The 70963-nt window shown below is 39.9% G+C and overlaps 4 protein-coding genes across 8 annotated transcripts; all 4 read right to left on the bottom strand.

Moving 5' to 3' along the window:
- Nucleotides 1–5838: 5838 nt before the first annotated feature.
- LOC124863589 (E3 ubiquitin-protein ligase ZNF598-like) lies at nt 5839–16639 on the bottom strand. Its single transcript, XM_047358042.1, has 12 exons — nt 16361–16639; nt 15010–15122; nt 13282–13411; nt 12870–13081; nt 12551–12768; nt 12371–12464; nt 10546–10874; nt 10364–10439; nt 9414–10276; nt 8607–8763; nt 8346–8493; nt 5839–7216 (listed from the first exon to the last, which is right to left on the bottom strand). Exons 1-12 carry the CDS (start codon nt 16532–16534, stop codon nt 6842–6844), a joined length of 2889 nt encoding a protein of 962 aa, XP_047213998.1. The 5' UTR covers nt 16535–16639; the 3' UTR covers nt 5839–6841.
- A 2099-nt stretch (nt 16640–18738) lies between these two features.
- On the bottom strand, nt 18739–22752 carry LOC124863128 (peroxisomal membrane protein PMP34-like). The gene is made up of 9 exons (XM_047357376.1): nt 22565–22752; nt 22187–22247; nt 22033–22099; nt 21809–21960; nt 21541–21657; nt 20586–20734; nt 20136–20231; nt 19918–20003; nt 18739–19376 (listed from the first exon to the last, which is right to left on the bottom strand). Exons 1-9 carry the CDS (start codon nt 22619–22621, stop codon nt 19223–19225), a joined length of 939 nt encoding a protein of 312 aa, XP_047213332.1. The 5' UTR covers nt 22622–22752; the 3' UTR covers nt 18739–19222.
- A 1228-nt stretch (nt 22753–23980) lies between these two features.
- On the bottom strand, nt 23981–28191 carry LOC124863042 (RNA pseudouridylate synthase domain-containing protein 1-like). 5 transcript variants are annotated; one of them, XM_047357286.1, is made up of 6 exons: nt 28090–28191; nt 27412–27626; nt 27201–27324; nt 25967–26069; nt 25711–25812; nt 23981–24840 (listed from the first exon to the last, which is right to left on the bottom strand). In XM_047357286.1, exons 2-6 carry the CDS (start codon nt 27597–27599, stop codon nt 24443–24445), a joined length of 915 nt encoding a protein of 304 aa, XP_047213242.1. In that variant the 5' UTR covers nt 27600–27626; nt 28090–28191; the 3' UTR covers nt 23981–24442. The 5 variants fall into 5 exon arrangements, with proteins under 5 accessions (XP_047213242.1, XP_047213239.1, XP_047213240.1 ...); XM_047357283.1 differs by having other exon boundaries at nt 27412–27649; nt 28090–28186; XM_047357284.1 differs by having other exon boundaries at nt 27412–27646; nt 28090–28185.
- A 10152-nt stretch (nt 28192–38343) lies between these two features.
- LOC124862248 (rho GDP-dissociation inhibitor 1-like) lies at nt 38344–69798 on the bottom strand. The gene is made up of 6 exons (XM_047356065.1): nt 69236–69798; nt 50978–51151; nt 50352–50435; nt 40144–40220; nt 38960–39023; nt 38344–38868 (listed from the first exon to the last, which is right to left on the bottom strand). The coding sequence occupies exons 1-6, from the start codon at nt 69306–69308 to the stop codon at nt 38672–38674; spliced, it is 669 nt and encodes a 222-aa protein (XP_047212021.1). The 5' UTR covers nt 69309–69798; the 3' UTR covers nt 38344–38671.
- Between the last annotated feature and the right edge of the window lie 1165 nt (nt 69799–70963).

Genomic DNA, 70963 nt, shown 5'->3' with positions numbered 1-70963 from the left:
TTGGTCTGCATTGGTGGTGGCAGCATCATGGTCTAGGGTTAATTTCTTCAGAGGGAACTGGCTTTTTTTATCAAGTTGGATGAAGTGAAGAATAATTCCAACATATTTCTTGTCATTTTGTTGAATTGTACAGGATTTATGTCACATTATATTTGGAGATTTCTTTAAATAAGTTATTGTGTTCTCATTTTTCACATCACAAAAGACTGCCATTTTTACAGGGATGTGCCCAAAGTTGAGAGCAACTGTTTTTTTTCAAGATGTGAAGCCTAAGTAGGAATGAGACAATGTTACATACATTACACTCAAAAATGAATATCACATGTGTTTAGGCTGTTAATCAACCACATAAAAATACAATTAAATGCTTACAAAATTGTTGTCCAAAAAAATCAGCTTTAAATCATGACATATAACCTTTAACTTGCGCATTCGCATACATATGCTGTGTGAATTTAGTTTCCCCTTCTTGGGGCCTTGAGTACCTTAGGCTGGCCGTGTTTTCAGTTGTAGTTGAGAAGCCAGTTGTCTCGTAATCCATCCACGGTGCATGAGAATGTACATGAGGTGTGTTACCTGAGACAGCATCCTATGGTATGAGTGTAAGATAGGGTGAGTGGGGATATTCTGGAGAAATTAGGTCAATGTATGCTTCCTTTTTTAAAAGCTGCCAAGCTGCCCTGTGTTGTTATTGCTATGTTAGTGTTCATAGCATTTTTATCACGGACGAGAAAACAGATGAACTTTTATTAAGGTCAGGGTGCTGGAGTATTTAGTCAAGTCTCAAACAAAAGAAAGAAAAAGAATCTAAAGTTGACAATCAGGCCTTTAGATCTGGGTGGATGGGTTAGCTTGAGGTGACATGGATTTTTGTCAGTAGGATGCAGGTCACCTTTGCCCCAGTCTAAATAGCACCACCACTTCAGTGTGTAGCAGTATCTCTATGCTGTGGTTCAAACACTCTTTACACTCATTGATCAATCTGTCATTGTGATGTGAGTGATCACATGAGTGTGTCCATATGCAGCAGCTGAACCTGTGCACGTAGAGATCAGCGTGCAAGAGGAAGATAACGTGTGAGTTTTTTGCCACAGAAACTTTTTTTTCCATATGTATTTGTGACAGTTTTAGCAAACTGCATCCTATTAAATTTTGGATGTTTTTTTTCATTTCTCCCCCAAATTTTATTGTCAGGTTATGTGAGGTCCAAAGTGTGAAGTCAAGAGGTCAGGTTGTTTTGAGTAGGCAGGACCAAATGTGAAGGTTTATGTACAGCTCTGGTTAGAAGTCTCTTGATTCATTCATTTTCATTTGAACCATTCTTTGTCAATGTGGACTTATGATGCAACATATAACTTTATTCTCAAATATATTCATACACCCCCACTAATTGCTGACAATCCACCTTGGCAAGTTGGACCTTGAACACACACTTTTTGCTGCCATCAATGAGCTTCTACTATAGTTTTAGCTATATTTTCTGGAAATCTTCCCACTCTTTTTTATGGTAAAGTTCAGTTCAGTTTCTTGGTTTCTTGGTATAAACCTGGATTTAAAACTGTCTCCAAACTTTCACGTCAGGCTCTCCAGAATTTTAATGGTAGCCTGTTTTATCTATTCTTATTTATCTATTAGACCTAAATCCAGTTCTAATGTACATTTGGGATCGTTGTCCTGCTGATGAACCTAGCTAGGTCCAAGTTCAACCATCTAGCTGTGTAATGTTGAAAAATTTGGAGGTAGTCCTCTTTCCTTATTATATCTACTGTCTGCACCAGTGCTACTGGCAAAACAGTCCACAACATAATGCTGCCACTACCTTGCTTGACCATGAAACCTTTCTCCAGAAGGCAGTCGGCCCATCCATATGGATGGCTACAAATTTCAGTAAAGCTCAAAGGTGTGCATTTTGGAGCAGGCACTTCTGTCTTCTTAGTTCATGCTAATGTAAGACTAGCGGCGCTTCAGCTGCTTCCAGTATATGATAGGCTTGGGTCTTGATGGTCCCTCATCATCCTAACCAATGTTTTTTTTTTTTTTTGTCTGAGCATGACAGTTTGGGTCAGATAAAACCCTAACCCATCACTTGGTGTTCTAACAGGACAACATCGAAACTGGGTTTGGAAGGCTTACAAAGAGTGTGCTTTTTGTGCAACATTTGCAAGGGACAATTAGCCAAATATCAGTAGGGCACTTGTTTTGAAACACCTCTGAAGTTTTTATGTTGTATAGTCATTCCATATTGTAAAGAGAGTAGGTTAAATAAATCATCAAAATTCTAAAACTATAATGTATACATTCATACTTACGATGAGTGTATGTAAACTTCAGACCAAAAGAAATAATCATCAGAATAGTGCATGAACGGTTTGTATAGAATCCATTTAATATATAACAAATATGTCGTTTTTAAGTTGACTCCAGAGCGTTTTGGATTGAATTCCCAGCAGGCAATAGTGGATTAGAAATATTCCCCAAAAGGAGAAAATCTAAATCTTCGCTCAGTGTTTTCTGGTGATCACTTAAAAAATATATCTCTATATAGCTGCACAAATGTGTAACACTGTTCCAGAATGCTAATATTTCTGCACCAGAGTAGTTCAACAGGTTGTTAAACATGAATGCTGACTCCTAGATCCAGCAGCTGGAGCTGCAGAACACAACCAGGACGTGCTGGCACATTTTTATCTCCGTTCCCGCCCGAAACAAATAAAATTCAATAACTAAAGAAATGAATGAAAAGTAAAAGCTTATTAAGTAATAAGCTGCAGGTTGATCAGTGTAGTTTAGTTGCAAAAACGACTTATTCTGCAAGTGAAGTTTAATTGAGGCATCACATCAAGTTTCTGTTTGTTTTGTGTTCTTGATTTAAAGAAGGTTCATATATTACATTTTTTAATGTCAGTCAGTCAGTCATTTTCTACCGCTTATTCCATAGTGGGTCGCGGGGAAGCTGTTTCCTATCTCCAGCAATCTATGGGCGAGAGATTGCGGGGTCCACCCTGGATAGGTCGCCAGTCCGTCGCAGGGCAACACACAAACAATCACACACACTCATTCACACACCTAAGGGCATGGTCACTTCAGTTTATTATTTTCTTAAAAAAAAAAAAAAAAAAAAACATTAATCACTTTTTCTTTATTTTTCATTACCACGTTTTTATGAAAAAGCCCAATTACCAAAACATGCACGGAATCAATAAGCATTTGTTGTGGACTTAAAGAACTTAACCTTGTTTATGTTGCACATTTAAACACGATTACGCCCTCTAGTGGTTACTCCCCCTGACTCGAAAGCTACCTTGTTTGAAGTGACCTAATGTGTTTATGACAGTTTGGAACAATTTAATGAATTTAACCTTGAGTTTAAAATATTTAGACTTTAAAAGTGAGGTAAAAAAATGTACACACATGATCACTCTCAAGAGAAATGCCTTGTGGTGGGAAACAGTCAGGATGACATCACTTAAGAGGGAGAAAAAAGCAACAGTGTAGTTGTTTAAGTCCCCATTAAGTTTATATAAGTTACCATTTATTCTGTTTGGGTGGGACTGGGGTGTTGATGGTGGCATCATTAGTTTGGGGTGCTGTCAGGTTAGGATGTTTTGTTGTTCTCAGTGCTTCAGTCTCTTATTCAGTCAGTGTGGTAGATGATTATTATTAATAATAATAAAACATTCTCTGTGTTTTGTGCTCTGGCCTCTGTACACTACTGTGGTATTGGTTGATTGTAAAAAATAAATAAAGTTTAAAAAAAAAAATCAGTATGTTCATAAAGTAAATGGAACTCTTGTGTGATGCTGTCCAGGGTCCGGTTTGTCCTGTGCTACTGAAAATAAGAAAATATTATCAATAAGAGTTATTTATTACCTAGACTGCACTCCTTTTTGCAAGTACTGGAAAACTTGTAACAGGGCCAAGGTTGATGTTTTACGCCATTGTTCTGTTGTTTTGTGAAGCTGAATTGATGAAAAGGCTGTTAGATGTAGTTACGTTGGCACCATCAGTGGTACCAGAACAATACATTGCATGGATGTTACAATACACCCATCCCTATAGCCCCTCCCTGTTAAAAAACAAAACAAAAAGGATTCTCATTGACTGATAAAGCAAGCATTGGTTTTTGTAGTGTGTTAGTCCTATAACAGTTTTCTAAGTTGTTTCTTCCTGTTCTAAAGCTGTATGGCCTCTTCAGTGTAAACTCGCTGTGTAAAGAGATGTGTGTCACTGTCTATTACCTGGACTGCAGTCTGACCATCATTCCAATAAAAGACAAAATCGGTTTTGGACTACCTGTTTCTGTTATTGTTTCAATTGTGGCTTCACCCAGAGCCTCTGGAGTAAGCAGCAGAGAGACGGACATTTTGTCATGTTACAGACAAAACATCAATGTATTTTATCTGATTTTATGTGATGGGACATATCATTTATTAAGCAGTAGGAAAGGAATATGTGATTTTGGACTTTTCTTGCAAATAAAAATCTGACAAGTGTGCCGTGAGTCTCCACACACCATGAAGCTGGCACCATCATGTTTGACTGTAGGCATGGAGTGCACAACTAATAGTTGTCCTGTCAATAGCGTCTCCCACCTGAGCTGTGGATCTCGGAAGCTCCTCCAGAGTTACCATGGGTCCCTCGGCTGCTTCTTCTATTAATGCTCCAACTTCCTTCTCCCAGCTGAAGAAAAGCATCCCCAAGGCATGATGCCGCTGCCACCTTGTCTCAGCCTCAGGATGTTGTGTTAAGGGTGAAGTACAGTGTTAGTTGTCCACCTCACGTTATGTTTCACATGTAGGAGAAGAAGGGCAAACATCACATCTGTGGGAGTTTCAAGGTGAAAAACACTTGTCACCAAACTAAACACAAAGGCCCATCTCATATTTGCCTAAATCCATCTCTATAAACCCCAAGACTTTTAGGAAAATATTTTGTGGGCCAACGAGACAAAAACTGGAACTTTTTGGAAGGTCTATCTCTCATCACAACTGATGTAAACAGCATTTCAGAAAGATAACATCATACCAGCAGTCAAACATGGTGGTGGTACCATGATGGCGTGGCGAAGCTTTGCTTCTTCAGGACCTAGGATGAGTTGGTGAATTGGGTGAGACCTTATTGTCAAGCATACTTAGGATGAGCAGCAGGACTAGCAAGTTGACCTCTCAGGGGGTCAAAAACCCTCCAAACAAATGTAGGCACCTGTTCAATGTCTGGACTAATCATGAGATGATACGGTGTGCCTTTAAACAGGTCGTTCATGCTCTCATGCTATCGTAAACACTAGATAGTAGTTGCTGCCATCAAGAATGGTAATACTAGTTAACGGGTTCAGGGGGTACATTTTTTTTCAAAGAACCAGGTTGGTGTTTGTTTTACTTAAAAAAATGAAATCACCATTTGGAAATTGCATGTTATCTTTGTCTGATACTAAATATTATTTAACGGTCTGAAACATGTATACATAGCGAAAAAGCAAAAACAGAAAACATTTGTCAGGGGGGCAAAGACTTCTCAATTTACTGTACCCAATATGTCCCTGCAAAGGTTTTCTTTCTAATCTATAAAAAATGTAGAGGTTAAAAGGGTCTTAAACATTTAACAGTGGGTAAGGCACAAAAAAAAAAAAAAAAAAAAATCTTATGCCGACTGTAACATACGGTGGAGGATCTGTGATGCTGTGGGCCTGTTTCCCTTTCAAAAGCCCTGTGAAACCTGGTAGTGTATGAATTAATGTTCTCTTTGAAAACTAGGACACTCACGGGGAAAAAAGGAAAACATGCGACCCTTATTCAGTGGTTTCAGTCCTGAATGTGACATAATTAACTGGAAACACCATTGATACAGTGCTGTACAATGCAGCCAGCTTTATTGGATGCTGATGGAAAACAGCGCATTGATGTATGATCTCCAGACAGAAAATATGGGCAGATTTTGGACCAGACAAATCCAGAAACCTAAAATAGAAACAAAAGCGTCGACCATATTTACATTTCTTCAGTCTCACAAATTACAACAAAATGTGCAATAATTTAAAGCTGTGACTGAAAATAACCAACAGTCTTATATCCCAGCGATTCTTAAAAAGTAGTACTGGATTGTAGATGTGTTTATTTTGTTTTCTTTTGAAACCCCAGCGATGGTGGACAAACCTCCGAGGCTTACCGGATTGGGATTCGTACGGAATGAGTGTGGAGATTAAAACATCACTTGAAATATGAACAGACATGAGAAGCAGCTTATTTTCACATCAAGAAAAAAAAAAAAAAAAAATCAATTCATTAATTTCTTTGCACCATTAACGGAGCGCCTTCTGCATTAAGCAGCTATATTTAAATGAACATAGTGCTGATTATTGGAACTGAACACGTTTTAGTTGTAAAACCAAGCAGCACCGCTGCCATGCATGCTCTTATTAACCCAAGTCAACAAGACAAAGTGCGGTTCTCTGTTTAAGTGAAACCAAAAAGCAACGTTTAAAAAAAATTCTCTGTTAGGCAGCAACACAACTTCCTCCATTTCTGTTATATTTAAAGTTCTGATTAGAGACACTCTCAGTTTAAGTGCCAGCAGGAGACATCCTGAAAGGATGTCGGCCGAACTGGAAAACCATTTGGACCAACCCATCAATATAATATTCATCCAAGCGCAAAAACCCCACCAACCAACGCCATTCTTAATCAAAGGGAGGCCTCAGGCTCCTCTGGGTTTAACAGCATCCAGGCTGCTGTTGTGGCACGCTGGCTTCTGCATCGCTGCAAGGCTTTCACAGAGCTGCAGGGACAGCTGAAATATTGACCCCACAATGGCAAACGGAGCAGAAGGAGACCGAGGGGAGGGGCTAGCTGATGATACGGCTGATTGACTGCAAGGAAGGGAACTCCTCGCTCTCAGTGATGTGCAGGGTCTTGTGGGAGTTGAAGTCTTTGGGGGCCAGAACCTGTCGGCAGGTGGGGCAAACCTGGCAGTCCAGGTCGCCCGCTGTGTTGGCCGCTGTGACCGGCATCTGCCAGGCGTTCTTCTTGTTCTTATTCTTCTTTCCTCCGCTGGCGCCGGACTGTTTCTCCAGCGCCTTGCAGTCTGCGTGGGCAGTCAGGAGCTCCTGCTGCTTCCCAGTGTCCGGTAGGAGCACCAGCAGCTCATTGAAGATGCTGCTGAAGGTGTCTCCGAGCAGGTCCTTGCAGCTGCTGTGGTACTGGGCGCCCGAGATCACGCTCTGGAAACAGAGAGCACAGAGTTAAATAAGACAGGTAAGCAGTCGGGGTTTCCAACTTTCAACTGTACTATTTACAGTGCTAGTTTTGTCACATTAGATATATAAACTTCTATGTTTTCATTGGAAATTTATGTGACAGACCACATCCAAGGAACACAGCAAACAGGTCAGGGAGATAGTTGTGGAGACGTTAAAGCAGGGTTAGGTCACAAAACTTCATACATCTCTGTTTTATCCATTGTCATTGTAAACCTGCAAACCTACCAAAATATGGCAACTCAACCAACTCTAGAGGACCTGAAGAGATCCACAGCTCATGTGGAAGCATCTCTTGATTCTGGCACTTATTTATGGAAGATTAAATCCATAAGATGTCTCATTGGCAGTTTGCCCCAAGCCATGTAGGGGACATAGCAAACATGGAAAGAGATACTCTGATCTGATGAGACCAAAATCTAATCTTTTCAGCTAAAGTCCTAAAAGCTTTGTGTGGCAGGTCACCCAAAACTAGGCCTGCACAACCTCAGGAAAACATGCTAGCGTAATACTATCACTGAATATTGTGATGACAATATTGATTAATAATAACCCACATTTTCCTGGCTCTTTTCTTTCACCACAATGTGTCCACCACTCTTTATAAGCTTTAGCATTTCAGCCACTGATAATGAAGATCCAGTGTGGGTATCAAGGTCAATGAAAGTCTACCCAACAGGCCGAATGTGTTATATGCATGCAGAAGTTAAATGCATGGCACTTGAAATATAATATCCTACCAAATATTACATCAAAATTGGCTCTTTGAGATTGTAAAACCGCACAGATATTGCGGATATTGCAATGACAACTGCGATTTTAAAATATTGTACAACTCTAACCAGAACATAACATTCCCACCAGGAGCAATGGTGGTGGAGATGTAGTGGCTCTAAAAAGTATTGACCTAAGAAGGCTGAATACAAGCACACTGTTCAGATCTTCTGTTAAAAACACATTATTTTCCTTTCATTTAACAATTGCGCCCTACATCCCAATAAACATTCATTTAAGTGGCTGTTATGGGAGAAGATTTGAAGTATGTCACTTATATGATCGATTGGTTATGAAACGGGTAAGATGTTGAGAGTACCTGTCTAAACTGGGCGGAATAATTTTTGAACTGGTTGAACTTTGACTCATCATTGTGGAGATACTTTTTAATAGACTTGATAAGCTCCAAGTTTCTCTGCTGGAAGTCATCCGGCACCAAATAACCATTAGTCGGCACCTTGGGGGGCCTTAAAGGGGAAACAAAAAAAGACCAGACATAAAAACAGTAAATAAAACACATGGCTAACTAACCGTTTTGCTAATCAGCCAATAATTTGCATGCGGGCTAATAACTACTCACAGGCCGACTGCAGGCTCCACCACATTGCTGTTAAGGGGGATTCCTGTGAAGCCTGGGGGCGGCTTTGGAGCGGAGCTTCCCAGTCCAGGTGGGGGTGGGGGCACGGCAGGGGGTGGGCTCGATGCTGTGGCCTTCACTGGGAAGGAGGTCTTGAACCCTGTCAGATAAACACACATTACAGTCACCACTCTGCTGATCACCTAAGGAGATGGCTCTGATAAAGTGTTACTGTAACCGTTTTACAGGGTCCAATCAGATCTGTTGACACAGCTAAACAAATTTCATAACTTTATATTATGCTTCCAGCTGTTTTGGCTGATAATAACCCTGACTGCACTGTGCTCGCATTAAAAAAAAAAGAATCTCAAGATCAAACACTGGCCTCCTGTATAGTTTAATACTGATGAACAAGTTGTTTCAGAGCAGCTTGTCTTTTGAGGTTTGACTCTGATGATTGAAAAAGACACAGATTAACACGGAAGTTTCAGCCTGATTTGTAGTCATTTTACTTTGGTTATTGAAACGTGGAAAAGTTCTTGACAACCAGACCCTGCTTTAAGCTGCTGCTTGAGCTTTGTTATATTTGTTCAGTAATGTTCTCCGACAAAACTCTGAGGGTCTGGGTCTCCTGTCCTGTTGGACTCATTTTGGTTACTTTTTCTATTTTTAGTGACCTTTAATGTTTAAATTGTGTGCTTGTCATTCAGATGTAACGTGACAAAATGTGAAAGCTTTTAAAGATACTTTTGCGGGGCTCAGTACGTTTTCGTAAGGCTAGAAGACTTGGAATAGGACGCTAGGTTTTACCTGGAGGAGGTTTCTTGGTCATGAGAGCAGGGAATTCTTCCTCTGGCTCTGGAGCAGGACCTATGCCAGGTGGTAGGGTCACCCCCGGTGAATCTCTGCAAACAGCTGATGTCGTGTCAGCAGTACCACTGGCTGATAAGCTGGTTGAGGTTGCTGTGACAGTGCTGGAGAGTAGTTTGCTCGAGGTTTTCTCAGGGACATTTTCCTTCTGTGCAGCCGTTTCCACTGCAACTGCATTTACAGAGCCTGCCATTCCCGATACCGTGGGCGCAGAGGAGGCCGCTGCATTTTTCTGCTTCTTCTTCTTGCTGGCTTTAGACGAGGGGATGTCTGTATTTGGAGTTGGATTTGAGGAGGATGAGGTCACAGAGGGTTTGCTGTCGCCTCCTTTAACAGTGAGCAGGGAGGAGATATCCAGCATGGTGGGCACTGAGCGGAACTCCTGCTGCGTCATTCCTACACTGTCATCGTCAGATAGAGATGGATAATGAGAAAGTGCTACTTTTCCTTTCTCACCAACTTTCTTCTTCTTGCGGATGCATGAGGAGTTTGATGAAGAGAGGAGCTGAGGTCCAGAGGGTGCAGCTGAAAGAAGAGGGGGAGCTCTAGAGGGAGGAGGAAGTTGAAGGTTAGGCTTAGCCACTGCAGTGCTGTTGGACCATGCTGAGTTGGAGCTTGCTGCAGGTTTGAGAAGGCGGACTTTAGGCACCAGAGCGGGAAAGTCCTCCTCTTGAAAAGATGAAGTCTTTTTAGGCTGTCCAGAATAAGCGGGGGTCATCAGGGATGTAACTGCAGCACTCGAGAGACTTGGGAACTCCTCTTCCTTCAGAGGTGCAGTAGGCGCTGCTGGACCCGGCTTCATGCTGGAAGGACAAGAACACAAATGAGGCATTTCAGCAAACACCAGACTGTCACGAGACGGTCGGTTCGTCTGGTGTGCTGAGGATTACATTAGTGCTACAGCTGGGGCTCCCAAAGTAGTGAAGTCATCTTCATCTCCTGGATTAGAGCTCTTCATTGTTTTAACTGTAAAAACAGTGATAAAATAAAAAAACAAAACATTAAAGACAATACTGGCAATCCAAAGAGGATGATCACTACTGGAATTTCTTTACATGTTTTTCTTTGTTACCTGGGGGCTTGTTCATTGTTTTGAGCTGTCCTGTCAGGTGTCTGGGCTCCTCGGGTTCTACTCTCTTGGCCCTCTCTTCTCTGAAGTGTTTGGAAGTGCTCCTCTCTTGCACCGCAGCTCGCTCCGTTTGTCTTTGCGCTGCGGCTCGCTCCGTTTGTCTTTGCGCCGCGGCTCGCTCCGTTTGTCTTTGCGCTGCGGCTCGCTCCGTTTGTCTTTGCGCTGCGGCTCGCTCCGTTTGTCTTTGCGCTGCGGCTCGCTCCGTTTGTCTTTGCATCGCCATCGACGCTCTTAAAGCTGCCTCAACCTGCCTGTCTTCTTCTTCTCTTTCTCTGCACAGACCAGATGAACAGCTTGGTGCTGGAGAACCAATATTTTAACAGGTGAAATGTGACTGAAGGCAGGATAGAGCAGAGCACAATGTGTATTCAGATGAATGCAGAAGCAGCAACAGAAATAATAATTAACACAACTACCAGGAGCTACATTTTAAACCTGGATTGTGTTATACAACCTTTCCACAGTTTGTCCCGTCATACCTACAAACTTCTTCTGTTTGTTTTATTCATATTTTACTTGATAGACCATATAGGGGAGAACACAAGTGCAAGGAAAAGGATACATGGCTTTTTATTTTGTGATGTGCTCCGGGGTCTCAGGTCTCTGGGTCCATGGCTGGATCTGCTCCTGCGTAGAAGGCTGCCGGCGGTGTCTGTGGGCTCGTCTCTGCAGCTCCCTGGGGCTTCGGCACTCTGGCTGGTTCTCCTGGGACTCTCCTCTGCTCTTCTCTGGGAGGGTGTGGTAGTCCCAGCGATGGTCCTTCCGGGGTTCTCCTGCTCTGGGGGGCTTTTGGATGTCTGTGGCTCAGATCTCCTCCGTGTCGGTCTCCGGTCTGTCTCTTACATTCATTAGTACTGCGCACTTTTCGGCAACATTGCTGTTCATATATAAGTTGATATGATATATAAGCTCTCCTTTGCTTGTGCCAGTTAAAAATGGGGCAGCAGCATTTTGTACCAGCTGTAAGCATGAGGGGGAAGCTTGGCTTCAAATTGCCATCAAGAGACGGTAATCCAGACGCGAGGTGATAAAACCACGGATCACTGCGTCCGCATGGCGTCTAGGCAGGAGGCTTTGCAGCTTCCAACATGTTTTATTCTAGGATTTCCTCGGATTTAGCTCCATCCATCCATTGTGACATCAACTCTGACCAGATTCCATGTACCTGCTGAAAAACCGCATCTTCACAGCATGATGCTGCTATGTTTTACTGCTGAAATTGTGTGTTCAATGAATGTTGAGTATAAGCTTTACACTACACAGTGTTTTGCATGTAATGTAGGCTATGGCTTCCTCCCTGGCCTGTCTGCAGGTGTCTATGATGGACAGTTGCCTGTTGTTTTCAAATTGTGCCCCAGTCTTTAATTTACAAATCACCCTTAGACTTATCTTCATGATGCTGTTTGTTCTCTAAGAAACCTCTGAGGCCTTCACAGAACCGCTGCATTTATACTGATATTACATTACCCATAAATGGATTTTGCTCAATAATTAGGTTCCTTCTAAAAGCAACGTGTTGCACTAGATTTTATTTTATTTATGGGTATCAGAGCAATGCAAATGAACTGAGATTTTCATTTGTGAAAAATGTTGAAAACCATGTAACATTGTCTCCCATTTCACTATTACAACTCTACTTTGTGTTGGTCTATCATATAACCCTTAATAAAATACAGGACAATTTAATCCATGTTTGCGGTTGTTTCGTGGGAAAATGTTTTGAAGTTTAAGGGATATGAAGCCATGGTAACTTGTCGTGCCAACTTACCGGGAGTACCTCCAGCTTTTCTGTCCCATCTGAGGCCTTCCTCGTCCTCCTCGATTGTGCCGCGTTTCCTCATAGTCCTCGCCTGAGACCATAACTAAAGATGCACATAACCATTCAAGCTTAGCGCCACGGGAACATCATCTTAGCTTCACAATATGATATAGGAACACAGCGACCCACCTTCGTTCCTCCTTTGCTGCCTCGGAGCGTAGTTAAACTGCAGGTCGATGTGCCGGTTCTGCCGAGCCTCTGCTCGGTTCTTGCTGTGCGCTGCAGCCTTGTGGGCCTTGTAGTCGATCTCGGAGCGGAACGCGTGGGTGAACTGTTCTGTAGCACAGCGTCCTTCCTCGCAGAGATAGTGACTCTCCCTGAAGTGCTCGCTTAGATACTGATAATCACTGAGGACAGATGGGTCAGTAAAGACTAAGGTAAGAACCTGATAAAAGCACTCATATCACGAAGAAATGATGCAAAGTGGATTTTCTTTTTCGAAAAACACCTGTAGTACTCCTGTGAGCCATCTGCATCGCAGAAATGACAGAAGTAATGGTCCCTGCGCAGGTGCTTAAGAAGCTCATCGTTATCGAGGTAACGCTCGTCACAGAACTTGCAGAGAGGGTGCCCTCGGTGACTCGTGTCGTCCGGGTCTCCGTGCGCTCTGTGCCGGGCCAGCTCCTTACGATTATACCACTTCCGCTCATAAGAGAAGATCTGGAGAGGTAAAGCAAAAATACGTTTTAGTTACCAACTAACCATAAACACATTTGTATGATTCTTTAGCAGGATAATAAATCCTGAAATGAACCCTACTAACAACCTCACTGCTCTATTACAGTCACTGATCTGATTTCATGACCAGCTTTTACAACAGAAATATTTTATTTCTCAGGATTGGGTCAGAATGAGCATACGTTGAGATGTTTGGAGCAGAGCTTGCAGCAGAAGAGCTCGTGTTGCTTCCTCATGTGCTGCTCCAGCTCCTCAAATCTGGAGAAAACTTTCGGCTCTGGACAACGGACGCACTCCGACAGCAGCAGACGCCTAATTCAAAAACACATCAAGAAAAAGCTACGAGTTAAACTACTCAGAGCTGTAAGAACAGTTATAAAGAGGGGCCTTAAGCACAGTTAAGTTAGTCTTTCTGTAGCTTTTAGTCTAAACGTGTTGGTGACTGTATCTGAACCCAGTGTAGGACAACTCTGCTAATAAGCTAGTAATTAAATCAAAACAAACGGTGATGATTCCAAGCTGCTAAGCACCTGGTGACCACAGAGTCACAAGCCGCAAACATCACCAGCTTGAATATTACAGTCACATACAAGAACAGATGGCACATACCCCAGTTTCTTCAAAACTACACCAAGCATTCAATCACTCCAAAAATAAGGTATTCATAACAGATGCCATCTTATAACATTAAACATGTTCCCAAGATTTCTGGAAGTTCTGTTTGTAATCTAGCAATAGTTTCGTCTGACTGCAATCAGGTTGGGTCGGTGCTTATTAAGGCATTTTTAAAAGGCCGGTATCAGAATCCCTTTGCTGGTCTACAGTCTGCCATTATGTCAGCTGCACCCCAGTTAGACGAGCCGCTGCATTCTGCACGTCCTATTTTTGCATGGATGGGTTGCAGAACTGTGCTATAGGCTATGCCTATTATTTACTTGATCCAATGATTTAACCTATTTCAAATACATTTACAGAGAAAGAGAGACTGCTGCTTCCTATCTGCATCATGTAACCTGCTCTTTGGAAAGAGGAAACCATCGATGTAGGAGAAAGTGCTTAATAGAGAGCAGCTGCAACACTGGTCTTTAAATATTATGGCATTCAAAACTAAATGCTAAGGTTATGAAAAACTGTTCCCTGCTTTGTGAACAGGTGATCAACTAGAACTGCTTTGAAACATGTTACGTGCCGAGTGGAAGACCAGTCATGACGAAACTGAAAGTAACATGACAGTCCTCATCCCTTCCTACAGCTTTACTTTTTTAATTAAACTTCTAACTTAGGCTGAAGATGTTAATGACCCAGAGGAAATGGTAAAAAGCATCAAGGAAAACACAACTTATGACTACTTTGAGATTATCTTTAGCTCAGCAATGCATTAGCCTTCCTGATGGCTAATGCATCCTGATAAATGTTCTCACTACCTGCCTACAGAGCATAACTGGAACAGAGATCTTGACTGGAATCCAACACACTGTGCAGACAGAAATGTAGTGCAGTTAAGGCCTGAGACTGTCCTGCAGAGACTCAGGTTGGGATTAAAAAAACAGATTCGAGAGACCGCAGCGTACTGAACGTCACTGGTTGGTAAGTAAGGTGCGACACTGATAAAAGGCAGCATGTTGTTTTATTGCACTTCAAAGCTACTGAGTTTTTAAGTGTGTCACTGAATTTATGCACTTTTATAACAAACTATCAGATGGGGATTCTGGATCACCAAATCCTGAATGGCACCGATTGGTAACAGGGCCAACAAACCCTGATTGGGACAATTTTCAATCATTTTCCCCATTTAATACCCTAATTATGGCTACTTTTTAAAGACCTTCTCAAACCTTATCAATGCTGTGTTTTGAAACATTATAAATGTCCAAGGCAACAGAAACAGTAAGAACAGCGTCATCCCATACCTGTACTGAGAGTGAGTCATTTCGTCAATGAAATATATGTCATGTCTCTTCTCACAGGGAAACTGCTGATAGGGCAGAGACTGAAAGGCCTTCAGTTTTTTAACAAACACCACCTGGAATAAAGCATGACAGAAACGGATAAACTCGTGACACACGTACACAAAAAAAAAAAAAAACACTTTATTTTAAAACTACAGTTTTTTTATGAAAACGTATTGCCAATAATACCAATGCAGAAGATTAGTCCTAACAGCCTTCTTCTGAGGTGAACTGAAGCCACAACGTATAAATTAAAATGACTTTCTGTTCATCCTGCTTAAATGCACAAAGCCTAGATCAGGGCTCATACTTTCCTGACTGGACTACTGAAAGATTTCCTGTAAGTGTATGTTCCATTTAAGTTATCTGTATGTTCTATAATAAATCATGGAGCAACACAAAGCAGAGGTTAGTTTTCGGCTCCAACAGTGTGATTAAGGGCACACGTTTATTTATTTCTGTACATTGTAGGAAGTTAAATCAAGTTTAAAATCAGATTTGTCAAATCTGGACTGAACTAGTCTTCAGGAAATGCAGATTCTTTATATCACAATTTTCAAACGTTTGATTCCTTTATACTATATGTAAAACCTCACAGATAAAGAGTTGTAGTGCTTTATTTTATGCCTGAACAAGTCTAGCTCTTATTTAAGAAGGTCTGGACAACAAAAGCAACTAAATGACTCCTTTAAATGTTTTTCTTTGGGTGTTAATCTGCACTTTTCTCTCACTAACATGTTTCTACTTTTTCAGGTTGACAGTCCCTTATAAGAATGTTGTGATAGCCTCACCCTCCTGCCTACTGATACTACCTAAAACATCTCTGTGTCTCTGAATAAAGTTGCTGTTTGAACCCAACAGCATTTAGTGTTGAAATATCTATGGTTCGTCCTAAATTGGTCCAAAATGGAAATGTGTATTTGCCGGGTATTAACAATTAGAAAGTTAATTAACAATTGCAAAAAAAAATGAGACAGGTTTACAAGCAACATTTAAGATAATTGTGTGTTCATTTTAATGTTAAACACTGGGTCCAAATTGTTAGCTAAGAGAACCTAACCTGAAGGAAGTCGATAAACCAACACCTATTAACGTGCTGCTGTTAGCATTACCTGCTTTACTCGGCGAGCGACAGCAATAATATGTAGTTTAGGCATAGGACAGATGCACTACGTCTTTTCCTGGCATAATTACCCCCGTTTAACTTAAGATACTACTAGAAGGAGGTAGTTTTTAATACTTAGTGGGACCAAAATGACGTCCAGGCCTAGTCAGCTCCAACCCCGGGCTAGAGTAGTAGAGGAATCCGCACCTTGTCAAGCTCCTCGCGGCAGACGGCGCAGTACTTCTGGTCGCAGAGCACCCTCATCTTGGTGGAGCAGCGGTAGCACACCGGGTGATCGCATTTACCCAAAGCGAAGATGTCGATGTCTTGACAGCACAAGACGCATGTCTTCTCAGACTCTTTTGCGGTTGTTGGATCCATGTTAATGAAAAAGACGCTAAGAGCTGTTTGGGAAAGTGTCGGCGATGAATCGCTTACGTAACGATGGAGTGTGAAGTACTGCCGGTTGTAGCGTCACGTAAGGGCTGGAGTACCACAGATCTGTATAGTATGAGGATGGGTTTGAGCTCAGGACCGCAGCATGCTGCTTACGCCCCTTTTCTGGTGTGAGATCTTCTGTCATGGCTACTCCACGTGTGTGCTGTGGTCTTCACCGGCACGGATGAACTTCCGTGAAAGGCTCGGAGTTCTGGAAAACAGTCAGACTGTACAGGTTTCTAGAACAATAAAATCCAAGGATAAATATCTAAATTCTGAACACAGTGGCATTATTTTTACTTTTACCCATTTATAGGCGGAAACTAAAATTATACAGCTTTTACCAGTACACTTCTATATAAAGCAGCACACAAGGGTCTACACATCTGCAGGCATCTAAGGTATACAGCAGCTAACTTATCGTGACGATTGTTTTAGAGACAGATCAGAGATGATCTTAGCAAGCACCAACTTTACCAGAAGCTCCAGACAACAAACTTCAGTCCAAAAGTTCCCCAGAGGTGACAGCATTACCGATCATGCTACATTTAGGGCACATCCAGGAAACATTCCCTAAAGTTTTCTGAAGGTTACTTTCGACGTGGACAGTGAAATGCAATCTTTTGGGAACCATATGGAAAAGTTGCCAAAAGACTAGCTGCAACTTCCACTATGTCTCCTGTGGATACCTCTATGTATGATTGGAAAAGTTAAAATAGATACATCTTCTGCCACTGCTTGCTGTGTTTTCTGTTTATGGGCCTAAATGTAATATAAGTTTTATAGCAATTAATGCTGGAGATCTGATAATTTAGTCTGGGTGGTGTCCTGTTTGTGGTTGCATATGAAAGGCATGTTGTGTCATTTGTTAATTCACATATTATGCTTAAGTAATTAGTTGTTACACAAGTTAGTTGTTGAATAATTATAGAGTTCTGTACCTGGAGAGGAAAGCTACGGATCAGGTGCCGTAATAAAAATAAGCTGCTGCATTACTGACAGCGGTCCTGCTCTGATGCCCTCAGAATGAGTGGCCTCTGAAGTTGAACAGGTGCAGAAGAAGTCAATGAAGTTGATGCAGAGGCAGTCCAGTCAAACTGGAAGAGCTGACTCCATATACTTTAAGAAAATGACTCATTTCCGTCTGTGACTCCATCAAACCTGTCCAAGAACAAGAAGGCCCCATACTTACAGGAAGCACAAGGCAGTACAACGCATCGCCATTTATAAAAACATAAACGCAAACAAATGTTTATATTACATCATATGAAGTACAGGAACATGAAAAACAGGCTCTGGAGCTGTGTTTGCACTAGGATGTTTCTTTGGGATTATTGATAAAAATGAGTACAGTAGTTGTAAATATTTCATTAGTCCACTAGGTGGCAGGAATAGTCTTTGGTTGATTTACAATCACAAATGAAGACATATCTGTAAGGTCCATCTTTAGACTGTCTCCATCTATAAATTGCTACGAAGTCTTGCGGATGCCTTGTCCCCATCTCCAGTGGCCAGTGGTGTGAAGCATACCAATTTCTAAAGAGTTTTTTCCATTTTCATACATTTAAATGCCAACATAATGCACAGTCAAGCACTTTTTCCTTTCCCTCCATACTTTAGAAAGTCTTTTAAAAGTTTCTTTGGACTTAAGCAGCTTTTCCACATATTACAGAATATTGCCCTGTGGGTTTTTAAAGTGTTTAGCGAGAAAGCTGCTATCTTGAGCAGATGAACAGTTTATGCAAGTCGTGTCTCTGAGAAACAGTAAAGACAGTACAAAAAAAGCCTGTTGCAATATGCATAGATTCGAAGAAAGAGTACATTTCTATAGCCCTCCCAGTCTTAGTAAATATCCTTGATTTTCAAATTTTAAACTTTTAAAAGCTTTTGGAGGCAGTTGAAGTCCCAGATTATTGTGAAACAAGAAACTTAAGAGTTCGAACCGTTTTTAATATATCATTTGTAATGGGATCATGAATACAACTATCAACAGAGTCCTTGTCCAAATATCAGAAGAAACTAGAAATCTAAAAGAAAAAAAAATGTAAATTCTGGTAAACAAAGATGTACCCAACAGTTGTTGATAAAAGGAAAAAACTAACTAACAAAAAAAAAAAAAAAAGTACAAAGAACAAAATGAATGCTGATACTTTTAAAGAGTTTAATGAGAGCTGTTGTTCACATATATTATGCATACAGGAAATCTGCCTAAAGATCTGGTTTGAACCAGATACCTTTACTACATTATCTCCAAGGGAAACACCTTATGGCACAACTCTGATTCTCTCTGATTCTACTGGTCCTCATCGCCTATTTGGAGATGAGAAGTCAACAAGACTGAAAACCAATGAGCTGGAATCGTTTTCAGCTTCGAGGGAAAACTGAATGAGTGCAGGGATCAAGACACTTATAGATTGACCTGTGATTTGCAACATCGCCACAATTCTCATATCAACATTTTTCTTTCAGAAAAAAAAAAACAGAAGAAAATCACCATAAATATCAGTAGTGGTTTATTCAGAACGGTTTATTGTTTGGTGAATGAATTACTCTAAAAATGAGGTCACATCCAGTCATCATCACAATGCATTTATGTTGTCAAGTGACCAGGGTTGTCTCTCTGGTTGCTGGTTAGTGCTTCTTGTAGTGGGGGCTGCCCAGTCCCATGACTTTGAAGGTACAGCTGGCAATCTTCTCATAGAGAAGGAACATGAGGGCAGCGGTCAGCACAGTCTGTAATAGCTTGGCCTCCAGGCCTTTGAACAGACCCAACACGCCATGTTTCCTAGAGCCAGTTCAAAACAAAAAAACTGGACTGAAGACTGATAATGACAGAGGTCCCATTTAGCAAATGGTACCTTATTAGACGAGACCATAAACATGTGGTCAGAGGAGACCAAAATAACATTTTTGGACATGCATAAAAAACAAAACAAGAGATACAAATTGAACTCTACTCAATCTGAACACACACCATCCATACTACAAAACAGGGTGTTGGCAGCATGATGCTGTGGAGTGGTGCTGTCAAAGTCCACACCTACATCCAATTAAGAATTAAGAAAGAAATTCGGGTCCATCCAATCTGACCGAGCTTGAGCTTAACTCTAACCCCCCCCCCCCCTCCCCTCACACACACACTTAAAACCAGTTCTGGACTGGTTGCTCCACCTGCTTTACTTTTCGTGAGAAATTCTAGGTAATTCCCTTGCAAGTTCAGACACGTGCCGTAGCTCAAAATAATGTGACAAAATGTATACTTCACTTTGAAATCTGGTGTATCTACATAGAAAAGAACAAAAAACTATTTGTGCGTAAATACTTACCTCGCTCTATTTACCAGTAGACCCTTGATGGTCTTCAGGCTGGACAGCAGTTTTGACTTCTCTTTCGGGGTGTTGAACTGACCAAACTGTTAATAAATTGTAGAAAAAACGTGTCATTAGAGCTAAAATGTTATCTGTTCTCCAGCTCTTTTGATGAAACACACGTCGTCACTTTGAACATATGAGAAAATGATGATTGATATAGAAATTAAACCCACCCTGAGGATGGACTGTATCGTCTGCAGTGGGTACGTAGCAGTGGTGGCAACAGCTTTGGCGACAGCCCCGATGATGAAGACCTCCAGAGACGAAAGCTTAGAGGTTTAGGAACAGAAGATTGATCACATTTTAAATTGCATTTATTTATATATTACAAATGTAAATCTTGTTTAGGGTGTTCACAGAAGTCAATTGCTCTCTCTAGCTCTATCTCTCCCTTCCTGTGACCATCTGATGGTCCTCTAACACGTTTTTCCACAAATGCTTTTACAGACTTCAGGGACATTGGAAAGAAAACATCTGAAACAGAGAAGCCACATATGCAATGCATAATCCCTATCCTCTGCTTGAGTCTCCCTGAAAGTCATGAGCACAGTATTACCAAGTGTCTGCATATCAGGTGTCTTCTCATCCAGATGTGTGAATCTTACCACCTCCTTCCAACTCACCTCCCTGGGAGCCCCTCCCCTCAACTGCCTTTTTAGACCTTCATAAATCATGAACTGAATGGCAGGGTTCAGCACCAGCAGCAAGGAAGGGAAGGTCCCGTTCCAGAGTGCTCCGACACCCTCTTTACAGATGATCTGTTCAAATGCATCTGTAAAAATGACAGAGAAGGAAGAGCCATACATTGGTTTTGCGAAAGTATTTATACCCCTTGAACCTTTTCACCTTTTGCTACATTGCAACCATAAACATCAATGCGTTGGTCTATCGCATTTTATGTGATAGACCAACACAAAGCAGTGTTTAATCAGAGAGTGAAAGGAAAATAAATAGATTTTACATTTTTTCTGACAAATGAAAATTTTAGCCTTCATTTAAATCCACTCTTTTCCCTCTGACCAACCAATTGCCTTCAGATTACCTCTACGTAGTAAACAGAGTCCACCTGTGTGTAATTTAATCAGTAATAATAAAGCTGACAGCATAGAGCAGCAAAGAAGCCAAGAGAACAATGGTAGCTCTGGAAAAAAATGCAGAGATCCACAGCTAAAGACTGGGAATCTGTTTACAGGACAACTATTAGTCAAGCTCTTCATAAATTGGGTAAAGGAAGAGAGGCATGAAGAAAACCACTGTAGATTAAAAGCTATAAGAAAACCCTTAGGGGTTTGCTTTTCTGTGGCATGGACAGAGAAGGTGGTCAAAAGCGAAAGGTGTGTCTTGAAAGAATTTTTGCACAAAAGCATGCCAAACATTTCAGCTTTTTATTTATAAATGATTTTTAATTCATATATAATTTTTCTTTCACCGTAAAGCTATGCTTTACTTTGTTCTGGTCAATCACATTTAATCTCAAAACAATACACTGACGTTTGTCGTTGTAATGAAACAAAGATCAGAAAAGGTTCAAGGGTGTGAATCATTTTCCTTGGTTATGTACATTAGACTAAATCTTACCCAGGATACCAGAGTAGTTTGTTGGTCGAATGTCTGCATTGCGAAACTTGGAGCCCTGCAGCTTCAGCCTGGTGTTGACCACCCACAAAGGAGTGGTCAGCAGGACATTTATAACCCCTAGAAAACAGAGCTGGCAGATAAAAATCTAAAGCAAAAACCTAACTTTTCTGTTTGTAGATTGCAAACCTTTTTAATCAACTGATGACATACTCTGACAGATAAAAAAAAAAAAAAAAGCTTTCTGTGATATAGTCTGAGATCGGCTCACCTGCAGCAATGCCTACAATAAGGTCAATGCTGGGTGTTGACTGCCTGCCCTTCAGCCAGCTGGCCTTCATCCAGTGGAAGCAGTAAAAGTAGACAAAGTTGGAGCAGCACAGACTACAGATGACAGGGAACCATCCTCTGTAGGGAGCTAGTCTGCAAAGAGGCAACAGCAATACTTTTCTCTCTCATCATTCAGCTGAGATCTGTTAACATCATAATACTCACAGTCCTTCTTCTTTGACGATGTCAGCCAGAATGGCTGGTGTAGATTTGGCCTTCCTATTTTCATCCACTGAACTCAAAGAAAAGATATGTTTATGTTATCAATATCTAGAATGTAAACTCCATCTGCTAAGGAGATAAAATATCCATGTTTTACCTTGAAGCCGTAATCTGGCAGTATCTAGAGGGAAGAATACTGTCATTGCAGTCACACTTCCCTAAAACAGACCAAAGTCAGCATTTAATAGAAGACTGACCACTGCACCAAAGTCAGTTGGGGAAATGACAGATTTAAAGTGAAGCATGTTTATATAGCACAACGTCAAGTCAAAACCAAAGACATAATAATGTCTACATATTTATCACATTAACTTTAATTCGGCTGGTTTAGGTTATGCTACAGTCTTGAATTCATAGAAACGAAACGAATTACGTTTTGAAATGTAGGACTAAAAACAGAGGTTTAAACCGACAAGAAAGCTTCTATGATCGGAAATGGACGAATAAAGAAACAGTGAAAGAGAAGCTAACTTACCGCTGCTCCTGCCACAGCATGAACCAAGCTCTCATAGGAGAAAACCTCGGAAGTCATTTTCAGCTGTCGTCTAATAATCCAAACTGCTCAACTGGTGACAGACACCACTGTTTTACCGCTACACAGCTGTCAGCATCTACCTGCTCGGTTACCCCACGGCTCGCTGGTTTTTTACACTTCCTTGAAACTGTGACTCACAGACGGAATTGTGGGTAGTGTAGTTTCAGGCACGCTGTTTCCTCGCGCAGTTTGTCTTTCTGACCAAAAGTTTTCATGACCTTAGATTTTATTGCTCAGTAATATTTAATATTGCCCATATATAAACAAACAAACAACTTCTTCTCTACTGTCTCCTCACTTTGTTTTTTTCATTTCCCCTAGAAAGTACTCCTGGTTCAGTGCTTCTTGATTTGGTTATATTTCACTCCTGGACAAAGCAACTGTGTTTCTCTGCAAATAACCCATCACACTCTTTATTTTTCTTTTCATTAGAAAAAAGTTATTTCCTTGACGAAGCCATTCATGGAGCTTTTGCCGCAAGTAACTGTGCACTTTTTGTTTTTCTTTCCCAGAGAAAGTACTCCTAGCCAAGTGCTTCTCTGTTTAACTTTTCGTTTTCCTGTACAAACCTATATAGACCTAGCAATTGCTGCCAAGTTTTCCTGGCCATGTCCTTCTTTGTTTTGCTATTTTTCATTCCATGACAAAACCATTAACTGTGTACTCCGCTTTTCTTTCCTGTAGAAGTTACCCCCCAGAGCAAGTGCTTCTCTTTTTAACAGTGTTTATTTTGTGGACAAAGTAACTGAAGGAGCTATTTTTGCCATTAGCTATCAAATGTTTTCTTAACCTACAGAAAGTACTCCTGGCCTAGTTTGTTTAGTTGTGTTTCTTTTCTGGACGAAGCCACCAACAAAGTATTGCTGCAAGTGACTCTGTGCACTACTGTTTCTATCCCACCGAAAGTACCTCCCAGTTAGTTTCTTCTCTGTTTAGCAATAATAATTTTCATTTTAAAAAAGCCAACAAAGAAGCTATTAACAGTTTTGTTTTTTTTACTTTCCCATTAAATCCCTCCTGGCCAGTTGATTTACTACAATCTGTATTTGTCTCCTGGACAAAACAGTCGACCAAGCTATCAGTGCCATTAACTCTGTGATCTCTTTTTCATCACAGGAAGTACAACTAGCTGTTAGGGATTGCTGCAAAGTTAACAACTTAATGCAATTAGTTTGGCTTCCTTAGATGGACAATCTACTAAGTCTTGGCATTAATTATGAAATGCATTGGACTGTAATATATTATAGTTAGGACTGGACTGTATGTTAGTGGATCTGACTATATGGCTGGATTCAGCTTGAATGAACCTGACTGATTTGGATTCAACAGAAATATATACAAACTGGACTTATCATGTAAAGTCAAGAAGTAATAATTTTTAATAGACATAGGATATTTCACAGCAAAAATGCATACAGAAAGTAATTTAATTGGTGATTTGCTCAATAACATAGATTATATGACAACAAACATGAGCTAAGGAAAACTCTATGGCTTTAAACCCACATGACTGGATCAGCAATAAAAATATATCTGCATCTAAGGTGTGATTTTTTATTTTTGAAAATAAACAAAAACCTCTTAAAAAGTCAAAGCACTGCATTCTTAGCTGCAGTAAAGTAAATAACTAACGAAGATCCAAAAATTATAGTTTGAAGTGGAGCATAAGATATTCTCTAACATGCCTTTTTACCCCACGCATTCATTATTTCATGCTCGTCTATTCCCTGTGGGTGGTCCCCCGTTTTTTAAGCATCCTCAACATGCTTTTGTTGTAAGGACAGCTAAAATAAATTAAACCCAAACAACAAAAACCCATCAATCTCCGGCCCATTCACTCAGCCACTCCTGGCAAGCCCTCCTCTGCTCCTCGCTATGCTCCTCAATCCTTGGCTGCTTGCTTTTCTTCCTCCTCTCCTCCTCTCTTTTCGCCACCTCTCGTTCCTTCTCTTTAGTCTTTCTCTGCTCCAAAATCGACTCAATAGTGGCATTTAGTGTCTGTAGTGAGCGCTGCGAGACCCATCTGGGATCGACTGCCGGGACAAAGGGGTCTCCGGCGGTGACGAGAAGGTGCTGAGGCTCCAGGGGAATATGGAGGAGGTAGGCGTGCAGCATCATACGATATGGAGAGTCATCTGCTCCCAAGCTGTAGGTGAAGTCTCCAACGATGGGGTGGCCGATGGCGCTGCAGTGGACCCTTAACTGGTGGGTTCGACCTGAATAAACAAAGGTCGTATCAAACAGAGAGGAAGCTGCTTTACATCTGTACTACAGAAGTTTCCTGAAATGCTCGAAGTACATCAAAGTAAACATTTTCTGTTGCAACCCTGATTGCCTCACAGGAGAAACAAGTCTGATGGGTGCTTTCGTAAACTGCAATGACTTAGTTTACATTTAACCCACACATGGTTTCTTACAAAAGTATCCATTGAACATTTTCACTTTTGTCTCAATAGAACCAGAAATGTTTATGTATTTTATTTGGGATTTTATGAGACAGAGCAAAAAGTGAAAAGAAAATGATACATGGGTTTAAAACTTCTAAAATAAAAAAACTTTAAAAACTTGCTGTGCATTGGTAGTCAATCTAGAACCATATTTCTGGGGTATGTCTGCCAGTTTTGCACATTGAGAACTTGAAATTTTTACTCGTCCTTCTTTGCCAGATAGCTCAATACAAATGTTTTTAATTTGTACCTCTGCCTGTTTTATTTTGCTTCTGGAAGGTGAACCTCCTACCAAGTCTGAAGACTTTTATAGCCTTTTGTTTTTTTCCAGGATTGTCCGGGATTAAGAACTATCCCATCAACTTTGACCCTCTTCTCTATTCCTGATGAAAAAAGGCCTCACTACAGCATGATGCAGGCACCACCACGTTTTATTGTCATGTGTTTGTGATTGTTGTATCTCAAAGTATCAGAGAAAAGTGGACTAAAAACCATTTTTCATTTTAGAGCTATACACCACTTTTGTTTGGTCTATTACAGAAAATCCCAATAAAATACGCTGATTTGTAGCAAATTGCCAAAATGACCAAGAGGTCTGAATACTTTTTCAAGGCTTTGTAAATAAAAGAGATCAGGTACCAGTGAGTGGCTGCAGCAGCACCTTGGTTACGGGGTCTCCGTCATACACCCCGTACTCCAACACTATCAGCTCAGTTTGGCAAGGCTTTGGATTCTCACAACCTGTTGAGTGAACATGAGAAAATACTCTAAACCAGTTAAAGCAATTTGTCTGTGGTTACTTTTAGATTTAAAGTCTTGGATACTTCCAGATCAAAATGAATTTTCCAATTCCAAACACTACAAGCAGAGTTCAAAACAAACCAGACTCCTGTACCTTCAGTTCCTTCAGTGCACATCATATGTGTTTTTCCCTCCATTGCGTTCTTGCCAATGGCGAAGTCCAGAGTTTGCTTCTCGATTTTCACCCACCCACGAAGCTGGGATGGAAAAAAATCCTCATCATATGTCAATATTAAACATTTAAAAGTTGCAGCTTCAACGCTTTTTAAGTGCAAGCTTACACGATTTCCTTAAGAGCCATAAATGGTTAGTGTAGGATTTACAAATATTGTACTATTTGCCTGTATGTTTAGGTTGTTTTGACAAATGGAAAGGATTAGCAGACAGCAACGTTTACATAGAGATGTGTTAGCAGATGCTTGCCTGTGGTCCATCCTGTGAAATGACCATAAAGTTAATCATGCTGAATTTGCTTTTCATCAATAAATTTCCATTGATACACATTGATAAAAAAAAATTAAAACTTTACCCTTTACACTCCTACCAGGAAGGACTCTGAATGTTGCTCGCCTGTTGCTTTGTAGGCCTTAGCCATTTCATGTTTTAATGTTCAATATAACTGCTAGGAGTTAATAGCTGCTTCATTATCTGGCTTAATCAAAGTCAGTGACAATTAAAAGAGCTGAGATGTTTCTCTTTTTATTTCTTAGTTTTTTTTTTTTTTAAATAACTAAAGGAACATTGGTACATTTAACTTTCAAGGCTCCTCTAAATGTCAGTCAGTCATTTTCTACCGCTTATTCCATAGTGGGTTGCGGGGGAGCTGGTGCCTATCTCCAGCAGTCTATGGGCGAGAGGCAGGGTACACCCTGGACAAGTCACCAGTCCATCGCAGGGCAACACACAAACAACCATGCACACACTCATTCATACACCTAAGGGCAATTTAGACAGAGCAATTAACCTAACTGGCATGTCTTTGGACTGTGGGAGGAAGCTGGAGTACCCAGTGAGAACCCACGCATGCACAGGGAGAACATGCAAACTCCTCTAAATGTTCCATTTCAAATTTCCAGACTAATGGATGGATGGATCCAAAGGAACTAAGTTTGGAAATACAAATATAATTCTATACTCAACTTTCTTTTCCATACATTTCCAGACTTGTCAAGACTTTGTAGGAACCCTGAACTATAAGACTTGTTTTTATTAATCCATCTTCCAGTATCTATATTATTAACACAATGATTTTCTTTTAGATGCAGATGCTGTGGTATGCAGCTACACATGGTCATACACCTTCACGTGCTTGTGTTTTTGTTCCATACCAAAGCTAGGTAAGCTTTAGTGACAGTGCGATCCTTAAAGCAGCGGTAAGCCCTTCCAGCAGCAGCCTTATTCAGAGCGACACAAAGAGCTCCGCTAGTAGAAAAATCCAACTGGTGACAAAACCTGTTGGAAAAAAAGTTAAAATATGAAACTATGAATGTTTATGAAGTATAAAGAAACTGGACATAAGGAATTTATGCGGTTACTGACCTGAACCCATAGTATGTGCTGGGGTCGGCCAGAAGGGGGAAGTGATGCTGAAGCTGCATCTGCACAGTCTGCTTTTCATACCACATCTTGCTGTCTATGCGGATATCCCAGTGTTTGTCCACAATGATGTAGTCATCGCTCTGGTACAACACATGCAGGCTCTCAATGCTGGCTGGGTCTGAACTCATCCTGTGCAGCTGTCAGTCAATCCAACCCTGCACAGACTGGATCAGTACTTCTGACACAAAGGAGCAAACATACCAAATCTTTACAATTTTTATTAAACGGTTAAAACCAGGTGTTTAATCTCTGACTGCATTAAACACTTAACCTTTAGTCCATAGCAGGACTGAATGTCTTTGATACAGAGTTAATGTAAGTACTGAATGAACTGTCTATCCTTTGATTGTGAATCATTTTTGAATAAATGAGTAGGAACATTTGTAACTAGGTAAGAACCATTATAATGTAACAACTATAGTGGTGTTGTATATTATTCCCAAATAAATGAATTCCTTTCCACGACAACATCAGGATACAGTGAAGTTAAAGTTAGCATGTTAGCACTGTCGGTTCACCTTTAAAAGCTTTAACAATCAGTAGCTGAGCATTTCCAATACGGATATCAGCCCGACAAGAAAATATGTTGTTAGGTCGCTCAAAATAATAATAATCTACCTTGACTTCTAATGAAGCGAAATGTGAGTAACGAATTTCCCAAACATGTAAACAAGCGCGTCCCACAGCGCACGTTTGCGCAGGCGCAAGATCTTCTTTTCTCACAGTTGTTAGTGAGCTGGGATATATCGCCACCTTCAGGTCTGGAGCGTTAAAAAAATAGGAAAAACGGTTCTGAATTTTTACTTAAATAAATAAATGGTGACTGTCTTCAGCTTTATTTTATATAACAGGATGATAGTACTTAACCATGTTGTGTTGTGATACCAGATGCAAACCATAAACCCTCAGGATGAAACGATCCGTCATATTATTTTAGGCTTTAAGCTTAAGGTGTAACCAATAATACACTTTGGGTTGCCTGTGCAGCTATTAGTTTGCCAAAAAAAGAAAAAAAAAAAAGAAAACACAAGCAAGAGACAATTATCCATTTTAAGAAAGGGACATGGTGAAATGTTAATTTCAGTCTTATTAAAGACATGGTGTTATTTTTATATAGTTATTTCAATAATAACTCTAACAGCTTATAATTATTAAGAGTTCTCATATTTCAGAGCAATGTCGACACTCTCATGTGTTTCTTTTCAGAAACCAAATTTATAACACAGTCTTCAAACAAACAAATCATTAAGCTTTTTATGTACTAATAGACGTTACCTCTTATTAAAACCTAATTTTTAACAATAATTTCACAAATTCCAAAAATGTATAGATAAATTATATTCTATGTAGTAAATAATTAAATTTTATCTTAAATCACCAAGTTTTTTTTTATAATCGCTATTCAAATACAGCTTGGATTTAGACTTTAATCTAAACATTAAATCTTTTTAAGACATTTCTGCCAAGTTTTTAACCATCAGACCTCTTTTGTTAATTGGGATTTTAATTTAATTTATCTTTTTAATATTTAGTTTTTAAAAGGTCATAAGCAGTCAATATCTTACCTGCAGCACATAACTCAATTGGCATCTTTATTTAATTTAAATCCAAATTAGTTTGTTGTGGATGCTAAAGCTCATTGCTAGTGCCTTGAGCTGCCTCTCATTGCCGAGAGGGACTGTTAGATAAAAATGTCATAACGGTTTATGCAGTCACTATTTTGGGAACATTTAAACTGTTGCTATGTTTGCATTAGGAGGATATTGACAGAAAATTATTTAGCCAAATGCTTTCTTGAAATTTATATCTACTCCAAATGTTTCTATTATGTTTTTGGTTATTTCCCCTGTTTCCTCCATTATTGCCAAATTATGTAGATTTTATTTCTTACTTTTATTTCTACTATCTGTTAATATATATTTTACAAAAAAGTTATCTGACTTCTGAGTGAATAATAATAATAACTAAAAAAGTAACACTACTGGCCTCTAATTTTAAAATAATTATAATATTATAAAATAAAAAAATCCTTACACACTGGAATGACTTTGTGCGCAAATAACCTGGAGCAAATGGCAAATGCGAAATGTAGGTTAAAGGGTTTGCAATAAGATCAATGGCTTTCTTTACTATTGATTAAAATCAATAGAGAGTTTATTTTTAAACTTGTCAACTATTTTTGTGACATGTTGTGATTTGATGGATTTGACAAACATTGGATTTGAATAATAACTTCTTAATTAATAAACTATGCAGCTTTCCACTGTCTCCCTTTGTTTTAACTGATTTTTCTTTTTTGGTCTTTTCTGCTGATTTTGGTCCCAAGTTTAAAAAAAAAAATTAAAGCAATTAACCACATCAACAATAGTGTTTAATATTTTCCAAATACCTTTTATATTATTTCTTTTATTTTTTAATATTGTAGTGTAATATTTTTTCCTCAGTGTTTTTATGAAGCATTTTACAGTCCTTTTCTGATCCATGGCCTAATGTTTTTTCACAACTATTACTTTGAATTATTGGGGAGTTTTTGTCTTTTATCTCCCTTATTAAACTGTTTTCCATATTATTTATGAATATTATGTTGATTAGAGTGTGTTGTTTGTATGCTTGGCCTGGTATAAACTCATGTACATTGTGTTGGTGAATTCCTCAGTAGGTTTAGGATTCAGTAAATTAATGTTATAATCTCTACAGTTGAAGATGACATTTTGGTTCATTTTGCCAAAATAATTCTGCAAAGTATCCTTTCTGTATTTGGTTGCCTACAGAGATAATAAATAAGGCTCACATGATCTCAGTCTTTCTCATAGTGTGCATGATCTCACAAAAGATTAAAAACCTGAAAATAATCTGCAGACGGTAGGAACTGTTCGCACTAAAACCCGTATGTGTATTTTACATAAGCTCTCAGGAAAAAACATCATTCCAAAGTCAAGCGATGACCTCACATGGTCCAAAGCTCATGAGAGACTATTATGAATAATCAGTGAATATGCTGCACACTCTACCTGCGGGTAATCCCATTACACTGCAGGTATGGGTCTGTTCTCCAGCTAAGATGATTGCCAGTTATTATATAAGCCATATTTCATAACATTGTTTGGTTCTTTTTGTGTTTGTTTGTGTAAATTCATCAGAATTAAATTCTTTGTCATTGGTGTTCTGTCTGTTGTTGCATAATGTTTCACTGGTGTGTTGATCTGAGGGATTCACCTACGGCAAAGCTTTGCACTTGTAGAAATAAAGAGATGCATGTGACTCAGCAGGCCTACGTCATCACTGGAAATCACAAAGGTTTCAGTTAGATAAGGGCAAAAGGAGAGAACATGACAGGCATTACTGATGGATCCACTTTTGGAGAATATCGTTTCCTACCACAGTCCTGAATGGGATGTTTGAGTTCTGTAAATCTCAATTATTAATTGTAACAACTTTTTATGGGAGTTTTTTGTTGTTGTTGTTGGTTTACTGTCTGAAAAAAGGTCTGGAAAGTTTTGATGTTGCAGACTCTTTCTTTGCTAAACCAACATGCTTCATTTTTGCTTCACTCTTTGGATTCTTTAAGGTCTTAAAGGACTTGCTGGATTACATCTTTTTTATGCAACTTTGCTAAAACAGGCATTACTCTTTAACCTGGCATGAAAACAGCCCACCATGCCTAAGTCATTCCTGCAGGCTCGTTGCGATGAGCCCATCATGATATCAGACTGGGGGCTGCCTCTGCTGCTGGCGCTGCTGCTGTTGGCACTCCTCTACTCCTTCCTGTACCTCCCTGCCATGGCCCAGCGAGCCCTACTGGAGCAGGCTGTCAGCAGCAACAACACCACCACCATTGTGACTCCCGAATGAGCTGGAATCATGGACAAGGACACGTTGTTTGGCAGGGAAAAATGCAAGCTTCTTTGTTATCGTGGAAATGGGGGTGGCCACGCGTTGGATTAAGTATGTTTTTTTAGACAGATTGATTTATAACAGCGGTGTTTGTCATTTTGCTTTCATGTAAAGGAATTGTGAGCCCCACCATGGTAGTTTTTTCTGGGCCAAAATGGAGAAAAGTGGAAAAATATTTTTTTTTTGAAGAAGCAGAGAGAGTTCACCTTCCAATAGAATAAAAAACAATATGGGAAAGTATTTTGCATTTGCAAACAGTTTTATTTAATTTTGTCCATGTATGTAATTAGAAAATCTTTTACCTCTGGTTTTGCAATAGGAAAATATTGCATTAAGGAAACGTGATTAAATAAAATGACCCAATGAAACGTGCCTCAAAATCTGTTGAAGACAGCATATATTAATCATTGAATAGAATCACATTTTTTATGTAGGATCTACAAAAATGAGTAAACTCAATCTGAAGCTTAAAAGTCCATTAATTTTATTCTGGCTATGGTTGTTGTACTTCTTGTTACCTTCTGTCAAAAATGTTCAGTTTTTTGATTGTATCTCAGGAAAGAGGATGTCCTTTTGCTCTCTGAGAATGGTTAAAACTGGATCCGGGTCATTTGACACCTTCACCAATTCAGAACCCATTTTGTACATGTGTGGTACAATTTTATTAAATCGGACTTCAAAAACATTTTACTAAATCAATTTATTAAATTAAATTCCTTTTGTACTTCAACACTGTAAATGGATGAAATGGCAAATGGGTGAAATGACCGGCTTTTCTTCATTTGTATCGTTTCTAAACCTTATTTATGGTGTCCATGTAAATGTGCTGTTTTACTGAAAAAATGCCAGATGGTATATTTCAATCTTAGAACCTATATGTCCAATTAGTAGACTTTCTTTGTGTACAGAAGCTATTCTAGAGTTAGTTGAATAACATGTAAACAGCATATCAAGGCCTGACCTTGCTTTGAGTATATTGTCCTGCTTCCAATACTTTTGCGTTGCCTAGAACAGAGGGTCACTATTAAATGTTAATTTTTCTAAAGAAATGCAATAAATATTAACAACATGGCATCATGGGTAAAGAAAATATATGATTCAGTTTTTATCCTGTGAGGAAAATGTGAGAAATGTCCTACTAACAACTGAGCTTTCATTTATTTGTTTACAATTCCCCCTTAACAGATTTGCCATTTTTGTGATTTCCTCTTCTTCACATTAATGTAATGTTTTTTTCTCTATGCCCTTGTGTGTTATTTGGTCCTCCACGGTATTTTACCTGAGCGTTGTTGTTGCTCTGCCTATCATTTGCTCTTATGATGATTTCAATAGGAGCATAAAAAATGAAAAAAATTCAAATGGGCCAACTGTTTATATGCTGAAGTGCTTAAGTGAAGAGGACTTTAAGATAGACTGCATAGTGCAACATATTAAACATCCAGTTTCAGATAAGGCACATATCTTGATTTTTAATAAATTGAATTCTATTTAAATATCAAATTTTATCTTGTGTACAAAGGCCACACTTACTTTGGCCCTAATTTCATTTTGCTCCAAATCCTTTAGTTAATTTTGCAAAGTAAACATTGTAGTGCCCCCTAGTGTTTTGTGCCAAATATGGATTTGAATTTATCTAAAAAATCTGTTCTATACTCGAAATTTGCACAATAAGTTTCTCTCTTCTTTTTGCCAAGCTACTGAGTTCTGAGCCTCAGTAGTTGGACCGCTAATAATCCATCCGTCCATCCGTCCATCTGTCCATCGCAGGTCAAAAGGCTAGTGGTTTCTCTCTTTCTTTTTTGAGATTTCAGAAATCTGCCAATATTTAGAAAATATCTTTCCACAATGGATAGTTAGAAGTTGACTTTCATTTAAATGTCTTTATAAATTACCATGTCAGGATATTCTTGCTTATTACTTGGTTCAATTGGATACACATTTCAAAGAAGACATCTCAGAGGCTGTTTGAAATTGTCTTTATTAAACAATACATGATACTAGAATTTGACAGTAATATTTGAAGATGCAGCACTTGGTTGTTAACTGCAGGAGGCAAGAGATATAAAGAGTTTCCAGGATTTTGTCTTTAACCTAACCTTGTACCAACAATACCTGCTTCATTTAGAAGGTGCTGACATCATGATAAATGTGCTAGTAAATGTTCCTTATTTTTGTGTGACATTAAGTTGTTTAGGAGAGTTATAAAAAAAAGGAAAAAACGAACCTCGCTAAATCATGCAAAACCCAACAAGCCAACATTTATAATTAGTCTCTAACCACAACAGTTCACTCAAATGGAGCTTCAATAATCACTGAGTTCAAATTTGTCCACCTACAATGACAACAGCATAACCAAACACAGCACAGTAGTGGTATTTCACATTTTCTACAAGTTATCCATGTATCCTCATGTGGAATTCTTTTAACTCCAAGATCTCATAGCCTCAAAGCAGAACTTATTTACATCTCACACCCATAAAATCTACCAGACAAAGAGGGATTTGCTTCATATTTTTTATGGGAATAGTATCAAAGGACTTACATGCACCTCTACAGTATACACAGTTCAGGTACAGGTTTTCACCTGTGTGCTCTCTGAAAAAGTTCCACAAAAACTGAATAAGTTGGAATGAAAACAACTCAAAAATCATTCTACAAAGAATCTACTCATCTTCTCAGCCTGCTTTAATTGAACCAAACTTTAGACACAGCAATTAAAAGGCATGTATCATCACTTTTACGTTTCCTCTTCAATTTTGTTCAGGCTCATAGCTCATGCAAATTATATTCCTTTTCATGTCTTAAAATGAAGAAATATGTGAAAAAGTGTGAAAGAAAAAGAGCGAACACAAGGCAGCTGAGAACGCAGCTGAAAGTTGCTAAAGCATGATGACAGCACCTTTAGAACGCTGAACGCTGTCCCCACAATGTCCACCCAAAACAAAAGAAGCGATGGCAACGACTCCAATTCATTTGATAACGTGAAGATTTAAGTGGCAATTTATCAAGTGAGGAAGCCAGGAGTAATGCTGTCTGAGCGCAGCATCTTGGAGACTTAACAAACTGGTGCCCTGTGGAGGGATTTAAAAGCACTGTGTCGCAATCATAGTCTGCCTGTAATTTACCACAGTGGTTAATGACTTCTTGTGACAAAACCTGTAATTCAAAACATACGTTTTGCAGTCTGCACTTCACTAGCGTTGCTACTTTGACATGCACAGGCATTCGTCAGCCGGTTCCTCTGAACAAGTGTGTCTTAAAACAATATACTTTATTTCACTGAGCCATGCATCCACTGTGGAAGTCTCACTGTTCTCCACAAAATCTGTTTGTATTTTACTCTTATAAAACACAAACAATTGTGGTGTGTAATTGCGCTACAGTCATCTACTGTTAAAATGTTATTCCTAGGACACCATCTGTCACTTCACAAAAACTATAAGTCCATTTTAAGTTAGTTTTCCCACAATATGCTGTTTAGACCTAAGAAATCTCTTCAAGCAAAGGCTGCACATATGGTGGATGAAAGAGAGGTTAAAATACTGATTCACAATCAGACTACAGCTGCAGTCAAACACTCGCTCCTTCATGAGTCACCACTGAAGCTAATTCTTCTTGCTAAACATACACATAGATCATTGAAGAGAATCATCACTTGTTTAAGGTGATCTGCTGAGATCAGAAGAAGTTTTGTATTGACAGATGAAAGATGAAATGTATAAACTACAGTAAACTCATCACTCATAAAACAAAACGTGCAGCCACCTCAGAGGTCTGGCAGCTGACTCCCAACTAGAGCTATCTGTTCTAGTCGTGGCATGAATTGGATTCAAAAGGCTCTTTTTCTATTATAAGTGTGTTTTAAGATTAGCTATTTGCTTTGAAAAACAATTAAAAGGCCTGTTGGGATTTATTAAATATTTCAAGAGTTTTTAGGATGTTTGGTTGTAGCACATGTTGACATTTGCCCTTTAAACAGCCAATCAGCATTTTGATAAAAAAAAAGAAAAGAAAAACATTCTTTTTAATCATATTTGCTCGACAACAAAAATTTTGAACCTGAAGTGGTGGGATTTGACTGTGTTGAAAGGTCGTTAAAGTGCATTAAAACACAGCCATCCCTGCTATGGCAGCATGCATGGCATGGTAAACCTGTAGTCATCTAACCAGAAGCACATTAGATGGCATAAGGAGATGGAAATAGTCTAATAGCTGTGTTTGTAGGACAGGAACAGAAGCCATGAGGCTTTGTAATGCTTGGTATATCAAGTATGCATTGCAAAACCTTTCATGCCACTTGACCTTTTCCAAATTTTGGAACATTGCAACCACAAACCTCTGTGTATTTTATTGAGATTTTATGTAACAGACCAACACACATTAAAGCATATTTTTGAAGTGGAAATTTAAACATGGTTTTCAATTTTTTGAGGGTGCTGCACATTAGTATTTGTCCCCCTTTACTCTGATACTCCTAAATAAAATCTAATGGATGAAAGAATAAAATATTGAAAATCATATGTCATTTTCTAAGCAATATTAGATGTTAGATTATTTTTTACACTCTCACATCCAAATCAGACCACTTGTTCTAAGTGCTTATCTTTCATTGTCAGTGAGAATATTTCACACCTTCTGCAGCACTTTGGTCAAAATAGATTGCTTCTAAGTGTGCAACAGAAAAAAACTTGAAATGGACTTTTTTAACTTCCTGAAGAGATTTGGACATCATTATTTTACATTACAAAAACATGGAGTCAAACAAAATACCTAAAATAAAGCTTATTCTTCTGACCTTAACACTTAATACAACAATTAAACCCTATTGAAAAGACACTATGTACACCAGTTGAAGATGTGTGGAGAAACATGACAGAAAATATCACCCTAATTCCTTTTCTTTGCTGTGGTTGAAGGTATCTAAATCTAAAATGGGACAATGAATCCCAAAGCAATTAACAGCTGTAAGGAGCACTTCCTTTCCTGCATTCATTGTGTGCACTTTTATGAGTTTGGCACCTGGGATAATGGTACTATTTGAGGTGTACACTTTACTGAATAGAAACAATCTGGGAAATTATGTGAAATATGTTTAGAGTAAAGTATCTTCTACATCATAACACAACTTTAAACCATTTCATCTCCATGAGCTGTGTCCCAGCTTCTGAAGCTGGGTTTTCAGGACATCCATTGTCCCAAGTTCCGCCTTGATGTCTAAGAGGGTTCATTTAGATCCACTCTCCTCTTTTAAACCGTGTGTTAACCTTTCTGTCAGTGTTTGCACTATTTTGCCTGTCAGAAAAAGTTATTTTTCAGTAAATCAGAATGAATAGATATTGCAGGCAGCAACAGCATCTATAATTTTACAGGTCCTTCTCAAAAAAATTGCATATTGTGATGAAGTTCATTATTTTCTATAATGTAATAATGAAAATTTAACATTCATATATTTTAGATTCATTGTACACTAACTGAAATATTTCAGGTCTTTTATTGTTTTAATACGGATGATTGTGGCATACAGCTCATAAAAACCCAAAATTCCTATCTCACAAAATTAGCATATTTCATCCGACCAATAAAAGAAAAGTGTTTTTAATACAAAAAACGTCAACCTTCAAATAATCATGTACAGTTATGCACTCAATACTTGGTCGGGAATCCTTTTGCAGAAATGACTGCTTCAATGCGGCGTGGCATGGAGGCAATCAGCCTGTGGCACTGCTGAGGTCTTATGGAGGCCCAGGATGCTTCGATAGCGGCCTTTAGCTCATCCAGAGTGTTGGGTCTTGAGTCTCTCAACGTTCTCTTCACAATATCCCACAGATTCTCTATGGGGTTCAGGTCAGGAGAGTTGGCAGGCCAATTGAGCACAGTGATACCATGGTCAGTAAACCATTTACCAGTGGTTTTGGCACTGTGAGCAGGTGCCAGGTCGTGCTGAAAAATGAAATCTTCATCTCCATAAAGCTTTTCAGCAGATGGAAGCATGAAGTGCTCCAAAATCTCCTGATAGCTAGCTGCATTGACCCTGCCCTTGATAAAACACAGTGGACCAACACCAGCAGCTGACACGGCACCCCAGACCATCACTGACTGTGGGTACTTGACACTGGACTTCTGGCATTTTGGCATTTCCTTCTCCCCAGTCTTCCTCCAGACTCTGGCACCTTGATTTCCGAATGACATGCAGAATTTGCTTTCATCCGAAAAAAGTACTTTGGACCACTGAGCAACAGTCCAGTGCTGTTTCTCTGTAGCCCAGGTCAGGCGCTTCTGCCGCTGTTTCTGGTTCAAAAGTGGCTTGACCTGGGGAATGCGGCACCTGTAGCCCATTTCCTGCACACGCCTGTGCACAGTGGCTCTGGATGTTTCTACTCCAGACTCAGTCCACTGCTTCCTCAGGTCCCCCAAGGTCTGGAATCGGCCCTTCACCACAATCTTCCTCAGGGTCCGGTCACCTCTTCTCGTTGTGCAGCGTTTTCTGCCACACTTTTTCCTTCCCACAGACTTCCCACTGAGGTGCCTTGATACAGTACTCTGGGAACAGCCTATTCGTTCAGAAATTTCTTTCTGTGTCTTACCCTCTTGCTTGAGGGTGTCAATAGTGGCCTTCTGGACAGCAGTCAGGTCGGCAGTCTTACCCATGATTGGGGTTTTGAGTGATGAACCAGGCTGGGAGTTTTAAAGGCCTCAGGAATCTTTTGCAGGTGTTTAGAGTTAACTTGTTGATTCAGATGATTAGGTTCATAGCTCGTTTAGAGACCCTTTTAATGATATGCTAATTTTGTGAGATAGGAATTTTGGGTTTTCATGAGCTGTATGCCAAAATCATCCGTATTAAGACAATAAAAGACCTGAAATATTTCAGTTAGTGTGCAATGAATCTAAAATATATGAATGTTAAATTTTAATCATTACATTATGGAAAATAATGAACTTTATCACAATATGCTAATATTTTGAGAAGGACCTGTACATTAATCCTTCAGCGATGTTTCATTATGTGCTTAAAACTGACCAACCTGACCTTCTGGGTTAGGAAACATGACTAAATAAGGCAGAAGGGAGCAATGGTAATAAAAAGAATAGACAACATTAGGAATGATGGAGATAACCTAGAAAATGTAAAGAAAATGGGAAAAGATAACTGTAAACAGAGGTTCCTCTCTTGGTGTGTGCAATTATAGAAAGAAAGAAGGTGACAGAGGATATAATAAATAAAGAGAGGACAGAGGATATAATAAATAAAAGGCAAGTATGGAAGAAGGGAAATAATTCGGCATCAGTTTTGTCACACTTCCTGTTAATTTCCATCCTTGCTGATGTTAAGGATCCACTCCCAAGATAAGTAGATGTTCTTGTCATCATCGGTGAAGCAGGATTTGACCACATATTGACCTCGGGACATCATCCCCTTAGGCGCCTCATCAACTGAACACAGGAACTCCTGCTCCTCTGCTCGTGGGCCATAGCTTCCCATCATGCACACTACAGTGTTCTCTGTGGGGTGAACAAAATGTTTCTGATGTTTCAAGAGAGAAACAAAATCCAAATTTTTTTGGCATATGTAACCAAACGCAATGGAACCTACTTCTTACTCCTTTTTTGTAGGTCACTTGACGATACTTCAAGCCAGACACAATATCTCTGTTCACCTGTAAAGAAATGCAAATTTACATGTTTTTCATTAGTTAAAATCTCACTGTTATTTTTTTCTTTTTAAACAGATTTTCTCCCGGTGTAAACTGGCATAAAGTTTTATGAAATTCAGAAAATCCATTACACGTTGAGGATGACTGGAATTGTCCAGGAGGGGTCCCCACAGCACCGTTTCTCTTTGAGCTGCTTTTAAGCAATTGCCTAATTTAAGCAATGCACACACACGTGTAAACCATGGACTTTTCTTTTTAACAGTTTTTGTTACTTAAATAGATTTCTCTGGACAGTTTTATAACAGAGACCTCCACAGGAAAAAGAGACAAATAGACATTTACTATCGTGTCAAAAAACAAAATGGTAAATTACAGATTGGAGAAGAAAAAGGAGACATTTCAGACATGTATTTGTGAAAGAAGGTTGCCAGACCACTGATGTTGCAATAAAAAAAGAAAATACAAAACTCATAAAGGGTTTATCTGGAGGTAATATAGCTTTCTAAAGTTTCTCTACAGTTTTGTTATTGCACATTACATAAATTCTAAATAAAGACATCATTTTCTACCGCTTCTTCCATAGTGGGTCACAGGGAAGCTGGTGCCTATCTCCAGCAGTCTAGGGCCGGGAGACGGGATACATCCTGGACAGGTTGCCAGTCCATCGCAGGGCAACACACACAGGACAGTCATGTTTTTGGACTGTGGGAGGAAGCCGGAGTACCCGGGGAGAACCCATGCATGCACAGGGAGAACATGCAGACTCCATGCAGAAAGAACCCAAGACCTTCTTGCTGCATGGCAATAGTGCTACAAATGCGCCACCGTGCAGCCCTTAATTTAAGGCATTTCAATTAAAATGCAAAATGTTCCAAATGAAAACAGAAACTTTAGGGGATCACTTTGACAGTTTTATTGCAGACCTTAATCATTTAAGGTAATTTAGAGTCGAAGATGAATGCAACTGAACCAAAAGATATCCTACTCGACATTGTGGTTTGATCTGCATTATTAAAATCTTTTATCACCAACTTTAACTTCTAGATGTCCTCTTTCAAACTCATCAGAAAAAACGTCTGTTTTCTTTCCTAAAACTTCACAGCAAACCATGAATCCACCTCACCTTGAAGTAAACCTTCAGCCTGTATTTGGCTCCTTCCTGCAAGGTGAAGCTGGTCTCCTTCAGAGCACTCAGGTCTCCTGCACACAGACACAGTCACAGTTACAGGATGCAACTGTATGTGAGCTACTTTCAGGGGTTCTTCTTGTCTAGAGAAATAAAACATGTGAGTGATTCCTCTTACATTCATCCTGTGGTTGTCAGATTTCTGTTTTGTTTCCTCTGTGTGCAGTCAGGTTTAATGAGTTTATACTGAAGCTGTAAAAAAAAAAGCATGATGGACCACTGAAAAAACAAAACACACCACAATCAGAAATGCATTGACCATCTAATCACTTTATATCTCAGCCTCGGGTCTGGAGTGCTTCCTAATGGAGAGAGACAAAGGAAGAAGAGGAGGAAGAGATAAAGGAGAGCTAAAGAAATGAGGGGATAGAAAAACAGCAGAAATGTGATATGAGGAGGAAAAAGAGCTCTCTAAGAACTCTACTATGTGAGATAATTGGTGTCTCCACATCTAAAGCATAAATATGACACCATGACCCAAAACCTTTGGTAGTGACTCAGATGTTGGGTTTCACAAACTTCGCAGCTTCAGACTTAGTGGGGACAGTTTATATGTAGTTTACTCTGCAAGATGATGAGTTGGAGATTACTTCATTTCAAATTGTGTAATTAGCCAAAAAAATAATAATAACAAAGCTTATCACAGTGTTTCCACCCACAAAATGAAAATTTCCTTCTTTTGGTATAAACAATATTATATAAGTACAGGTAAAGCTGTAAAGCGGTCCAGCTGAAATCACTCTATCAATATAAATAGCAGGCTTCCTGACCATCTCTACTGCTGTTTGGTTTTATTTGACCCATCTCCATCTGAGAACCACAATGCTGAATCTAACTCCCCTTTTCCTCATTTTCTGATTCATCTCCTCCACTTTCTATTGCCTCAGGAGAGAGTCGGTGGAGGGAAAAACGCCAGCCTCCCTTGGGAAACTTTGAAGGGGGAAAATAGGTCAGTCGGGAAAGAAGTCTACCTGCTTTCCTCAAGACTGCACACATGCAGAGTGGAGCTAATATTCACCAGTGCAGATGCTGACTAAAGCTGCTTTTTCCATTTGAAATTTAGGCATTAAAAATAATTGCATAGATGGAGAAAAAGCTAGAAGTAAGCAGGAAAAAAAACTCCCTAGACTTTTGAAGCCAAGTCAAAAAAGATTAAATGAAAAAGGATTTCTGATTGTATTTATATGATCACAAAACATGACGCAGCATTTCAGATTTTTACTTAACATGTAATAAAATAACATGCAAAAAAAACCTTTGCTTTTGGCCACATGAAACCAGTAGATGAGACAGTTAAGAAGTCCAAAAACAGCTGAGTGCTTGTAGCAAAAACCCTGGTCATCCATCAAGCCGTCTAGAGGCTTTTCAGTCAGGACAGAGAGCAGACACCCCTACTGACACTACCTCGAGCCATGCAGCATCCATGACTAAACTACCTGCAAACTCCAAAATGAAAGTATTTACAAAGTTGCACATATCTTGCTTTCACTACGTTAATCACAGTAAAATTCTGTGCAGTTTCATTTGAATGAACTCATCTGAAAATAAGCTCAAAACATGTTAAACAAACATGCCTCCTGTATCAGTTGGATAGACTTAAAAATTACTTTTAAAATTACAGTCCAATATTATATGCTTTGATCCTCTTAGCGTTTTATTCTAAAGGCAGAGATTTATGAGACAAACACCCACCTCTTTAGATAAATTATACACTTTTTTCCAACAATACATTAACAGAACACCTTAGAAGTTATTGAAACTGATGACCAGAAAAACGGCCATTTGGTCTGCTTGGTGTCAAGAGCGTTGGGATGCATTGATGTGCAGCAACGTGCTCACTTCAATTCTGTGTTTTATTATCATTTCTTTGAAGAAACCTGTATAATATGAGCTACAACAACATTTAATTTCCCTTTGGTAATTAGGTATAAATTTGTTTGAATTTGGAATTAATGAAATTGCTGTTTTGTCCAGAAACATTTGAATTAATCAGGCTTTATGGCTGCTTCAAAATCATGTTGGACCTTGTCCGAATGGCTCAGTTGGACTGAACTTAGAAGGCTAAAGAGGAAACCTCACGTTTTCACTTTGACACATTTCCTTCAGATCTGAGGTAGCCTGCACCATGATACAGGGGCCTCACCATCTGTCTCACCGCCCTGTGAACCAAATGCAGTGATTCATTCATTGCTTGCCTAATCATGCTTCCTGATATACAGATATTTTCCTTGCATGTTAAAATGGTCAACAGATCCGTCCTGATGGCTGAAAGTACTTCACAGCAGGGCAGGCTGTCAGTCTGTCAGTCACCAACATGCAGAGACTGTCGACATGTAATCATTAAATAGCTGAAAAGTGCTCTCTTGGCTCTCCTTCTACTCCTTTATCCCGCCTAAACCTGATGTGTTTAGCTTTGATCTGGCCCGTATCATTACTCTGAAAAATCTGCCTAAGAGTTAAAGATAATAAAATAAACAATTCATTCAAAATGCAAAAGATGTGCATCAAGTTGTGTTCTATCTATGAATTGTTTATTGTTTGTAATATGTCATATAATTTGTAAAATGCATGCTTAAAGCCTTAAAGGTTGTTTGTTTGCATGTTTATTTTAATGCTTGTTTCACAGCTGACTGTCTTAAGTTGAAAGTAACCAAATAATTATAATCTGAAATAATCAGAAAATAAGGCCAGGTCCCCTGCTATGCAGCTAATGAAATATTTTGGCATGTCTTGCTGAGTAAATCTTCATAAGGGCAGATAGAATGTCTGCAGAACTCTGCACGAGGTTCAGTGACATTATGAACAAGTCATTGGGGCATCATTGGTGCCAATGTGTGGTATGAATGACATTTCTAAGTTGTAAAGGACATGTCACTATTTTCAGAAATCCAAAAATGCACGTCAGCTTGGATTTGGTGGAGATCTGTGTATTCATACATCATTAAAACTCTTGGCAGACACACAACAGTGCAATGTGGATATTATTTTAAAAATGCATAGCACAACTTAATGGGTTTAACACTTTTCTCTGGTTGATATCTCGAGATGTTGCTTTAACATTTTCTGTTTTTTCCTCATGATAACTCCTTTTTTGTTAAGTGCACCAGTCCCTCCTGCAGGAAAACATCGTGAAAAGATGATGCTGCCACACACCATTGGGATGGTGTTCCCAGGCTTGCATCTTTCCCCCTTCCTCCTACAAAAGTAACAGTGGACATTATGGACAAACACTTCAAATTTAGCTTCAGACAGGATATGAATGAGTCAAAGAGAGAAGTTGCAAGCTATAACCTTTTATGTTGGTTGAGAGAAATAGCTTCTTCTTCTCTGCGTAGCATTTCAGTCCATGTTGGTAGATCCGTGGATAATCACACTCTCTTACCAGTCTCTTCACAAGGACTTTGGCTTTTGTTCTGTGGTTGAAATGCAGCATGTATCGCACCAAAACCCATTCTCTACTGAAAAACAGAACCTGACTTGTTCCTGAACAGAATGATTACTGAATATTCCCATTCATGGATATTCTCATTCCCATTCCTAGGAATATCCAGTAATCGTAACTTGTCACCAAGTTTTGCAGGAACTCGGCTCAGACGTTCAACTCATAGATGGAAATTTCTGTAAGCTCATTGGGAAAGATGTTTACCTAAAAATAAACCAAATGAGAAATAGGAATTTTACAAATTCCTTCATGAGTTATTGAGTCAACATTTATTAAATCGTTTAGATTTTAAAGCCTTCAAATGTTATATTCATATTCTGCAAGGAAATGCATCCATAACACAGGGCTGTATTTTGCAATAAAGAATACTGCAGCTCTAATAAGAACTATGATCCCAATGATCCAGCCAGACTTAAAAAATCTCATCTGAAACTGAAACCTTTCTGCTGACGATTACTCAAATGGTTTTCCATCCACCTGTCACATCTGACCTAACTGAGGTCTTAGGGGTGTAGAAAAATCTGGCCTGAACAGTGTGCTCTCTCCATATGGTGCAGATTTCCCATCACACACTGAAACATGGTGCAGTCTACTGCTCCATGTTTGGATTGTGGAAAAAAGCATCACAGTGTTTCGTATTGCCTAGCAACCAGCTGACCTTTCCCATCTGCAGCCTGTATCGTTTGTGAGTAAATGTCTGTATATGTGTGGCTGTAATTAGGAAGAGACGAATCTCTCAGAAGAAATACAAGTTAATTTCACCAGTTCAAATTCAGGAAGAAATTACCCAAAACACCTTTGAAGGAACCAACTGTGCTCAAATGCTAATTATAGAATTCCTCAACTGTGTTGAAGACGTGAAGTGAACCATATAGAGACACATTACTCAGCTTGAACATTTTTGTTTCATCGCTACTGCAGACTTCAGTCTATTTTGGGGGATGTTATGTTACAGTTAAAACAGTCTTTAAATTGAAGAAAAATTATTTACAAATGTAAATCTGAAAAGTGTGGTGTGCATTTGTATCTAGTCCCCTTTATTCTGATACCCCTAAATAAATCAGGTGCACAATTATTTCTTCAAAAGTCACCTTATTAGTAAATCCAGCTGGTCTGGATTAGCATAGCAGACAGGTCAGTTAGAAGACTGTGGAGAGGCTTAAAGCAGGATAAGCTTTTAAAAAATATCTTAAGGTTCAATCATCATGGAAGCATGGTAAGAGTTATTGTACAACTGCAAGCTCACCAAGACATAGCCGTGCACCTAAACTGACAGGGCAGGAAAGGAGAGCACTAATCAAAGAAGCTGCCAAGAGGCCCGTGGTAACACTGGAGGAGCTGCTGAGATCGACAGCTTAGGTGGGGGACAGGACACCTAATTATCATGCACTCTAAAAATATGACCACCATGGACGAAAGCCATTGTCGAAGGAAAGTTACAAGAATCCCATATGCTGTTTGCAACAAGCCATATTGGGGACACAGAAAACATGGTAAAAGGTGCTTAGTCAGATGACACCAGTGTTAAACGTTTTGCCCTAAATCGCTGAGACCCTGCATCCTCAAGTGAGGACTTTGATTTTTTTGCTTCTCTGTGCCATTATACTTTTGATAATTTGATAATTGTTTTCAACTTTGACCCATTGGTCCTTAATTACTAGACACTACCACCGCCACCTAGTGGTCAAATCATACCATTACACTCATTTTAGTAAAAACAAGATGGTGGGAATTGAAACCAGTGTACAGGTCCTTCTCAAAATATTAGCATATTGTGATAAAGTTCATTATTTTCCATAATGTCATGATGAAAATTTAACATTCATATATTTTAGATTCATTGCACACTAACTGAAATATTTCAGGTCTTTTATTGTCTTAATATGGATGATTTTGGCATACAGCTCATGAAAACCCAAAATTCCTATCTCACAAAATTAGCATATTTCATCCGACCAATAAAAGAAAAGTGTTTTTAATACAAAAAACGTCAACCTTCAAATAATCATGTACAGTTATGCACTCAATACTTGGTCGGGAATCCTTTGGCAGAAATGACTGCTTCAATGCGGCGTGGCATGGAGGCAATCAGCCTGTGGCACTGCTGAGGTCTTATGGAGGCCCAGGATGCTTCGATAGCGGCCTTTAGCTCATCCAGAGTGTTGGGTCTTGAGTCTCTCAACGTTCTCTTCACAATATCCCACAGATTCTCTATGGGGTTCAGGTCAGGAGAGTTGGCAGGCCAATTGAGCACAGTGATACCATGGTCAGTAACCATTTACCAGTGGTTTTGGCACTGTGAGCAGGTGCCAGGTCGTGCTGAAAAATGAAATCTTCATCTCCATAAAGCTTTTCAGCAGATGGAAGCATGAAGTGCTCCAAAATCTCCTGATAGTTAGCTGCATTGACCCTGCCCTTGATAAAACACAGTGGACCAACACCAGCAGCTGACACGGCACCCCAGAACATCACTGACTGTGGGTACTTGACACTGGACTTCTGGCATTTTGGCATTTCCTTCTCCCCAGTCTTCCTCCAGACTCTGGCACCTTGATTTCTGAATGACATGCAGAATTTGCTTTCATCCGAAAAAAAGTACTTTGGACCACTGAGCAACAGTCCAGTGCTGTTTCTCTGTAGCCCAGGTCAGGCGCTTCTGCCGCTGTTTCTGGTTCAAAAGTGGCTTGACCTGGGGAATGCAGCACCTGTAGCCCATTTCCTGCACACGCCTGTGCACGGTGGCTCTGGATGTTTCCACTCCAGACTCAGTCCACTGCTTCCGCAGGTCCCCCTAGGTCTGGAATCAGCCCTTCTCCACAATCTTCCTCAGGGTCCGGTCACCTCTTCTCGTTGTGCAGCGTTTTCTGCCACACTTTTTCCTTCCCACAGACTTCCCACTGAGGTGCCTTGATACAGCACTCTGGGATCAGCCTATTTGTTCAGAAATTTCTTTCTGTGTCTTACCCTCTTGCTTGAGGGTGTCAATGGTGGCCTTCTGGACAGCAGTCAGGTCGGCAGTCTTACCCATGATTGGGGTTTTGAGTGATGAACCAGGCTGGGAGTTTTAAAGGCCTCAGGAATCTTTTGCAGGTGTTTAGAGTTAACTCGTTGATTCAGATGATTAGGTTCATAGCTCGTTTAGAGACCCTTTTAATGATATGCTAATTTTGTGAGATAGGAATTTTGGGTTTTCATGAGCTGTATGCCAAAATCATCCATATTAAGACAATAAAAGACCTGAAATATTTAAGTTAGTGTGCAATGAATCTAAAATATATGAATGTTAAAATTTCATCATTACATTATGGAAAATAATTAACTTTATCACAATATGCTAATATTTTGAGAAGGACCTGTATTTAGGCAGAATTACATCTTCATCTTCTTGAGGCATGAAAGATTGACAAATTCTTGCATTTGTAGCAAAGAACAATGCCGGTAAGGACAAAGTACTCATTTGAGGACATTGGGACTATATTTCGTTATTGATTGTGCCATGGATGGACCTGGGAATATTTGTAAGAAATAACAAATATAAATAGTTATTGTAAGTAGTATTTGTCCTCATATGTTGGTTAGATAAATATAGGAAAATCTAAAACACTTCACAAGCCTAAATAGCTCAATTCAATCATCTAGGTACATCATTTATTAGCCCCATTTCTCTGGTATAGATTTTGATTTGAATTTGGGGTTCATATTATCATTACAGGAAAACTTACATTATCCAGGGCAGAACAAATGCTCTTGGCAATTAGAGACAACTCTGAGATTCAAGATTTATCAGATGACAAAGAGAATGATCCTGTTGTTGATGAATACATTCCTGATTTTGACCCATTGCCTGTTGAACAACAACCCGATGACTCCGAAGATGATTATTCACCACCTGATTCACCTGATGATTATACACCGTCTGATGCAGCAGAAGATCATCACTACAACAGTAAAGATAGTGACAGCAAGAATAGGAGTGAGCTACAACATCTACAGGCATGCATATGCAAGCGTAAACTACAGCATGGTGAGCTGCAATCAAATCCCAGGTATGAACCTCAAAATGCAGGATGTAGAGATCGTTGGAAATCTGCCCCTTTCACCCCTAACTTAATCCAGTTTCAGGGTGAAGATCTCTCCACACTTCTGTTGATGAGATTTATCAGTTTATTGGGGCAGCAATCTTGATGTCTTGTATAAATTATCCACAAACAAGGATGTTCTGGTCAAATGCTTTGAGTCCTTGCCATTAATGATACAAGGTCATACAATCGGTTTTTCAAACTGAGGATCAATCTGAAAGTTGTCACTGACGATATTCCAGAAGACAAGAGAGACATTGACATGTTCTGGAGGGTGAGACCCTTTATGAATCGTAAAATCAATGGCTGCCACCTTCATGTGTCTCAGTCGAGGAGCAGGTGATCCCATTCACCGGAGCTTAACCATTCTGACAGTATGTGCCATCAAATCCCAATCCAGTTGGAATAAATAACTTTTTTTCTGGCATCAGTGAATGGAATTGTGCTAAACTTTGAGGTCTACCAAGGTGCAAAGACACAGCTCACAAGTTCAAGATTCTGACGGATTGTTTTTAGGAGCCCTGATTATCAAACAATCAAACGTGTATTGTGATTGATTCTTCATAACCATACCAGCTGTGGATCACATGCTGAAAAGCAGGTGTACCTGACCGGGACAGTGATGAAGAACTGGGTCCCCAAAGCAATGCTGAAGCTGCAAAGTGACCCAACCTGAAACCTGCTTCAGCAACAGTCTCAAGGGCAGATGTGCAGCTTTGTGTAGTCAAGTGGAATGACAATAAGTCAATTGTTATGCTTTCTTCTGTGCATGTAGAACAGCCTAAAGACACCTGCCAGCGACGGTCAAAGGACAAAACATATGTGACTGTTACACGGCCAAGCATTGTGCGAGAGTACAACACCAAAATGGGTTGGGTTGACCTGTCAGACAGGATGATAAGCTACTACAGAATGAGTGTCCGCACCAAGTGGACAATTGCTGTTCTGATGCACTTCACAGATCTTGCTCTTGTCAACAGCTGGCTGCTGTATCACCAAGATGATCAGGAAAATGGTACTCCAAGAAAAGCTATTATGATGTTTCTCGAGTGTTGCATGGTAGTGGCTCAGGTATTCCTCAACAAGCATGACATTTTTTAAACAAAGATGCTCACGTCACAGATGCAGAGGGAGAGAACGCACACTCTCAACAGTCAAGGAAAGGATCTCGGATCAACCCGGTCCCACATGTCTCTGCCCACACATGTTCTGCTGCTCATCCCCCAGAGATGGCGGGCTGCCCTAGGAAATCCTGTGTGCAGTGTAATAAGTGCAATGTGTTCCTCTGCTTGCAGAATCAATGCAACTGCTTTGCAGAATTTCACAAAGCCCGGTAGGGCTGCTCTGGAAGGGAAGATCATTTTCTGTAAAGATGTTTTACTCTGTAATGTTTGAAAAGCCTTGTATAGGGTCTGATATACCCACCTGTTTGCACTTTTGAAAATTTCTCCAAAGTCAGTAAGTCTGGAAGGACAGACTGTTGTTGCTGATGTTTTGTACTTTAATTGTTATGAAGCCACATTTAGGGCCAAAGGTCCACGCCTCTTTGCACTTTTAAAAGTTTCTCAAAGGCCAGGAGGACTGTTCTGAATTGACAGATAGTTTGGTCTAAAGATGTTTTTCACTGAAATGTTTGAAAACCCATGATAGGGCCGGATACACCCACCTGTTTCTCAAAAGCCAGTAGGACTGTTCTGGAAGGGCAGACTGCTTTTTGCTGAGGTTTTCTGCTGTTTATACCTTTGGGTAGCCATGCTTTTTGCCTAAAATACAACAGTTTTACTCTTTTGTTTTATGCTCCACTGTTGCAGTCTGAAGCTAACTGGTTTTATAAATGTTCAGCCAATCATGTCTTTATGTCCTTCAGTGTCCCCATATGGGGACATAGAATGTTTTGAAAAGAAGCTGAAATTTTGTATTTATATTAATTGGTACCTTCTGATTCCAATTTGCAAATAAAAATTCTAAATATTAAACCGACTGTCATCATATGAGGGGATCATTTTTTGCGAAAAACACTTCAGCTTTGGTCATTGTTTGTTTGTGACCTTGTTGTGTTTTGTGTCATTTTTTGTGTTTTTTATGTTTTTACCACCATGTGACACCAAAGGCAAACTTCCACATATGTGGACAATAAAGATCCTAATTATTGTTAATATATAAAAATACTACATGTAGCAGAAAACAAATAAATACTAAATAACGCTAAATGAACCATTCCCATGGGAAAGCATGGTGGTGGTAGCATCATAAAGGAAAACCTATTTGCAAAGGACTTGAAGATGGGGCAGATGATTACCTTCCAGCTAGAACAATATGTCAGAAATAAATTAATAAAAATAAAAAAATGTCACCATTTAACCCCTAAAGACTTGCAGCTGTAATTGGGAAGGGGAAAATGCAAATGCACACAAAGCTTTTGAAGACCACATAACATTTTCTATCTCATAAAATTGCTATAAAATATATTGAAGAGTGTGGTTGTAATGTGCCAATGTGAAGTACAAGGGAAATCTGCCTTGCCATTTGTGAGCGTGGTTTGTCAATCAGCCTGACTTTTGGGTTTGATCAGTAAGCCATAACAATTAGACCCAAGGAGCTGAAAGTGAGGAGGAATGGGGTACCTGTGAGATCCATGGCGATTGGTTCAGAAGTATCGTCACACAACAGGATCAGTCTGGTCACTCTGACGTTAGGCTCAGAGGGGTCTGGTTGAGACAAAAGATTTATTTACTCATTTTCAAGAGAGGTACAATAGACTATGTAACACTTTAAGATGATGGCACAGTTAAAGGAATGAAAATAATGCTTTTATTTTTAATTTTATCAACAATAATTTAAAAGCTCTACTTGCTTTCATGTTAAAAAATCACAGTTTAAATTAGAGTGTGTTCACAGCGTGTCTCTAATGTTGCTACAAAGACAGAACAAGCCAAGATTTAAAGCTTTATATCTCCTTCAGTCTTTGCTTTTCCATTCTCTGATTTACAGTGAACATGATTGACTATAGAGCTGCTATGCTGTGGAGGAGGTGGTGTTGAGTTACAGCCATCAAGGAATCAGAGCTATATCAGCTATCTCAGCCTGGCTCCTGGGTTAGAGATGCTGAGGAGAGCAAGTCTATTGTTGCATTCTGTGCATGTGAGTTATGCACAGAGTAATTACCCTGTAGTGAGGGAAAATATTTATGAACTCTGCAGAAAAGCCAGACACCAGAGTAAACAACAGGTAAGTAAAGGCACTCACTAACCTGCACTCATTGCCTCTGGCCCCAGCAGGGTCTGCTTGTACTTCACCAAGCTTTCATCATCTTTGTCCATTTCCTGAATCTCCTGCAGCGACTTCTGAGCCGGAGGATTGTAGTTCAGGTTCCTGTCATCATCTTCCTCCTCTATAGCCAAATTAGTCTTGTCAGCCAGCAGACCTATGAAGATGATGGGAAAAGACATTTTAAGATTTTTTTTTTTTTTGTACATTGCAGTATTTCACATTGTGCATCGTATAGACATGAACGTATATTTAAAAAATGGAATTCCTATAGATAAAAATGTGTTTCCTTTCATTTATGTGATACTTGGAGTAGAACAGAGGTTTCTGAAACGCACAAAAAATAACTGTATTTACAATACAAGGGCAAGCCCAAGGTATAAGCAAACCTTAGGACTGCTTTGGGGCCACTGCTGGCCTGCAGGTCCCAGTAGGATTGAATTCTCAAAGCAGATGTTGCCAATGCACAAGTTCTACACATACTTGAAGGAGATCTTCATAGCTTGAATCAAATGAATAAAATAGTCAGAATTTAAAGCTTATTTATTGAAAAACACCTTTACATACATTGTAATTTAGGGTTATTCAAGTAAATTATTGAGAACATTTAGAAAACGTATGAGTATTCCATACATATTGTAAAGTGACTAATACTAAACACATTCTCTCATATAGTCAAATTAATTTATTATTTACTAGTTGATGCAAAATTGCAAAGTGGTGTGAAATACAGAATGCCAAAAATGCAAAAAACAAAATTCAAACATGGAGAATATAAATGGGGAGATCACTGGTGTTGTCTTGGCTGGTGGGCTTTACAGCAAGTAAGACCTCTAATAAAATTGTGCCTAGGGCCTGATACAACCCCAGACCAGCTCTGCATGGGAGTCTAGGCTGAATGCTTTGTTGCATTCGTCTTTATGCTTCTACTATGTAGATCTAGCATTAGCAGGATTTAGAGCAATGTGCAGAAATCTTGAATCTTTGTGTTTTAAGTAAAAAGCAGCTAAAATTCAAAGAAAACATTTAAGAGACCCTCCGAAAGCCTGGAGAATCCTTGAACAGGACCATTTTAAACCATTATGACAAAGTCTGACTCCTTGGAAGCACAATCAGCAAAAAGTAGCGATAAAATGTTACTAAAACAGTTACTAAAGTTAGGAAACTTCACTCTGTGTAATGTGAGTAATGTAGTCTCATTGAACCAAAATCACATCAGTGTAGGACAATGTTATCAAATTCTGATGGTGGTCAGAATATTAAAAAGGCAATAATGAAAACATCCAGCTGAGTCTTTTTTTAGGACATCTGGAAATTGAATAAATATTTACCACAAGACCCCATCACAGGGATGCACTTCTGCTGCATTAAAGAGGCTCAGTTCTCAGGCAGCACATGAAAGATGACTCACTGTCAGTATAACGCATTACTTTATTCAAGCCATTTGCAGCCATGATGGATTAGATTTCAACTGGGAATTTGATCCGGTACTGATACTCGCAGACATCCGATGATGGGCTCTGCAAGCTGCAATTTTATTTCAACATCTAACTCCTATCTGCACCTGCGGGCCTGAAGAGGTTCATGATTAGAGATCTGAGCAGATAACACCAGTATTATAACAGTACTATGATGAGCTGGGTGAATTCTGTTTCTGTAAAAATGTAATTGGGCTGAGATAATTATTTTAACCAAAACAGTGCAACGTTAGTTTAAGCTGCATACATCATAGTTCATTAGAGATTCCAGCTGCATGTGAAGAACTCCTAATTATCTGGAGAACAGGAGACAATGTGATGTTTTACTGCACTCTAACAGCCCTCTTTAACATCCTCTGGTTCTGTTTTACTGCTCATAATGAGATGACACTGTATGAATCACCTAAGAGATGTGTAGCGAGGTAATTTGATGACTTGGGGAGGACACAAATGTTCCCATGAGCTCCTCTGTGCTTGTGTGTCTGTTACCTAACAGCAATAAAAACCATTCAGACCCAAACAGCTGCCTTCACCCGGCACCAATGAGGCAGCCCTTGCAGCAACATGAACTTCTTTGTACCTGAGTGCCTGCATGTTTTCAGGATTGCTTAGAAAGAATTGTACAATTTCTTAATCTTTTTATCTTTCTGAATTATAGTTAATTTTTTTCTTTATTGATCTTTTAGTCAGTCATTTTCTACCGCTTATTCATTCCATAGTGGGTTGCGGGGAAGCTGGTGCCTATCTCCAGCAGTCTATGGGCGAGAGGCGGGGTACACCCTGGACAGGTCGCCAGTCCATCACAGGGCAACACACAAACAACCATGCACACACTCATTCATACACCTAAGGGCAATTTAGAGTTACCAATTAACCTAACAGGCATGTTTTTGGACTGTGGGAGGAAACCGGAGAACCTAGCAATCTAGTTAAATGTAATAATGAATAATGAATAGTTAGCAATCGTTAGGGTAGTTGCAAAATTCTAATGATTATTTTGAAGTCTTCTTAGTTTTGTCTTTGTCCAGGAAAAAATTATGTAAATTTATTAAACATTAATTCAATATTTTATGCATTTTTTGTGTATTTGATATCCTGAGAACGATCTGCTTTTTGTTTCTATAAATAATCCTGTTCAGAGTTGCAGCTTGAGCTTATTTCTCTAGTTACTAGGCAAAAGCTGCCAGTCCAACAAAGAGACATACAAGACACACGCTAAAAACTGCTGGGTATTTCTTTGACCCATTGGGTCAATGGCTAGCTATGTTTTCGAGAGAATATTACATTACATTTCAGGATTTTTGAAGACTTCTTTTAGCATTTTGTGGTCTGCTTTTAGGGTGATCGTGCTTGGACGGGCAGACCTGAGCATGTTGGTAGTTGTTTCAAATGTTCTCCACTTGTAGACTATTTTCTATTAAAACCACTTTTATTCCCTTACCAGACTCATAAACTGCTTTAAGACAGCTCTTTGGATCTCAGCTTGGTGTCCACTCTCACTTCAACAGTCAGAAACACACCAGACTAAACATCAGAGGTTTAAACAGGGCCAAATTCCTTCAAAATGCTGAGTTACAATGTTCTAATCAGGTACAAAATGTATGTAGATTTTTAGCAATTTCAGATGGGAGTAAATATAGGGGTGTCTTAATTTATTACTCACCAGATGTCACATTTACAGAAAAATGTAAATTGTCTTTATTGTTTAATTATATTACACAAATTTCCCTGTATTGTTCAAATTGATATTAAATATCCATATTTCCAAGAAAAACCCACAGGCTGTCATAGGGTGTCTTAATTTCTTCACAACTGTATGTTCAACATTCATTTTGAGCATAGAATTGGGCATTCAATTATTACAAGGAGGCAACATGTCAGACAATGTTGTATTTTTCAAACTCGTTAATGTCTAATGTTAAGGCTACTAGTCAATGCAATGCATGTGTTGGATTAAAACCTAACCCAGGATTATGGCTCAAACCTATAACCCAATCCTGTCATGCTAAGTCAGCTGACTTGGATCAGTCTAAATTTGACCCAGGAATGGGTTAGCAAAAAAAGTAAACTAGTACTAGTACTAGTACTCAAGTAACCTAGTGGTGATTTCTAGTCTGAGAGGAGGAACTAGAGAAAGAAAAACACACACCTCACAGAAAGCACAGAAAGACCTCAGCCAAAATTAATTCCTTTTGCCACGAGACAACAGCACTATCTACTGGTTATCTCTCTAGAAACTATCTATTCGTATTCTTTACCAATTATTAGGATTCTAAAGATATTAATTAACTGAAGTCAGTGTGTGTGGACTGTAAATCAAGCAGCATTTATTTGGACTTGAACTTGTAACTTGGTTGCTGTTTCTGAAAATGTTGGATCATTAAAGACTTCAGGTGTTAATTGTGGCAGAAGAAATAACCCCAAATGAAATGTACCTACTCGGACTGATGGGTCTGTGACCAGTTGAACTAACTGGTGATCTGGTGATTCAAAGAAATCCCAGTTGGTTGGTACGAAGCAGCAAAACCACTTCCAGACAGTGCTGCTCCTTTTTAATTTCTCTCTTTAAGTGCAGTTATAATGATATTTAGGCAAAATACATGGTCAAATGCTTTCATTTTATTACATTATAAGAGAATGATTAGTACCACAAATCCACAAAAATCTGATTGATAGAGATCTTTCTCTCCATTCAGAAAACCAAAATAGAGACTACAGGTATTTCACTTACACTTTTACACTTAACACAAAATACATCTCTCTAATCCACAGAGAGACACATAATCCCACCTTCTAAATTGGATATGGATGGCACATGACTTCATAAATTATTCACTGAGCTGTATTTACATATCAAACTCACCTCTCCTCCCCTGCTTCGGCATGCAAGTGCACACATTTACACACACTGCATGTATCAAACCAGTAAGTGTGGTTAAAAAAAAATCCTTCCCAGCATCTAAAAGCACCTCTTTGAACTCCAAGCTTCTGACCTATCGAATCAATTACTGCTCATTTTGAAAGGCAGAGTCTCCAGTTCCTATGTGTGATTTAATACTGATGGCTGAAGGAACATTAAAGCACACGTGTGAGAGAAAATTTCTCCCAAACTTTGCAAAATGCAAATGAAGCTGTGTCTTTTAACTGGGCTCAGTATAAAAAAACAGTTGAAAAATATAAAATTATATTACATTTATCCTACTTTAAACCAGACACTGGTCACTTACACTGTTGCCACATAAAAACGACATGGAGAACAAAACCTTTCTTTACTGCTTGAAACAATGAGCGTTACCGTGGCCCTCCATCTGTTTCAGCCATAATTTGGGATTTAATAGTAACTGAAGGATTATGATGGGTTCTTGTAATAACACGATGAAACACATGGAACTTTAATTTTAATTGTAACCCCAACTATTTTATACAAATTAAGACATAAACACTATTAAATTGAAGGTTGTACCCCAGAGTATAGTTTATTGAGCCTCTAGCTGCTGACAAAGTTATAAAAAAAATTATTATGTAACTATATTCGCTTTTAACACACATTATTACAAAACATAGAACCAAACTGCAATTTTAGCACCATTTCTAAGATAGATTTCACAACATCTATCTACTGTATCTATCTGCTAATGTTTGCAGCTAAACCAATACATTTAGGGAAAACCAATACAGCAATCTGTTCAGCTTCAGGGGAAGTTGCAGAAAGGAAGCACTGCTCACAGGAGAGCAGAAAATTTACATGCACTCAAACACACTGACACAAAGCACATACAGGAACACAGAATATGAAGAGGTTCATCTAACCGATAACAGATTAGAAGTCAAAGAAACAATCATCAACATCCAGGTTATGGATGAATTATTCAAACTGACTTCTCCTTCTCTGTCCTCCATATTTTCGCAGGTAATTATTGGCAATAAGAGAAGACAAACCAGTTTATTTACATCTTGTTGTGATGTTGACTACTATTAGCAATACAAGCCAGTAATGTTTGTCTTTCAGTTTTAGTCATATCAGAAAAAGGAACATTTTCATGAATATATTATATATTTTACAGCATTATGTGTGCCACTGATTTAAATAGAAGCAAAATGTCAGAACTGGTAACAAATACTTTATATCAGCTACCTTTACTACATTCATTATCTGGGGCAACCACACTGGGTTCCAAAACTTGGGGTTCCTCGGCTTGCTCTGGCTATCCCAGACATCCGGTATAAGCAGGATCTTATTGTTTTTTTCACTAGAAAGAGAACTAGTTCTATTGAAAAGTTCCTTCCTTTTTATAAAAATCACAAAAATCGAAGTATCATGCTGCAGATACTGAGAAAATAGTGGAGGACCAAGTATCACTTGGTCACTGCATGACCCTACATGACAGGTGAGTAGAGGAGGATCTAATACCAATTAGATGAATACAAAATGTTTCCTGAGCCAGGCATGATGGTACTTGAGCTGACATATGTGGTAATCAGAGGATATTTTGACAGCTACTTACAATTTAAACATGAAGCAAACCAGGTGCAATATGGAGCCAATATGCTGAAAGAGCCAAATAGATAAGCAGTTAAACCATATTTATCTTTCTTCAGATAATAATCAAAAGGGAAGTACAGAGAAAAACATTTCAGGAACTCACCATTTTATGTGAATGAACAGAAAAGGAACATTTTAAGAATTATCTTTATGTGTGCTACTGCTTTAAAGAGATACACAATGTCAGAAGTACTAATAAGTAATTAACATTGCCAGCCTTCAATACAATCAATACAGCCATAGGACATTGAATTCAGGGGTTCTTGTGAGCTCCGACTTTCTCAGTCAGAATTCTGACTTAAGTGGGCTTTCTTGTTGTTTTTCAATTTGTAGCATTTAGCATTTGTAGTGAGTTGTCATCATTCCTTTTGAAAGCAAAAAAAAAATAATATTAATAATTGCATCATTTGCGTTTCAGTTTAAAATGGCACTCCCTAAAAATGTAATTAAAATGAAAATAGCAGAAGGCCAAATGAAGAGCCATGAGGGACTCCGCATGATGGTGGTGCAGACGATACCAATTAAATAAATACAAAATATTCTCAGACCCAGGTGTGATCTGATCAAAAAATGACAATGTCATTAAAACCTTTAACAATGCAGATTAAGTGACTTAAACCTGAAACAAATCACATCAGAAACGTTTTGAATTGTCTGTAGACTATTTTTTCTTTCTAATAAACATATTTTAAGATGTTTGTTAGAAACCTTACAACAGAATATTTTTTTCCAGTGCCATTGTCATTACAAAATGTGGCTTTTGCTGCATGATGTAAGCAGTGTCTTAGATGGATTTGCTTAAATCCTACTATAGACACTTCTGCCACCCCTGGCTCTGTTGCATTTGCTGGGAAGACAGGCAACAAAATGCTAGTGAATCTCGTTTCATCATGATCTGTCCTTTTCTCCAGCCCTATATGTCAGTAAAGGTGCAGCATTTAATAAGTGACATGCACTGCATTTGTTTGCATTTCATATTTTTGAAATGCCATTTTTGGATCAGTTTCTACTAGCTTTCTTTTTTTTGTTGCCTGGCAACAGCTTGAAGCCAGGATGAGTCCCATTTCTTTCCTTTTTATCAGTACAGGATTACAGGAACAAGACTGTTACTGTTGGACAAATCTTTAAGATAAACTCTGTTTCCAATCCTCATGAAGCTGCACTGCAACTTTAAACAGTTTTACATTTCATCTTCTTATCGGACTCAGGAGAAGTGAATGACTTTTAGTGTTTATCAAAATCGTAAAGAGTTGCAAAGAAATCGGGAATAACCCTCATTTAAATGACTGACATCCATGGGGCATTCTTATATACACAAAGGTTGAATTATTCTGTCAGTTTACAAATTTAAACTGCCTCCATTTACCCCTGCACTTCTCATCTTTTTGTTTCATGATTACTTTCTGTCAGCCTCCTCCTACCTTAACTCAGATAACTGTTCACTGTTTCAGAAAATGCCTTTTTCTCTTTATGTTGGGACTCTGTGGGAGTGTGCATGTGTGTTTGTGCCCTGAGTGCTGATATACAGTTTTTTTATAGTCCTTGGAGTCTCGCTGTCACCGCTTTGCTCTAATACTTTAACGAGACCTCTGAGAAAAGGTAACATGCACACTCATACACAAAAAGACACACAGCAGAAGATAAAGAGGAAGCTTTTAAGGTCTCTGTAAAGCCATTATCAGAGTTTACAATGAAAGAAAAGGCAATAAAGGAAGAATGATGAACACAGCATTCAGCATTGCAAGAGAATGTGAATGTCAGCAGGGTTTTTAGAGCCAGGCCAACTATATAATTGATGTCTCACCTGCAGCATATCTGAGGAAAGCTTCAATCTGTCAGTACTGAAGCACACCCTATCACTGCTAAGCATAAGACATGGTTTAGGGCTTACAAATAATGTTTGAGTAGTTGGCACTGATTGCATGGTATCACAATCTAGAGGTGTTTGAGTTCTGATTTTCTTTTGTGTGTATTTTGATCATCTCCCAGTTATGTTCTTTAGGTCCTTCCTCCTTCTGTGCTCATCATTGCTGGTTGTTTTTCATATTAGTTTATTCTTTTGTGTTTAGCTTCCTAGTTTATTCAAATGGAGTAAAGACGAAAATTTAATCTGGGAGACTCACCCCTCCCATAGCTTCACCCAACGGCTTCTCCGTGCGTCTCCGCGCCAACCAATCAGCTTCAAGTTTGCAATAATCCTCAGCCAATGATCCTTCAAGGCTCCACATTTAAAGTCTCCCATCCATGGATCTCTCAGCTGTCAATCGAGCTTCGACCCTCCTCCACCCCATCGCCTCCATCGGATTCTAAGTTCCATTACCATCAGGCCTCCTCTCCATCACCAGGACCAAATCCAGGGGAAGACAATTCTAATTCTAATCCTAAAACGTTCCTCAGTTCATGCATTATCAGCATTCATGTCTTCCTCTGGGGTCTGAGCGCCAAACAAATAAACATCCATTGTGTAACTTCTCTAATCGCATTTTGTGTTTCTTATTGTGATTCTCTACAGGATTGAAATGTTCTTTGTACATTTAAGGCCTGATTTACGAAAGGTTCGCATTGACATGTCTACCAGTCCGTTTAATGTGGGTTATTGGAGAAGTGTGGAGCTGCAGCCGTTTGGTCCTGCGCTCCATACTGCATGATGGCAAAGTGGAGCAGGATGAGGGAGGGGCAAGTTGGGGGCTTGGTGGGTTGTTGAGGGCCAGGGCATTGAAATAAATGCCTGTCAAATATCAAAACACTTTTTGATGGCAGAGAGGGTAATTTTTATTTTTAAATGTTGATAAATTAAGAAAACAATTGGGCTCCAGCAGAGAGGGCCCTTTTCTCATCCAGGGCAAAAGGGCAGGTGCTTAGGGGTCTATCTATGCTCATGCCTGAATGTGTCCAAACTCTTCATGATGACAGCCAGTAGCACACACAAAATCCTAATTGCAAATTTTTAAACACACGCAATTTAGCGCTCCTTAGTTGGGATCTTAGTAGATCCATTTTATAAGGTCATGAATGTATAAAAAAAATGGTACATTACTGTAAAACGTATTTTGTTTCCGACTGCAATTATCAAAATTCATAATGTGTTAATTGCAATCAAAAACACTTTTCACATTTCAGAAATTCAATTCAAGTAGTGAAGTATCATAAAAGGTTTTACAGCATGAGAAATGAAAAGTGTCTTTTAGAGCTCAAGTGAAAAAAAATAGCATGATGGTAATTTTTAGGGCGGAAAAACTAAAAATGAAAAGTTAAGCCTGCTCTCAGAAATGGGAACACAAGACCCTGGTTTTACACAAACTCCTACAAGAAACGCTATGAAACAAGAGGCTTTCGCCATTTGTGCTAATGCTACCATTTTCCAAAGCTACTGTTTTCTACGTGTCTTTGTGTCCTGCAACTGATCTAGTACCAATAAAAGAATATAAACAAATACAATTTGCAAAAGAACAACAACATGTTCAGCATTTGAAATCTAGCAGTCTAGTTTCGCTAGGAGCAAGCCGTAGTCAGCAGACACAGAAGTGGGGCACCAGAGAGGAATGGCACCTTGCTTAAAACGTACTGGTTCCTGCAGGGATCCAGTTCACTGTGTACAGTCCTTTAAATATAACTTATAGCTTATATAAAGAAATAACACAAAAGAAAAAAATCTACTGGGGTGTTGAGAAGTTTTTAAGGTGAGATTTCAAAACAGATATAAATACAAAACATTTAAATCAGGGCTGTCCAAAGTGCAACCCGTGGGCCATTTGCGGTCCCTGGTCTGATTTTATGCGACTCTTGCCTCCTATTCAAGATACAAATTTGGGCCCCCGGTACAGGTGGTTGATGAAGATAGAGAGTTTTTGTTTCAGTTACAGACAAAAATATTAACGACAGATTAAAATTATCGTCGAATAAATGTTAGGTATTTGTCTTCTAATAACCACAATATCTATTAACTTTTACTCAAAAACAGACTTTGGTACAACCTGATCTGCTTTTAATGAATTTGCTAATCTTGGCTAAATACAGAAAGAATTTTCAAAGAAAAGTGACGCAAACCCTGTTGTCATTGCTGTTAATACAAAAGAATTTGCAAACTGGATGCCTTTCTTTTAATAAGACAAACATGCAAAACTCTTTTTAGGATTTGTCAGAAAGCAATGATTTACACATTGCTTTCCTACAAATAAAATTGGATTAAATTATTTGTCTAATTTATTAATGCATGCTTAGTTTATTGTGAATCGGGTGAAAAAAAAATTACAATATAATTATTTTGTGATTTTAATAAATTGTTTTAGAAATCTTTTGGTCCACAAGTAATTTTGAGTTGATTATATTGGCCAACCTCTGGTTTAAATGAACTGGAACTCAACAGCAGTGTGCTCATTTTTAGTCTTCAGAAGTTGCAAACATTTGTTTTTATTTAATAATCTCATCAAAATGATCAAAATTCAAAAATATAAATTTCCTTTAGATTATTAAAACTGTACAGTGTCATTACAGAGTGCACACAGCAGTCTGGAACCACTTCCTTCCATTTCATAGCATCATGATGCTACGTTTCCTCTGGATTTGGTAGATGGATTTTCCTCGTGTTTTCCAACTTTCAGTCAAAACACTTTTTCTCTAACTAGAGTCTAGTGTGATGTCATTCCCAGCTCATTCAACATATCAAATGCAGCATCAGCATGTTGGTTAACGTTATTTTGCAAAACAGGTATCATCCACTAGTTACACAGACACTTGTGGTTGCACCCTAGCCTAAGCCTTGAGCCTTAGAATCAGCAATGATTTAAAAAATAAAGCATAGGACTTCCGATTTTTTGTAAATGTGGCTGACTAAGTCTAGATCAACCCGCAGCTGCAGTGGCCATGCAACAATTCTGAGAAATCCCCCGACCAAACTATTCTGAGAAAAAGGATAGTTTGATGAGCCTCAGTTCATTAAATGACGCATAGCAAGGTAGATACTGGTCTTTAATGAAAAAGCAACAAATCACTGATGAAAACAACCGTCTCATGCAAATGTGAGATGGTGTGAACATTGTGTGTATATAGTTTGCAGAACATTTACATGCTCTACTAGCACAATTCTGACTAGCCTTTAACTGAGCTCCTACATCATGTTTCTAGAACATGTTGTAGAACCTAATACTCATTAAATAAAAACAGCATTAAAAGCTGTTGCTATTCACCCAGCCACCTTTGATTTTAAGATGATGTAAGTATTCTGCAATTATGCTGTTGTTACTGTGCTCTGTGCTCTACTGAAACAGTCAGTGAGCTAAAGAAGGAAATGACTGCTTCCAACAAACAAGCAGTAGCATGTCCTCAGCTGCTCAGTCAGCCTTGATGAGACAGCAGGTTGTCTAATTGACTGACTTGATTGGTCTCGTATGTGTCTGCTCACCCACTCAGTCTCATTTATCTCCACCAGGTGATGGAGCAGAGAGGAGATAAGAAGCGGATCACTTAGGTTCTTAAACACACAGCTGACAAAGTCAACATGGGACTGAGTAAATGTTTGTAATCTGAGACTGGAAAATAGGGTAAAGATAAGTGAAGAAAGAAAAACGCAACAGATAAAATACTACAAGTTCTATTCTGCAAATAAAAGAGAAGGTAGGATATAACAATGCAAGTAGTTAATAAAGAAGAAATGAAGATGGATAGAAAAAGATGTCACTCAGCCTGTTTTCAGGATGTGATACTGGCTGTGGGGGATTGTTTTTGACGATTGACAGCTTCTAAAAAGCATCTGGCAACACACACATCAATCCTCTTTCTTTCTTCCAAATGTCCTCCGGCCATCTTCTTTCTTTTTTTTAAACAGTCTTTCTTTTTTTTCTTACCAAACCTTTCTAGAGCTCTGCCCCCTCATTCTCTTCTAGTTTCATTATTTTGCCTCTTAGTCATATCATTTATCTTCTGCTCATATCACCTCCTACGTTCAAATCAAAATCCACTGCTTCCTCTCCTTTTTTTCCAGTTTTTATCTTGCCAAGTGTCCATGATGTTATCTGATGAGGTAAAGCTACAAAATGAAATAAAAAAACACCAAAAAGATTGCAATGGCATTTAGTTTAACTTTTGAAGAAACAGACAAAACAGCAGATATTGTTTTTCACATCTCTGGTGATTAATAGATGAATAGATTTGCACCACTGCTTGATATGTCTTAAACACCCATTACTCAATTGACTGCAGTATTTGCCAAAGCAAATGTTTGTAGATGATTAGGGTATATATTACACTCACATGTAAGTATGGGAGAGTAAGATTTCATTGCACAAGATAGAAATTGATTAAAGCTGCAGCCAATCAGTTTCTTCTCTTACCGAGTATGTTGGGATATCTAAAAGAATGTGTTTTACATGTGGCTAGATGTGAAAAACTGGAGTGACATTTATATCAACTCCTGTCCATTGCTAATGATGTGCTCTATTTTTAATAGAGCATGCGTGTTAGGATGAATGTCATAAAAAATTCCCAGAGTAAGTTACTTCCACCGTGGCATAATTGTTGCTAATTCCTTTTTAAATAATGATCATTTGAGCATCATTGGCTGAAAGTTTAACGCTTTGTACACAGACATAGAGTGCATGCAGATGTAAATGAATCTTCATCATTGCACAAACAGAGCATCTGCATAGAATAAAAGGAGATTAAATAACTTTTGTTATTTAATCTCCTTTTATTCTATTTAATGTCATCAGCAGGTTGAAACAGTGATACAGAGAAACTGGAAGAGTCACAGAACGGCATAGAAGTGGACATCCTTTGGTGACGTCCCACACTGATGATCGCTTCATTGTGAACAATGCCCTGTGGAACCAGTTCATGAACGCCAGTCAACTCCAGGGATGTGAAAGGCACCCAAGTGTCACGTTAGACCATTTGAAACCCATGTACATCAGTGTTTGTGTGCTAGAGGACCTGCAAAGGTATCTGACCACACCACCACACACAGGTTTCATCGTCCTCCATGGACCAGAGAGCATTTACGATGGATGAGCGACCCTGTTTTGTTTATTCCTTTGCACTTCCCTCCCCAGGAGCAAATGAAATAAGGTTATAGTCTAGAGGTTTAGGTTTATAAATGTATTTATATTGTATACAGGATCCTATACTTAGTTTTATTATGGCCCTGAACAGAAGCCCATAATAAAGCAGAGTTTTCTGACACTGTCTATAAGGCCTGACTATCCTGTCACCCACCATCCCTCATAGAGAGTTTTGGTTACCTTTTGGGGTGACCCACCCCTAGATGAGTTTTAGCTTTGTATCCTTATCTTCTAACCAAGATTCACTGCCTGTTTTCAGTCTGAATATTATTGCAGAATATTATTGATTACACACCTCACCAGGTGCTGTAGAGCCAATAACATCAGATATCAGAAGGCCAACGAGATCCACACACTTTGACAGGCAGGAGGGTGTCTTTTTTTCTAAATGAAATATATAATGGAGTGGAGAGGTTGTCTTGATAGAGAACACAGATTCTGCCTCCCTCCAGGTCAACTCCAGGAATATTTCCAGTTTTTCGAGGTTCAACAGAGATACTATGCCCGTATTTGTCATGTAAGTGAAATGTAGGAGTTTGCCTACAGAACTGTAGGCAGGCTCACCATGGGCATGGAAATAATAATAAGAATTTGGTACCTAAGTTTGAAAGTTGTAAAGTTGTAAATTTGAGTTGAATTTGAGGTAAACCTCCATCTTTATTATTCCATCCACTTTTGTGGAATACACCTGTACCAGTAGCAGCAAAACAGCCCCTCAGCATAATGCTACCACCACCATGCTTGACATCTGATACAGTGTTCTTAGGTTTGAAAGCTTCACCTTGCGTTGCCGTCGTCGTCTTCCGCTTATCCGGGACCGGGTCGCGGGGGCAGCAGACTCAGCAGAGACACCCAGACGTCCCTCTCCCCAGACACCTCCTCCAGCTCCTCCGGGGGGAGCCTAAGCCGTTCCCAGGCCAGCCGAGAGACATGGTCCCTCCAGCGTCCCCTGGGCCGTCCCCTGGGCCTCCTCCTGGTGGGACGTGCCTCGAACACCTCCCGAGGAAGGCATCCAGGAGGCATCCGGTATAGATGCCCGAGCCACCTCAACTGGCTCCTCTCGATGTGGAGGAGCAGCGGCTGTACCCCGAGCCCCTCCCGGATGGCCGAGCTCCTCACCCTATCTCTAAGGGAGTGCCCGGCCACCTTACAGAGGAAGCTCATTTCAGCTGCTTGTATCCGGGATCTTGTTCTTTCGGTCATGACCCAAAGTTCATGGCCATAGGTGAGTGTAGGAACGTAGACCGACCGGTAAATCGAGAGCTTCACTTTTCAGCTCAGCGCTCTCTTCACCACAACGGACCGGCACAGCGCCCCCATTACTGTGGCAGCCGCACCGATCCGTCTGTCGATCTCCCGCTCTTCCCTCACTCGTGAACAAGACCCCGAGATACTTAAACTACTCAACTTGAGGCAGGAACTCCCCTTCAACCTGAAGAGGACAAGCCACCCTTTTCCGGTCGAGAACCATGGCCTCGGACTTGGAGGAGCTGATCCTCATCCTAACCATTTCACACTCAGCTGCGAACCGCCCCAGCGTATGCTGTAGGTCTTGGCTAGAGGGGGCCAGCAGGACCACGTCATCTGCAAAAAGAAGAGACGAAATCTTCTGGTCCCCAAACCAGACGCCCTCCTTCCCTTGGCTGCGCCTAGAAATCCTGTCCATAAAAGTTATGAAAAGGACCGGTGACAAAGGGCAGCCCTGCCGGAGTCCAACATGCACCGGGAACAGGTCCAACATAGTGCTGGCAATGTGAACCAAACTCCTGCTCCGCTCATACAGAGACCGGATGGCCCCTAATAAAGGGCCCCCGACTCCATACTCCTGGAGCACCCCCCACAGGGCATCACGAGGGACACAGTCGAATGCTTTCTCCAGGTCCACAAAACACATGTAGACCGGTTGGGCAAACTCCCATGAACCCTTGAGTACCTTGTCGAGGGTATAGAACTGGTCCAGTGTTCCACGGCCGGGACGAAAACCACACTGCTTCTCCTGAAGCCGAGGTTCGACTATCGGCCCGACTCTCCTCTCCAATACCCTGGCATAGGCCTTACCAGGGAGGCTGAGGAGTGTGATCCCCCTGTAGTTGGAACACACCCTACAGTCACACTTCTTATGAAGGGGGACCACCACCCCTGTCTGCCAGTCCAGAGGCACTGTCCCCGACCACCACCCAATGTTGGGTCAGCCCCACAACATCCAGAGACTTAAGGTACTCAGGGTGGCTCTCATCCACCCCCGAAGCCTTGCCACCGCAGAGCTTTTTAACCACCTCGGTGACTTCAGCCTGGGTGATGAAAGAGTCCAACCCCGAGTCCCCAGCCTCTGTTTCCACCAGGGAATGCGTGATGGCAGGATTGAGGAGATCCTCGAAGTACTCCTTCCATCACCCAATAATGTCCCCAGTTGAGGTCAGCAGCCTCCCACCCCCACTGTAAACAGTGTTGGCAAAGCACTGCTTCCCCCACCTGAGGCGCCAGACGGTTTGCCAGAATCGCTTCGAGGCCAACCGGTAGTCCTTCTCCATGGCCTCACCAAACTCCTCCCAGGCCCGAGTTTTTGCCTCTGCCACAGCCCGGGCCGCAGCACGCTCTTGGCCTCACGGTACCCATCAGCCCCCTCAGGAGTCCCACAAGCCAACCACAGCCGATAGGACTCCTTCTTCAGCTTGACAGCGTCCCTTATTGCTGGTGTCCACCACCGGGTTCGGGAATTGCCACTGCGACAGGCAGCATCAACAATAGATGTGGAGAACATGGTCCACTCGGACTCTATGTCTCCAACATTCCCCGGAATCTGGTCAAAGCTCTCCCGGAGGTGGGAGTTGAATACATCCCTGGCCAAGGGCTCCGCCAGACGTTCCCAGCAGACCCTCACTATGTGCTTGGGCCTGCCAAGTGTGTCCGGCTTTATCCTCCTCCAGCGGATCCAACGCACCACCAGGTGGTGATCAGTGGACAGCTCAGCCCCTCTCTTCACCCGAGTGTCCAAAACATGCGGCCGAAGGTCTGATGATACGACAACAAAGTCGATCATTGACCTCCTGCCTAGGGTGTCCTGGTGCCAAGTGCACTGATGGATACCCTTATGTTTGAACATGGTGTTCATCATGGACAATCCGTGACTAGCACAGAAGTCCAGTAACAAAACACCACTCGGATTCAGATCGGGGAGGCCATTCCTCCCAATCACACCTTTCCAGGTGTCATTGTCGTTTCCCACATGGGCGTTGAAGTCCCCCAGCAGAGTAATGGAGTCCCCTGGAGGGGCACTATCCAGCACCCCTGACAGGGACGCCAAGAAGGCCGGGTACTCCGCACTACCGCTCGCCACGTAGGCCGAAACGACAGTCAGAGACCTCTCCCCAACCCGAAGGCGTAGGGATGCGACCCTCTCATCCACCGGGGTAAACCCCAACACAAGACAGCTGAGCTGGGGGGCAACAAGCAAACGCACCCTAGTCCGCCACCTCTCCCCGTGGGCCACTCCAGAGTAGAAGAGAGTCCAGCCCCTCGAGGAGATGGGTTCCATCTATTCAAAATCCTTTCTGCTATCATGGCCAAATAGCTCAGTCCTTTTTCTCATCTGATGATAACTGGAAGGAAAGCTGTTTTTCCATGGGGGCAGCTGTTGGTTTTGGAGCAGACTCTCAGATCTTTGTCAGCACCATTTCAGTCTAAGATAAGTTACTTCACTGTGGACAGTGGCACTTGTGCTTTAGCATCTTATAATTTATGATTGGTTTGAGCCTTGGTGGTTGCTAGGTTGTTCTTGACCACCAGTTACCTTTTACCTGTAAGGTGACATTTGGGTCAGATGGCTGAAACATGCAGTCAATTAGGTGTTCCAACATGATTTTGATCCTAATCATATAATAAAACTGGCTTTGAAAAGAACTAAGCAGGCAAGCATTAAGCTTCTGGAAAGGAGTCGACCTCAACCTTGTTGAGAATTTATGGGTTTTGCTTAAAAGCCATTTGGTTCCTGGAAGCCAAGAAATTATGAACTCTACCGATTTTGTCAAGAAGAGCTGTCAGATATTTAGCCAGCATTGGCTACAAAAAAGAACATTTTGGGGTTGAATGTATATCTTTGAGATCATGTTATGTTATATATGTTTAGATTTGAATTGGTGACAATTAGGGACAATCCTCAATAAATGTAGATTTATGCACCAGATGTTATAATTCATTAAGGTTATTGGTCGTATTATTATTCAAGTCTGGAAGAAAAGTTTAAAATAAATGACATTCAAGCTCATGGTGAGTGCATGTAAGCTTTTAACCAGCTCTGTACATCAAAATACACATTATATTGGTTGTAGTAAACATAACAGAATAATTAAGTTTTGTTAATGTGCTTTCAAGCACTATGAGCCTTCTGTTCAAAGCATGTCCTAAAAAGCCAGATTGCACTACAATATCGCTCTCTCTTTACATCACCAAAAGGACTGGAGAACCCTCACTCCAGGGAAGAGGTGGAATTGGATTTACTATAAAAGGGACATTTTAAATTGAGTCTACCTCGCACCAAGGTTAGTGCGCAGTAATAGTTGCAACTTCATCTACTTTGATAACTCATGACATTTGTTTTTCAATTAATTCCCACTTATATAGAGATCCCTCACCCTTATTCAACAATCTCTTGTCAAAGGACCTCATCTTACTCCTTTTTCTTTGTAATTGCTTTAAAGGATCAAAAGTCACACTGTCACACTCCAGATCTATGTTAGAGGGGGGAACCCCGGCATTATTTCTCCATCTGCTACTCTCAGGAACTGCTGCAGTATATCACATAAACACACACACCCAGGAGAACACACAAGCAGCTTCCTTGTGTTGAGTGTATTGCAAACACAGAAGGAGGAATAATCATTAGATGTGACAGCAGATGTTGGTGACATCATTTGACTCCTGCATATGCTGTATCAGCATGCTTACACACATGTTTTTATTATAAAATGCCAAATTTTAAATAAAAGAATTAAGAGGGTCAGGATGCTTTTGACTGATGGCTTTCAATGGTTAATTTTGGCAAACATAAAACTGTCCACACCCTTTTGAAGCAATCCAAACAAAAATAAAATGACATTATGGAAGCAAAGCAAATGCAGTTAAATTCATTTAGTCGTTAGAATTAGAGTAACTTATTCTTGCCTCACCTCTGTAGCACATGGTCAGCCACAGCAGCTCCAGCACCTGACCCCCGAACTCACACACATCCAAACCCAGCATGGTTCCTCTCTGCACTGTAGATGGCTGAACTGGAGAACCGAGGGACCTCCACAGGTAGCAGCAACGTGGGAGAGAAAGAATGGAGAAACGAAGAGCATCCAAAGAAGTCTCAGCAACAGGGTCAGGCGAGCATTTCTTCCCCAGAGAGCATCAATAAATTTGCTTGTAGTTGGAGAGGGTGGGCAAAAAGTGAAAGAGAAAAAAGGGAGCAGTGTGTGGGAAACAGCGACAATGAAGCACTGAGGGTATCCTTGGGTGTGGGTGTGGATGTGTGAGTTGGAGAGAGTGAAGAGGGAGGGAGAGACGGAGGAATGATGAGGTGGAAGCAGCAGACATGAGAATCAGCTGGCTCTGTCTGCTGCTTTTTCTTTCTCTATCTGAAGTTCATTGGGTAAAACGAAGAAATCTAAAGGCTTCAACACAATCAGGTGTAGTTTTGTTTTTATTTTGACATTTGTTCTTGCAGCAGCCTCTGAGAGGAAGGCAGATGCTGGTTTTGCCGGCAGAGCTGTCTGCAGCTGTGTGTGTGTGTGTGCTGCACTCAGACGTTGCCTATCGATTCGCAGACAAGCAGCGAACCCCTCCCTCCACTCCTCGTGTCATCAGCCCAGCGACTGCAATGAGCTCATCCTTTACCCCCCCCTCCTCCCTTCAAGTCTTTCTCTCCCTCCACTCCCTAGTTCACTCCTCGCATTGCTTTTTTTTCTTTCTCCACATCTCACCTCTTCCAAACTCTCAGTCATGCCTTTTTGCATATCTGCGTTGGTTTCCACTTTTTCTGCTTCTCCTGTGTGGTTCACTCTCTCCACCATACATCCATCACTGTGTCGTGCCCCCTCTCTGCATCTATACCTCATATTTCCTCCCTTCCAGCTCCTTGTCTTCATCCTCTACATTATCTCTCTCTGTCTTCGGTGACCACACCCTATCAACAACTACGTCTCTCATTGGTTTTCCCTTTTTCCTCTTTTAATGTCAAATTACTTTCTCTCTCTTCACATTCCGCTCTCCTTCTTCTCTTAAGACAACCCAGGAGAAATGAAAGAGGTTGTAGTACTGTTGAATACAAAATGTGGTTGCTCACCCAGTTGACAACCAGACGCTCCTTTTCACACATGTCTGCACACACATGCCTCATTAATTCATCATTCAGAGGTTATCCAGCTGTCATGTAGGATGCCAAGGGAGGTAGATCCCCAGTCTCACTTAGGCTCTAGCAGACAGCAGTAGGATGTAGGGTTCTTCATGGATACCCCTTAATCTTTTTCCCATTTTGTCACATTAAAGCCAGAAACTTATAATTTTTGGGGTTTTGTTGTGTGATGAGACCAAAACAAAGAACCACATAATTGTTAAATGGTAGCAACATGATAAAAAGTATTTTGGGGTCCACCAACATTCAGCATCTACAGGCTGAAATGTTTGCCTATTCTTCCTTGCAAAATAACTCAGGCTCAGTAAGATTGGAAGCAGAGCATATGTGAACATCGTGTGATTGGGCCATTCTAACACGTAATTATGCTTTGATCTAAACCATTCAATGGCAGCCCTCAGGGTTACCATCCTGCTGGAAGGTGAACCTCCGTCTCAGTCTTGGTGATGGACTAAACACAGCTATGTGAGACATTCAAAGCTATGAATATCATTTTATAACC

Source organism: Girardinichthys multiradiatus, chromosome X (genome assembly GCF_021462225.1).
Source record: "Girardinichthys multiradiatus isolate DD_20200921_A chromosome X, DD_fGirMul_XY1, whole genome shotgun sequence".
Classification (NCBI taxonomy): domain Eukaryota; kingdom Metazoa; phylum Chordata; class Actinopteri; order Cyprinodontiformes; family Goodeidae; genus Girardinichthys; species Girardinichthys multiradiatus.
The sequence above is the reverse complement of the archived record's forward strand: the minus strand, read 5'-3'. Positions and strand labels throughout refer to the sequence as shown.

Excerpts from the sequence above, each read along its gene's own strand:
- LOC124863128 (XM_047357376.1), bottom strand. The coding sequence starts at position 22,621 with ATGACTTCCGAGGTTTTCTCCTATGAGAGCTTGGTTCATGCTGTGGCA. Across the intron at positions 20,232-20,585 it reads GGGGAGGGGCTCCCAGGGAG|CTTTCGTCTCTGGAGGTCTT; the intron begins GTGAGTTGGAAG and ends TAAACCTCTAAG. Across the intron at positions 20,004-20,135 it reads CGATACAGTCCATCCTCAGG|TTTGGTCAGTTCAACACCCC; the intron begins GTGGGTTTAATT and ends ATTTATTAACAG.
- LOC124863042 (XM_047357286.1), bottom strand. The coding sequence starts at position 27,599 with ATGAGTTCAGACCCAGCCAGCATTGAGAGCCTGCATGTGTTGTACCAG. Across the intron at positions 27,325-27,411 it reads AGCACATACTATGGGTTCAG|GTTTTGTCACCAGTTGGATT; the intron begins GTCAGTAACCGC and ends TTTTTCCAACAG. Across the intron at positions 26,070-27,200 it reads CTAAAGCTTACCTAGCTTTG|CTTCGTGGGTGGGTGAAAAT; the intron begins GTATGGAACAAA and ends TTTCCATCCCAG.
- LOC124862248 (XM_047356065.1), bottom strand. The coding sequence starts at position 69,308 with ATGCTGGGTTTGGATGTGTGTGAGTTCGGGGGTCAGGTGCTGGAGCTG. Across the intron at positions 50,436-50,977 it reads GCCAGAGGCAATGAGTGCAG|ACCCCTCTGAGCCTAACGTC; the intron begins GTTAGTGAGTGC and ends TGTCTCAACCAG. Across the intron at positions 39,024-40,143 it reads GGCTGAAGGTTTACTTCAAG|GTGAACAGAGATATTGTGTC; the intron begins GTGAGGTGGATT and ends ATTTCTTTACAG.
- LOC124863589 (XM_047358042.1), bottom strand. The coding sequence starts at position 16,534 with ATGGATCCAACAACCGCAAAAGAGTCTGAGAAGACATGCGTCTTGTGC. Across the intron at positions 13,082-13,281 it reads TCTGCTCCAAACATCTCAAC|ATCTTCTCTTATGAGCGGAA; the intron begins GTATGCTCATTC and ends TTACCTCTCCAG. Across the intron at positions 8,764-9,413 it reads GACCAAGAAACCTCCTCCAG|GGTTCAAGACCTCCTTCCCA; the intron begins GTAAAACCTAGC and ends TTTATCTGACAG.